This window comes from Miscanthus floridulus, chromosome 3 (assembly GCF_019320115.1).
Source record: "Miscanthus floridulus cultivar M001 chromosome 3, ASM1932011v1, whole genome shotgun sequence".
NCBI classification, from domain to species: domain Eukaryota; kingdom Viridiplantae; phylum Streptophyta; class Magnoliopsida; order Poales; family Poaceae; genus Miscanthus; species Miscanthus floridulus.
This window is the reverse complement of record NC_089582.1, coordinates 90730935-90803023: the sequence shown is the minus strand read 5'-3', so window position 1 is coordinate 90803023 and position 72089 is coordinate 90730935. Positions and strand designations below refer to the sequence as shown.

Here is a 72089-nt window from a genome sequence, read left to right as displayed (position 1 = left end):
AGTCACTAGTTAGGCGCTTATTTGCATACTCTTGCTCTATTGTGTTGACATTCCGTAAAAGCTTCAGTTAATAAATGTCTTTGTAATCTAGAAAGATGGAAGTCTTGGAATACGTGTGGGCCCAAAATCTGTGTCTCCAAAGGCAAAAAAGTCAAGCACAAAGGATAGACATGGTGAAGATTTGGAATACATCCCTCAACCAGGGGAGGTAGTTGAGGGATTTAATGTTACAGATGAAACAAATTCAGATTTGGAAGATGAGCCAGTACCCCTAGCAATTGAGGTGCTTGTTCTATCTTTTATTTAGTTTGGAGGGGGGATGTTGGTAGCAATGCAATGCTTTACTATATGGATAGTAATGCAATTTGTACATGCTTGCTGCTTAAGTTTGTATCTCCAATTTTAGTGTACGGGTTGAAGGAGCCATAGAGGATGCTCTGCTAGCCTGACAAAAGGCAGCACTGCCATGAATCCAAGGCAAAAGCACTCCAAGCGGTTGAATTCAACATGAACAGGAGAGTTTGCTCATGGAGTTTGTACATGGAGGGCTACCGCTGGCAAAAGGGTGGAGGTATCAGTAGTAGGTGAACATAATTCTCCATCACCATGGACACCTGTACGTAGGGATCAATTCAAACTTCATGAATTGTCTAGAGACATTTGTCGGGACGGCACCCTACCTAGCCCTATGAGAGACTACCCATGGCCAGATGATGATAGCCATGCTGAAGTGGAGCCCTCTGAGCTACCTAGCCCTGTTAGGGACTACCCATGGCCAAATGATGATAGCCATGCTAAAGAGGAGTCCTCTGAGCTACCTAGCCCTATGAGACACTACCCACCCATAGAACAATGAAAGTTGCCAAGGTTGGAACTACCTTACAGATGTCTATCAATCAATTCACACTAGCTATTTGATATCCATGTTACTTTTCTAACAATCTGAATGTATGAAAACTTTGTAGTACCATTGCTGAGAAGTGCGAGGAAGTTGAGGCCTCAAACTCGTGAAATTTTGCTTGACAAAATGAGCAAATTGTTGGTATTTATTAACTTGTCACTTGTTTTAGTAGCCACCTATTAATTACCTACATCTCCTAACATTACTTTACTAGGTTGTCATCCCTAGTGATGGTGCCAGAGATGCTTGTTGGTACTGCCTAGCATCACTACTAGAATGATACTAAGTAGTTCTTTATCATTTTATGTGACTAGAAAGAATATAAAGATAAATGAACAATAGAAAGAAAATAAACATCTAGCAGAAATGATACAAGGATCTGTCTATGCCCACCAGAAGAATCCTCCACACAAGTGCTACTCCTCAAACTGCACCTACAACAAGGGTAAATAAACCCTAAGCACAAAATGTACTCGCAAGACTTACCCAACTAGTGAGAATAGTTTTCTGACTCCAAGGGTATGATAGGCAATAAGGTTTGTTGTTTTCTTTTTGTTTGTGGAAAGCATTACTAATAGTTCATCCTTATAATCAAGTTTTATTAGTAGTCATGATTACTTCATTAGCTAGCCATTCTAGGTAAGCACATATTCTACTTTCAAGCAAGGGTTGAGCAATCAGAACCATTTCACTATCTTTCATCTTCCAGTTCTTACTATAGTGCTAGACCATAGCCAAGTCAAACCATCTCACGAAAATGGTAATTCATGAACCAATGTATCCCAGCTTGGTACCCCAAAACACATGCCCCATTTGTACCCTAGGCACAAAGACCAAGCCATTCCACTCCTATCATGGGGTCCAGGTCCCCACCCAAACTTGGACTCCAAGCCCCCACACTTGAGACCCAGTCTCAATATGGTATTTAGACCTCCACCTTTCCCTGCCTCCAATCAGTCAGTCTAGAAAGAGCCAAAGCCCATGACAAGAGCATAACGAGCCTTCCCGCTCCTGTAAGCAAGTATGTGCTCAGGATAATAAGTCTGTGACCTAACTACCATCCACAGCAATGGACGGTCCTCAATCAACATGGATAGGGAAAAACAATGTAACCAAGCTAAGTCCCATGGCCGCAGGACACAACTCGTCACACCCACCATAACCCATACCATATCCTTGTCCGGTCTCCATTTTCCTTTCATAATTTTTATCATGAGAGTAATTATAATAATCACCTATTGTGAGTAACGGCAAATTACTCACGCTACCGAAAACCTAAGCATAGCAGCTACTCAAACCTGTACTAGTAGGACTCATAGGGTAGTTATATCTATGTAGGTGGTTTTCATAAGATTCCTATAACGTAAATGCACATAACATATATATACAGGGATTATAAAAAATAAGGGGTCATGCACCGGGGCTTGCCTTGGGTAGGTGCGGTGTAAACTAAGTCGGTCGGTGGCGGCTCTAGGACCTCCTCCAGCATAAGAATCTCCTCATACTCCTCGATGATCTCCTCAAACTCGTGCTCTCTGGTGGTCACAATCTCCGCTGACTCGTTCTCTATATGCATGCGATGACAATGATGCAGCTATTTATTATTTAGGCAACAACAACTCTTAAAATAGGATTACACATATAAAGCTACTAAGCTAGCACTAATGACTAAGATGCTAAGCAAACTATCATGTTTACCAAGCAAAGTATTGAGTTCAAGTAACAAACACCTAGCTTTACAAATTAAGGATATATCTTTATTTCTACTAACGATTTAATGTATATTGAAACAAAGGGCATTTAACTACCCTAATGCTTGGTCTATTATAAGGCTACAAAAATTACAGCGAGCACATAATAATACAATGAAGCTACCATAAAAATTTCAGGGCTAAAGCTATCACCAATTTACCACAAAAATTCCTACAATATTTAACCTAATAATATTGAGCACTCTCAAATGATTTAATAGCCCCTAGTATAAACATGTATATGTATACATTAATTACACCAACAGATAGATCACAATTTTAGAAACCTAACAAAATTTGTTTCACAATTTTTGGGCATCTACAAGATTTTATATTAATTAAACAAAATTGTCTCTCGAATAAAAATATAAAGCTATTTCTATTTCTTTACGAAAAAGAGAAACCAAACTAGCCCAGTGCGGCCCACGGTGGGGAAGCGGGCCATGGCGGGGAACCCACACGTGCTCTAGCATTTTAGCAGAAAAGCCCCCATGCTTCCTACTATTAACGCGACCACTATGCGCCCTATTCCTTTAGTCAGCGATTATGATCGAAGGCCCCCGAAAAGACTCATCCTCGCATCTAGGAGGTCCCCATAGCCCTTGTGCTCATCGACGTGGCATTGGCCGGCACGAAGCTGCTACACCAGCCAACTAGGACCCGCATAGACCTAGCTAGGGGATCGATGCTCACCTAAGGACCGACGCACAACGCTGGGCAGCGGTTAGAAGACCAGATATGAAGTAGGGCGACTTCTCCATGTTGGTGGGCAACCTACGTTGGTGACGACAACGTTCTAGTGAGCCATGGTGCTAAGGGAGCAGTAGAGGTAGTGGGTGAGCATCAACAACTCACCAGGGACCTAGCAGAAGCGATGGTTCGACCGAAGACGTCTCGAGCAAGGCTGGTCGCATATGCGTAGCGAGATCGGCGACAAGCCATGATGAACATGACCGCGTCAGCAGCATTGGGATAGCGGTAGTGGTATGGCTTAGGTACACATGGTGAGGAGGGGTTTGAGGTGAGTCTAGCGATGCAGCCAATTTGGCCCAAGGTGGTTAGATGGGAGCTGCCCTCGGTGATGATGGGCGGACTCGGCCTCATCGGCACGGTGGCGGGGAAAAGCTCCAAGATTGAAGCTCGGTCGGGCACCATTCAAGGTGGGGTGGGGAATAGATGGCTAGGTGGCTTGATGGCGGTGCCTAAGACGTGACGAAACGACCCAAGGTGACCTCTCCCTGCCGCATTTTAACACAATGAAATGATCTAAGGGCCGGCGGTGGCATCAGCACCGCACACCAAGGGCAGGTGGCCAACTATGGCCGGCCACACCCAGCCATGGCCAAGCCAGGAGCAGGCCCGACCGGCATGGCCTTGATAACACACGTGATGCCAAGCTATAGGAAAGGTGGTGATTGCAGCCCCTGGCCAGACAGCCTGAGGCATTCATGTGCACGACTTTTAAAGCATCAACCATGACTAAACCAACTCGATTGAGTCACAACCACCTAGACCATACCAAAGAGGGTACATTGGACTACCATTTGGAGCAATAACATAGCACTGGCCTTTAGCTACGTTTTTCAAAATCAATTCCACAACATGGCACTGCCATTCTGTTTTTAGACTTAGGAAATTTGCTAAGTCTAGGGCTGATTTTTATTTCAACTTCAATTTCCAAGCTACTAAAAATACTAGCCAACAATTTTATTTTTCTACAGCAAGAGTTGCATTGTTATCTACAAAGTTTGTACTTTAAACTTTATTTAAGTGACACAAGTATGTTTTATATTGTTTTTGCCCAATAAAAATCGGTTTTGAACCTCACTTGATACAACATGAACTATTGGATCAACTTTCATTTAACACTTTTATCAACCATTTTAGGTTACAAGCAATTCATCTACACTCTTTTATCACATGCAATGTCACATAAACATGATGCTCATGACATGATTTAGTGGTTAGGGTGTAACACCGAGGGTGTTACAATATTCTACTCATAACAGGGGTAAGTCATAAGATAGATATATATATAAGTATTAATCAATGATAATGATAAGTCACTCAGAGTACTCATTTCTATGGCATTAGCATGTTCAAGTAGAATATTAGAGGAATAATTCCTAAATCATTCTTAATTACAAGTCAAAGGATACATTGATTAGTGCAATTACACCTAGTAATCATGGCTAAGATCATCTTTATATCTACACATAAGGGATATTACTAAGGAAGATTAAGAATAGAGCTTGCCCTTCCTTCGTAACCACATCCTACGTGCTACCTATATCGGGGAGTGGACTACAAATGACTCAATGGGAGTGTCACATCTATGATCTACCTTGTGGCTCGGAATATAGGGTGTATCCACTGGTAAACAATGTATAAGCACCATGCTTACACAATGTCGACCACTCACCCCGTGTACTTTGGAGTGAGTGCTTTGCGAACTTATGCATAAATATAATGATAAACTAGCTATACTAAGTATATAATCAAAGTAGACAATGAACATTATAACAAAGAACATGAATAAGATGAATACTAATATTGTCATAATAATTGTAGCAAGCATATAAAAATAATGGAGATACAAAAGAGAGGGGGTACAAGGATTATACCAAGCCACGCTCTTGACGTGATTGAGAATCCAAGCGAAGCCTGCTTGCCTCCCTCTAGACCTAGCCTAACTAGCTATGCCCTAGAATTGATGGAGCTCTAAGGACAATTAGGGTTTCTGTCTTCTCAAATGACTTGAAACCTCAGGGGGGTGCCAGGGGCTGGTATATATAGCCCAGAGCATCAAACGTGAGCTCTTGGATCAAACCGACTTAAAAAACGACATAGATGCAACCTAGGAGGCGGTGGAGAACCAACATTGCAACATGGAGACCAACATGTGGGCCTAGGGGTCGGGCATCCTATAGGTGGGGTCGGCCAGCCTCTACCTCTCTGCCTCAGCGTGGTGTCCATTTCACGTTGGATAAGCGCAATTAAATTTGACATGTAGGTCCACCTTGATGGTTTACTGGTTAAACCCTACAGAAAATACATATTCACCAAAACTTGTGGAATTTATTAGTTTAGACCCCTAGACCTTTGTTGGTGATCATTTTTATGCCCTTATTCATGTTTCTTTGACTGTTTATAATGGTTGTTAACTACCGTCAACACAAATCAATGGGAGGATTAAGGATGCCCATCTCTGTTGCTGAGGGGAACAGAAGGCCACATGATCCAGTGCAAGTTGCCAAGTTTGCCTCAGAGGTAGATGTAGTAGTCAGGCTTCAAATACCAATTTTAATGCATTGAAAACATTACAAGATGCCCTCCGGTGTCATACATTACAGGAATTTTGTGGATAGGCCAACTATATGTATGGGTATCCTCTCTTGATATTGAACTCTACTTTGAGCAACTTTAACAGATTTACTTTTCATTCACACTACTACGTGTAGTCAAGGCCAAACATTGACAAGGCTCACCCACCAACACAAGAAGCTTGCTGGAATGTATTGTAGTCTGGGGTACGGCAGGCTCGCTACAGGTCGAAGCAAACCTACTTCAATGGTGTCCCTGCTGATCAGATCCCTACGACCTCTCCTATCCCACCCATGACCAATGCACAGTGATGTGAACTTGTCAAGACTTGGTCTAGTGCTAAGAACAAGGTGTGTGTGAACCCATCGATTTCCTGTCTAGTCTTGCTATGGTCTACTTGTGCTGTAGTCTAACACAAATGAAGCTATAGGAAACATCTAAGATGAACAAGCGAAACCATGTAAAAGTGAAGTACCACCAATCTACAGGATCTCGCTCCTATGTTGTCCAGCTATAAACATTTGTAAGTGATGGTTGTGTCTTATTGTTACTCTTGCCTTTGTATAAATATAAATAGAAACTCATGTGCAATGTGAATAGAAGGAGAAAAAGAGGAAGGCCGTAGAACACGATCAAGGACTTGATGAACAACATGATGATTCAGGACTTGAACAACATGGTCGACCTAATGAAGATGTGAATGCTATGGAAGTCTTCAAGGACTTCCATACTAGTACAAAAAGGGCCTGAGCGATGCTGCAAGAGCAGCAATTGTAAGTACCCTAATTTGCTTTCTTTGAAATCTACTGAATCCATTGCCATAAATGAAGGAAACACAGTAGGAGCCTAATGTGGCAACATAATTTAATTTTGTAGTTACAATTTTACACCAATCAATATGGTACCTGTACATTATGCTTATGTAATCTCTATCGACAGTAGGCTGCAAAAGACCTATGCATTGTGCTTATGTAATCTCTATCAGCAGTAGGCTGACAAAGTCGTATGCATTACTTGTTATGAATTAATATCTTGGGTTTTCAATTGAAGTCATCTTCCACTATCTATAACTTAATGTTTTATTGATTGAATTTCACAGGAAGCTATGGAAGCTATGCAAGCAGAACTTGTTGCTGATGGGTAGCAACCAATGACTAGTGCTGATATTATTTCCAAGGTCCTCTGCCTCTACCAGGGCAAGAACCCTTCCCAAGCAAGTAGGAAAACCTTTTTTTAAGAATGTTGGTATCCTGAGAAGCTGTACCAGAGCACAGACATCGGCGGAGATGACACTTTGAGAGCAGCTTGTTGGTGAACAGGAAAGTACCACTGCCCTCGTCGAACAAGTGGATGAACTGAAGAGTAAGATAGAAGAGTCTGAAATGAAGTTTTAGGAATTCAAGAAACAGCGACAGGAGGAGGAGTAAAATAGGCTCTTTGAGCAAATCATGTGCTTAACCTCTCCTGGTAATTAACTCTCAGTCTTCAACTCCTGCGGCTTGATGCGGTAAACATTTGTGGTCTGTTGTGTGGACTCATGTGATAGTTTGTTGTGGTGAAACTCTGTCAGTGGCTTGCTGCTGATGTGTGAAATATTAATTGTTGGTATTTGATTGCCAACTTGAATAATTATGTTGCCAATCTGTGCAGTAGTTATGATCTCAAATTACTTTTCTAATGTAATTAGTCCTGCATGCGGTAGAACCAGGATAGGCCATGTGATCAAATAAAAATACGACATGTGGACCAACCAGTGCATGACAAGGAAATCGTCAAGCCATGTGGACGTATAAAAATACGATACGTGGATGGACAACACTGTGACGCGTGGTCAAATAAGAAATGGACATGTGGACCAATAAAAATATGACACATGGTCCAATGAAGAAGTGAGACGCGATCCAATGGCAACATGACACATGTGCCAGTAGAAAACTGCATGTAGAACAACAAGGAACCGACACGTGGTCCAGTAAGAACCTGAAACGTGCAAGATCTAGAGATGGCCATATTGTGCAATAAGAAGGTGACACATACCCGAACTATCTCTAATGCAACCGGGTATAGCATGTACACGTGGAAAGCATCTTCAACGGAAGCACCCACCAGCGTGGCAGCCCCTTGCCACGCATGCCAAAACAGTTCTATGATGTTCTGTTTTCATCACAGATTAAACCAGTTTTATGATGATTTGCGAAAATCATCATAAAAGTTCAGGTATGACGCGACTTCTGTGACGAACCGTTTTTCGTCATAAATTCATCATAAAACTGAAATTATGACAAATTTGACTTCTTCAGTGACGAAAGCTATTCGTCGTAGAATTGGATATTTCTAGTAGTGTTTTGTGTTCTAACGGGGCGTCGCACTCGGAAGAACCTCCGATCACCATTGGAACCAGGTCGCAATAGCAGCAAGGGACACTATCCCTGTGTGTATGATCGACACACACGTGCACATATATACATATCTGGGGCGAAGCATGGTGGTTATTTCAATTCACCTTCATGGTCGTGTAGATCGGATCGTACACTCCTTTGTTTATTGGCCGGTTGACCTTGGACGTCTGGAACATGCCTTGCCATCACGTGCAGCGCCGCCACCGCTTAGGCTGATTGCCGATCGAGATGGACTCCGCTACGTGGGTGCTGTCGCCGCCGTTTAGGCTGATTGCCTATCGTGATGCAGCATGCAGCGCAGATGACTCTGCCTCGTGATGCCTCGCTTGATGATGTTGGTGAAAAAAAATCCCATCCGAAACATATTAGATCTATACATGAGAGGACCTATATGACGCACCAACTGTTGGATTATTTTGCTCTGGCAATATCCAGTTTCGTGATCGCGTAGATGAAATCAGATGGTAGCACATGATACATAGAGATTTATACTGGTTGAGGACGCGGTGCGCGCTAATCACTACTCCAGTGGTGCGGCTGCTCTTATATTCATATGCTCAATTATAGAGGCTGTTGCTCCTATCTACGAGGTAGATGGAATAGGTGGAAGATGGATCCCATGCCCGAGGTCCCTACCCTCCTTTATATATTCAGGAGAGGTAGTGTAACAACCCAAAAATCCACACACCAAAAATCACAACAACAAAATTTTTGTTGTTACCCTATACAATGTTGAGTGACATCTGTAGGAGCCAACCCTAGGTGTTGCATTAGAGGTAACCCAACTAGACAATTTCATGAGCATGACATGTCATTTGTTAATTATGTTTATTTAAATCCTAACAAATAAAATGTAGCATACATTGTTAATTCAAATGGTGATTTGGATTTCCATTTGCTTTATGTAATGCTTAACAACTCTTTTAAAGTAATAAACCATAAAATAATTATAAATCAAACCAAAGAATAAATGCTTAAAGAGAAAACTAGTTCTATTTTTTATAACAAAACTACACCTATTTTTGTTATACAAAATAGCTAAATAAAGTTCCTAATATGTATAAGAGTGTTGTGGACCACACATCTAATAATCCAATGGATGAGGTACACCAGATTTGAATTCAAACTCCAAATCAAATTTGAATTCAAATAAAGAAGAAGGAAAATAAAACAGAAAAAGAAAAGAAAAGAAGAAACCCCGCAGCTGGTTCGGCCTGCTCGGCCCGCTAGCCAGCCCAGCCTGCGCACGGCAGCACCAGGCCCAGCAAGCCGGCCCAAACGCGCTGCTCACGCCCGCGCGCCCTTCTGTTTCACCTTACTGCCGCTGCCACTTGACCCCACGCGTCAGCCACTCCCGGCCACAGTATCTTCTTCCTCCCCACGCCGGCATCCCCTCCCGACCGAGTCCCGACCAAGGCGATAGGCGTGGGCCTGGGGTAATGCGAATCACCTGGCCCTGCTCCCTTAGCGCCGTGCCCAAGCAACCTCCGCGCCAACCACCCGCGCCCGCAATACCGTCCGATGCAATTGGTGCATCGTCAGCCGTCCGCCCCATCCGCCATGGGTGGAGCTCGGACCTCGAGGCTATAAAGCGACGCCTAGAGCGCCCTAGGGATTCCTCAGCCCACGACGCCACCGCTCGGTGGCCCAACTGCCCGCACCACTCCGAAAGAAGAGGGCCGAGGAGGAAGTTCGAAAGAGGGAGGCGAGCAGAGAGCTCGGAGACGACGATCACCGGAGCCCTGGCGCCGCCCTGAGCGCCTACCCCGACGACGTGCCTCGCCACAGCACCACCACTGAACGCCGCCAGCACCACTCGGTGAGTCCTTTGCTGAGACCTCCTCCTAGCCCATGGACGCCATAGCAGTGCACGCGCACGCCGCGCTCACGATGCCGCCGTCATGGCACGGCCACCATGTGCGCACCCGGCCGCCTCGCTGGACTAGGACACGGTCATAGAGAACGGGGCACCAAGACCCCTGGAACTGCCCCTAGATGCCCCGCCGGCGAGCACCGCCACGACCGAGCCGCCGACCACCGTGGCCAAAGCCCCATGAAGCCCTGGCCGCCACCTTGACCCCACCACTGTACACGCTGAGGCCTGGTGAAGCTTTTCCCCATCTCAATTGGACGCCAACGCCGCTGTGGGAGCTCGCCGGTGAGCACACCACCGGCGGGAGCACGCCGGGGATGGAAGTAGAGGATTTCCCCTCACCGGCCGCACACACCTGCAACTGGTGCACATGGACCAGGCCAGAGGGAAGAAGGGTGGACTTGGTCCATCGAAGACCCAGCCTACGGTCCATGGACCGTGAACACAAGTCCACCGTGAGCCACGCGGTGTGGGCCGAACTGTGGACGAAGCCTAGTGGAGGCCCTTGGCTACGACGTGGCAGCACCACAGCATGCCACGTGGTGGGCCAAAGCCCAGCCCATATCTAGGCCCAACTGGCCCAGTTTAGACCCGGCCTGTGTTGACCGTTGATCGGTCAACGTTGACCGATTGACTAGGCCCACATGTCAGCGACACAGAGACTCTGGACCCACTTGTCAGTAAGTGACATCATGGTGACATCATGACGACATCACGCGGGTCCAACTTGTCAGTAACAAACACAGCCGAGGTGACATCATGATGACATCACGATGACGTCAGCAACCCTGGCCCCACCTGTCGGAAACGATGACGTTAATGACGTCATGCTGACGTCAGATGACGTCAGCAGGACCCCCACCTGGCAGCTCAGAATCGAGATGATGACATCATGCGGACGTCACGCTGGCGTCAGCATGCCATGTGGACCAGTCACAGCGTGACACCTCTTAGCCCAGGATTAATTCAGCCTTTTCCATTTTCAGAGATGATTTAAACTTCGGAAATTCATAATTAATTATTACGACCTCAAAAAAATACGAAACTAGGACCAAAATTCATCTAAAATCGAACTTTACGCAATGAAACCATGTTTGAGTGCATTTGGCTCTTTTGAATTTTCATTGCCTCTTTGTGCTATTCTATAAGACATCGCTAATGCGACTATAATTCGATCATATGCAGACTCGGAGGAGAACCAGACGGACGAGGATCGTGAGTACCGTGAGGAGTACGGAGATGACTACACTGAAGGTGCCACATCCCACCCAATCTTGTAGCACCTACTATGCATGGCTAATATAGAACTGCTATTGCTTTACTTTATTGATATATTCACACTATGATAGGACTTGCATGGTAGTATGCTTACTTTATGGCCTTTACCTTGATGCAACCTTACCCCTGCATACCCTGCTATTAGGCTAGACACACGCTTACTGCTATATTTCATTACTTATACTTCTACTACGCTTATACTACATTAAATGCGTGGTGGAAACTGGTGTTATCTAGACTATGGGGAGAGTGCTGCGTGTGTGACTTGGGTGTGTGGAGGGTGAGGGTTGTGTCAACCAAGTTGGAGTATACGACGAGCCTGGGGCAAGTCTTGCCGCGGGGTGCTACCTGGGCACCCCTGGAATCGATACCTGTGGTGGGTAAATGGTATATAAGGTGGCCCTGGGTGTGAACCTGTGATGGGAGGAGCCCGGGGTGGAGGTGCTATGGTGGCACGGTAAATGGAAACCCTGATGAAGACATTCTGGCTTAGTCATCCCTAAGGACTTACTAGTACTCAGATTCACCGAGAAGCCTTACGTACCACTCGCCCTATATGGTGCGGGACAGCCGGACTACTTGGTAGGATATTGCCACTACTACTAGGTTGATAGCGGACAGTGTAAGGAGGTACAGGGTGTGGAGGATACCCCCCACACCCTTTCAAGACTTCATGGAGACTCTGTGGTCCCAGCTCATGACTCACAATTTCAGCCGCCCCAGACTAAACTTGGGGTGTACCAGGGCTGAATGGTAGAGTGGCATTATCCTAGGCTAGCAAGCGGCCAGAATCAACCCAGTTGACGACGGTCAGCGAAGAAGGCAGATCTTGTGGTTATGTAAAACCTCTGTAGAGTGTATGGTTGATCGATCGATACATGTGCCGACTTGTCGGCTATGGACCTTTCCTGGGTTTCGCTTAAACTAGATAGTGAGATGAGTCCTTCTCTTCTTCCCTCGTGAGAGAGTGTCGGTCATAGCCAGAGGCTACGGGCCTTGAGACAACGCCGAGAGGGAGTTGGCCTGTTGACTGAGCGATGGTATGGTGATAGTGTGGGGATGGTGGTATATCGATCCCAGGATCGAAACCTGGCTCTAGAAAGGGAATGGGGTAGAATGTGTGTGGGAATGGTGTTAAAACTTGATCAACTATTATTATATACTTGATATGCTAAAACATAGGAAACCCCAGCCTTATAGGTCCCTTTTGAATATATCCAACTTGCATCCAATTTCCACAAAGCAATGCTCATATGGTGGGAGTGACCAGTACAAATCATACTGATAAATTTTGGCACACAGGTTCTGCTAAGGAGTATAGCTTCGAGGAGTTTGACGATTGAGGGGTTCGTTCCTACGCTCGAGTTTGGCAATCTTATCTTCAAGCTGTTCTGAATGAATGCTACCTTTGATTCCACCAATGTGGCGATGTAATAATTTATGTAATTCTGCACTATTTGTACTCTGAAATTACGTTGTATGGATATGGTGATCGACTGGAATTTAGGTAATATGATCTACAACGATCTTATTACATTTTGACTCTGTGGATTTCCCTTCGTGGAAATCAGGTCATTTCAGTTGGTATTAGAGCCATACTTGACCATAGGACAAAACCCTCAGAAATGGACGATAGAATAGGACTTGAATAGCCCTTCTTTCGGTTATATACCGACCCTGTATTTACTTTTAAGCAAGGCTTATCTATTATTGACCTGCTAACGCCTATTCCTTAAAACATGCAGATGGCAATGAACGTCGACTGGCCGCCTCTAGGACTGCTACCTCTAGACCACGCCAAGCTTACCTTCGACCTACGTGAGCTCGAGGGTTTTGCACAGACCCTCTGCCGAGTTCTCATCACGTTAGGAGTCCCTGATGAGCTTGTCAAGGTCACCTGCACCGGGAGGCTAGCTCAGGAAGGAGGAATCGAAGGACCGATTATCACCTCAGTCGAGTTCCCAGCTAGCACTACCTTACCTTTTGTCCCAGCTTTCACCGAGTTGACTATAGAGGACACAGTCAAGGAGGGATTATGAGCTGTCTCACACAAGGCACTTCACAGAGTGATGAGGGACCACTACGAGCACCTGAAGATGATAGAGTTCCATCTACTTCCCTAGGCCCTTGACCTCAGCCTTACCCCTAGTGAGCAGAGTTTCATAGCCGGCACAGTTATCTTTGCCGAGGAGGACAGATGCCTTCACGTCTCGGCTATTCACCTACTAGAGTAGGATAGGTACATGACCCAGCTAGAGCAGAGGAGATGTCAGGACCAGGCCCTTCTGTGGGAGTATCAGGAGCGAGACTCACAGGGAGCATAGGAGTGAGCTAGTCTGCTTGAGATAGTTGCCAAGCTACAGGACGAGCTCAACCGTCGTAAAGAAGTCCATAGAACCGAGATCGCAGACTTACAAGACAAAGCCACCGACCTAGGCAACAGGAACTGCTACCTTGACAGCAAGGTCTTGGAGTTGTAGAGAGAGTTGGATGACAAGAAGGCCGAGTTCAATCGTAGAGGAGATAGAGAGAGGTCCAAGGGGATTGATATGCTGAAAATCCAATCTCAGAACAAGACCATGACTTAGGATCTAGAGGAGTTCAGGAAGAAGGCTGTGCGCAACTAGGGTCACCTAATCGAGGCACTCAGGCAGAACAAGTACCTACAGGACAAGTGTGAGAGGACATGGTAGTCTTGGTAGAAGTCTGACAAGAAGCACCTCAGGGAGATGAAGGGTATGTGGGATCAACTACCCAAGGAGATTCACAGCAAGACGAAGCCTAGGATAGAGGAGTTTGAGTTAGCCCCAACTCGCCTCAACCTAGACGCCTACCCTGCCCTACTTGGAGCCAAGCCTACTGAGGAGCTCGATGAGGCCTTGAAGTACGTGTCCCGACTTCACAAGTCTGACGAGGAGATCAAGATCGAGAACAGTCATATTCCAGTTGCGGTGTATGAGCTAGAGTAGATGACCTTGCGTGGTCATAAGTCATGTCAGTGGCTTCCATAGGTTGTACCCCATGATGTACCCCTTATGAGATGTAATCTGAGACACTTGCGTAGTATGATTCTCGCGAGTCTTCAAGTGTAGCTACTGAAGATGATGCTATGTAATAAAACCCATGTAATGAATGTTTTGGATCTTATTGCATTTTATGGACCTTATTGCTTCTTTGTAATGAGTGTTGGATAGAATAAATGTTTTTCTTTAAATCATCAAAATCATGTAATCATACTAAATTATAAGCACTTATGGCACAAACACTAAAATTTCTATGATCCGTGTTGCAGATGCCGAACCGCCGATCTAATCATCTAATGAACCATGGACATGCACCCACCCCTGAACTAGTCAAACCAAATGGGGGGCATGGTGGCAACAACCATGGCCATGGCCGTGACCGTGGACATGGAGGGATACCCTTCAACCTGGAGAATACCCCACCGCCTGAGGAGAACCTTCCGCCACCACCACCACTGAACCTGGCAGAGGTGATGGCACAACAGACCCAACTTCTTATAGCTCTTGTTAACGGAGCAAACCGTCGCTAGGGAGGTTAGCAGAATGACTTCCAAAGGAAGCTGGAAGGATTTCTGAAGCTAAGGCCACCTACCTATGATGGCACCGACCCTGACCCGCTTGTGGCCGATGACTGGCTCAAGGAGATGGAGAAGAAGCTTGACCTTAGTACTTTCACCAACGATGAGTGTGTTGGAGCTGCCACACACCAGCTCACAGGTGCAGCACGTGCCTAGTGGGATAGTTTCAGTGATTCCCATGAGGACCCTGCCAACATCTCGTGGGAAGAGTTCACCGAAGCATTCACTAAGTATCACATTCCCAAGGGTATCATGGAGGCCAAAGTCGAGGAGTTCCGCAACATCAAGATGGGAAAGGACAGGGTGACTGAGTACACTACTTGTTTCACCAACCTTCTACGCTATGCACCTTCCTATGTTGTGAACTCTAAGAAGGAGAAGCTGTACTATTACCACAAGGGACTTAACCTGCACATCAAGTTGAAGTTTGGTGGTATTGAGAGTAGCACGCTGCGTGCGCTGGTGGATCGCTGCATCCAGATTGAGAAGGACTATGCTGAAGCTAGAGAGGAGTACAGGGAGAGGAAGCGTAAGCCTGAGGAGTCCTTCTGTGGCTGTGATCACAAGAGGTTCCACAGAGATGCACCACCTAGGGAACGCTCTCGCCACAACAGGGATGACAACCCTGGATCGAGTAGGGGTAGTGGAGGCTACACCGCCAAATACTCCCGCCCTGCTCAGGATCATTACACCCAGGACTGTTATGCTCAAGACCGCAACACTCAGGACCATTTCAACTGTTCCTACTCTATGAATGAACGCCCAGCACAGAACCGCTCCAGACCAAGCACTAGAAACTAGAAGGTACCCGCGCCAACCCCTACAGGTGATATGCCTTTCACCTGCTTCGCTTGTGGCCAACCAGGTCACAAAGCCACTAAGTGCCCATAGAACTCTGCTGCTCAAAAGTCTTAGTTCAAGGGATCTGCTACCTATGGGTGTCTCAACCATCTAGACGCTGAGGAAGCACAGGCTGCCCCTGACGTTGTGTACGGTATGTTTTTAGTTAATGGCAATACTGCATCAGTTCTATTTGACTCTGGAGCAACTTGTTCTTACATATCATCCAAGTTTGCACAAGAGCATGACCTACCTATAACCCCACGTGGAAAGCCTATCATCACCAGTTCCCCTTTAGGAGACCTAAAGTGCACCCACATCTGTAAGGGAGTGAGTCTTACCATTGAGGGTCTTACCTTTAAAGCTGACCTAACCCTATTACCTTCCACTAGCCTAGACATCATCTTAGGTATGGATTGGCTAACCATTCACCAAGGTATCATATCGTGTTCACCTAGATACGTCCAAGTGACCACCCATCAGGCCAAGTCATTAGATGTGAACCCCAGTCCGAAAAGTCCACTTCTATCCTGTGTGCCCTTAAAGCTAGTTCATAATCACAAAAAGAGGAGAAGACAGTTCATGATGTGCCTGTGGTCAGAGACTATCTCGATGTATTCCCTGAAGAATTACCGGGTATGCCACCAGACCGTGATGTAGAGTTCATCATTGATCTTTTGCCAGGAATAGGACCCATTGCCAAGAGACCCTATCGCATGTCAGTTGATGAACTGGCCGAGCTCAAGAAACAGCTTGATGAGCTCATCTTGAAGGGGTATATCAGACCCAGTGCTTCACCTTGGGGATCCCCTGTTCTGTTTGTTAAGAAGAAGGATGGCTCGATGAGAATGTGCACTGACTACCGAAACTTGAACGCAGTCACCATCAAGAACAAGTACCCTCTGCCAAGAATCAATGATCTGCTTGATCTGCTTCAAGGTGCCAAGTATTTCTCCAAGATTGATCTCAGATCTGGCTATCATCAGATGAAGATTTGAGAGAGTGACATCCCAAAGACAGCCTTTGTAACTAAGTATGGGCAGTTTGAGTTCACCGTGGTGTCCTTTGGACTCACGAATGCTCCCGCATACTTCATGAATATGATGAATAAGGTTTTCATGAATGAACTGGATAAGTTTGTGGTAGTATTCATTGATGACATCCTTGTCTACTCACCCACCGCCAAAGAACATGAACATCATCTAAGAACCATGCTTGAGAAATTAGCACAACATCAGCTCTACGCAAAGTTCAGCAAATGCAAATTTTGGCTATAGGAAGTTGCCTTCTTAGGCCATGTACTATCAGCTAAAGGTGTCACAGTTGACCTAGCCAAGATTGAAGCTATGAAAGAGTGGGATCAACCCCATAATGTGACAGAAGTCAGAAGTTTCTTGGGATTGGCTGGATATTATCGTCGATTCATTGAGGACTTCTCCAAGATGGCCCGTCCAATGACCAACCTTCTGAAGAAGACTAAGGAGTTTGAATGGACGCCTGAGTGCGAACAAGGCTTCCATGAATTGAAACAGAAGCTTACCACAACTCCTGTGCTAGCATTGCCTGATATCAGCAAAGATTTTGTGGTCTACTGTGATGCATCCCGTCAAGGACTTGGTTGTGTACTGATGCAAGGTGGAAGAGTGATAGCATATGTGTCTCGACAATTGAAAGAACACAAGAACCATTACCCTACTCATGATCTTGAGTTAGCAGCAGTTGTGCATGCCTTAAAGATCTAGAGGCACTACTTGATAGGCAACAGGTGTGATATCTACACCGATCACAAGAGCTTGAAGTACTTTTTCACTCAAGAAGATTTGAATATGAGGCAACGCCGATGGCTAGAATTGATCAAGGACTATGACCTAGAAATTCACTATCATTTGGGAAAAGCTAATGTAGTCGTAGATGCTCTCAGTCGGAAGAGTTACTGTCACACTTTGATCACTGAATCCGCACCTGAGCTCAAGGAAGAGATTGAAGATTTCCAACTTGAGATACTACCGCATGACTTGTTGAATGAGCTCTGCATATAGTATGATCTCATAGATCGCATCCGTCAAGCTCAGAAAAGTTGTAAAGAGATCGAATATCTCCGTGGTCTGATGAAACTAGGCTACAAGACCAACCACCATGAAGATGAACAAGGAACCATCTGGTTCAAGGATAGAATCTATGTCCCTTCCGATCCAACACTATGGGAGAAAATTCTGTCCGAAGCCCATGATTCTAAGTACTGTATTCACCCTAGAGATTCAAAGATGTATCAAGACTTGAAGTAACACTTTTGGTGGAAAAGGCATGAAGACAGACATTGCAGGACATGTGGCATGATGTGACACCTATAATAGAGTCAAGGCTGAACATCAAAGGCCTATAGGATTGCTAAAGCCTCTTGACGTTCCCGAGTAGAAATGGGAGAGCATATCCATGGATTTCATAGTTGGATTGCCCCGTTCACAGAAAGGCAATGATTCCATCTGGGTGATTGTTGATCATTTGACCAAGATTGCTCACTTTGTACCAGTTAAGACCAAGACCAATGCTGAAAAATTAGCAGATCTATATGTTGAGCATATTCTCAGACTGCATGGAGCCCCCTCTAGTATTGTATCTGATCGTGGTCCTCAGTTTGTGTCCCAATTCTAGGAAGCTCTCCACAAGACCATTGGAACCAAACTTGATTTCAGTACCGCTTATCACCCACAGACAGATGGATAGACGGAACGAGTAAATCAGATCTTAGATGACATGCTTCACGCTAGTGTACTGAATTATGGCTCCGATTGGGAGAAATGCCTACCCTATGCAGAGTTCTCTTACAACAACAGTTACCAAGCCAGCATCAAGATGTCACCGTTTGAAGCTCTATATGGCAGACCTTGTAAAACACCTTTGATGTGGTCTCAACCGAGTGAAAGATCGTTCTTTGATTCCGCTAAGATCCAAGATGCAGAAGAAGGAGTTGCTTAAGTGAAGGAGAATTTGAGGATTGCTCAAAGTCGATACAAGAGCTATGCTGACAAAAGAAGAAGAGAACTTGAGTTCAATGTGGGAGACTTTGTCTATCTCAAGGTATCCCCGCTACGTGGAACTATCAGATTCCACGTGAAAGGCAAGCTTGCCCCTAGATTTGTTGGGCCATACAAGATTCGTAAGAGAATTGGAAAACTCGCTTACAAACTTGAGCTACCAGAGGAATTGGTGGGTGTACATCCCGTATTCCATGTCTCACAGCTACGCAAGTGTTTGAGAGTGCCCAATGAAGTAGTTCCAGCTGATACACTTGACATTCAAGACACTCTCGAGTATAAAGAACATCCTATCAGAATTCTGGGTAGAGATACCAAAGAGGCCCGAAGCAAAACTATTCCTATGTGCAAGATCCAATGGAGCAATCACACTGAGAGAGAAGCAACATGGGAGAAAGAGTCTGACCTCCAGCTACGATACCCTTACCTCTTCGAAGAGTACGTTACACTTTAATCTCAGGGATGAGATTCTATTAAGGGGGTAGGACTGTAACAACCTAAAAATCCACACACCAAAAATCACAACTACAAAATTTGTGTTGTTACCCTATGCAATGTTGAGTGACATCTATAGGAGCCAACCCTAGGTGTTGCATTAGAGGTAACCCAACTAGACAATTTCATGAGCATGGCATGTCATTTGTTAATTATGTTTATTTAAATCCTAACAAATAAAATGTAGCATACATTGTTAATTCAAATGGTGATTTGGATTTCCATTTGCTTTATGTAATGCTTAACAACTCTTTTAAAGTAATAAACCATAAAGTAATTATAAATCAAACCAAAGAATAAATGCTTAAAGAGAAAACTAGTTCTATTTTTGTATAACAAAACTACACCTATTTTTGTTATACAAAATAGCTAAATAAAGTTCCTAATATGTATAAGAGTGTTGTGGACCACACATCGAATAATCCAATGGATGAGGTACACCAGATTTGAATTCAAACTCCAAATCAAATTTGAATTCAAATAAAGAAGAAGGAAAATAAAACAAAAAAAGAAAAGAAAAGAAGAAATCCCGCAGCCGGCTCGGCCTACTCGGCCCACTAGCTAGCCCAGCCTACGCGCGGCAGCACCAGGCCCAGCAAGCCGGCCCAAACACGCTGCTCACGCCCGCACGTCCTTCTGTTTCCCCTTGCTGCCGCTGCCACTTGACCCCACGCGTCAGCCACTCCTTGCCACAGTATCTTCTTCCTCCCATCGTCGGCATCCCCTCCCGACCGAGTCTCGACCAAGGCAACAGGCGTGGGCCTAGGGTCACGCGAATCACCTAGCCCTGCTCCCTTGGCGCCGCGCCCATGCAACCTCCGCGCCAACCACCTACACCCACGATACCGTCCGATGCAATCAGTGCATCATCAGCTATCCGCCCCATCCGCCATGGGTGGAGCTCGGACCTTGGGGCTATAAAGCGACACCCAGAGCGCCCTAGGGATTCCTCAGCCCACGACGCCGCCGCTTGATGGCCCAACTGCCCACACCACTCTGAAAGAAGAGGGCCGAGGAGGAAGTTCAGAAGAGGGAGGCGAGCAGAGAGCTCAGAGACGACGATCACCGGAGCCCTGGCGCCGCCCTGAGCGCCTACCGCGACGACACGCCTCGCCACTGCACCACCATTGAACACCGCCAGCACCACTCAGTGAGTCCTTTGCTGAGACCTCCTAGCCCATGGACGCCATAGCAATGCACGCGCACGTCGCACTCACGCCGCCGCCGTCATGGCACGGCCACCATGTGCGCACCCGGCCGCCTCACTGGACTAGGACGTAGCCATAGAGCACAACCGTGATGACCGAAGGATAGCCACGTAGACCAAGACATCATTAGCCGGCCGCAGCGCCTTGGCCATGAGCACCAGACCTCGGCTGGAGCTCCGCCGTGCACCACCACCATGTGCGAACTCCGTCATGCCCTAAGGTCATCGTCGATGCTATATCCTGTCGCCCGCTAAATGTCTGAAAGAGAACGGGGCACCAGGACCCCTAGAACTACACCTAGATGCCCCGCCGGCGAGCACCGCCATGACCGAGCCACCGACCACCGTGGCCAAAGCCCCATGAAGCCCTGGCCGCCACCTTGACCCCACCACCATACATGCTGAGGCCTGGTGAAGCTTTTCCCCACCTCAAATGGACGTCAGCACCGCTATGGGAGCTCGCCGGTGAGCACACCACCGGCGGGAGCACGTCGAGGATGGAAGCAGAGGATTTCCCCTCACCAACCGCACACACCTGCACCCGATGCACATGGATCGGGCTAGAGGGAAGAAGGGTGGACTCGGTCCACCGAAGACCTAGCCTACGGTCCATGGACCGTGAACACAAGTCCACCGTGAGCCACGTGGTGTGGGCCGAACTGTGGACGAACCCTAGTGGAGGCCCTTGGCTACAACACGGCAGCACCACAGCATGCCACGTGGTGGGCCAAAGCCTAGCCCATATCTAGGCCCAACTGGCCCAGTTTGGACCCGGCCTATGTTGACCGTTGATCGGTCAACGTTGACCGATTGACTGGGCCCACATGTCAGCGACACAGAGACTCTGGACCCACTTGTTAGTAAGTGACATCATGCTGACATCATGACAACGTCATGCGGGTCCCACTTGTCAGTAACAAACACAGCCAATGTGACGTCATGATGACATCACGATGACGTCAGCTGCTGACGTCAGAAGCCCTGGCCCCACCTGTCGAAAACGATGACGTTGATGACGTCATGCTGACGTCAAGATGACATCAGCAGGACCCCACCTGTCAGCTCGGAATCGAGATGATGACATCAACGTCAGCATGCCACGTGCACCAGTCACAGCGTGACATGTGTCAGCCCAGGATTAATTCAGCCTTTTCCATTTTCAAAGATGATTTAAACTTCGAAAATTCATAATTAATTCATACGACCTCAAAAAAATACGAAACCAGGACCAAAATTTATCTAAAATCGAACTTTACGCAATGAACCCATGTTTGAGTGCATTTGGCTCTTTTGAATTTTCATTGCTTATTTGTGCTATTCTATAAGACATCGCTAACGCGACTATAATTCGATCGTATACAGACTCGGAGGAGAACCAGACGAACAAGGATCGTGAGTACCATGAGGAGTATGGAGACAATTACACTGAAGGTGCCACATCCCACCCAATCTTGTAGCACCTACTACGCATGGCTAATATAGAACTGCTATTGCTTTACTTTATTGATATATTCACACTATGATAGGACTTACATGGTAGTATGCTTACTTGATGGCCTTTACCTTGACGCAACCTTACCCCGGCATACCCTGCTATTAGGCTAGACACACGCTTACTGCTATATTTCATTACTTATACTTCTACTATGCTTATACTACATTAAATGCGTGGTGGAAGCTGGTGTTATTAGGACTATGGGGAGAGTGCTGCGTGTGTGACTTGGGTGTATGGAGGGTGAGGGTTGTGTCGACCAAGTTGGAGTATACGACGAGCCTAGGGCAAGTCTTGCCATGGGGTGCTACCTAGGCACCCCTGGAATGGATACCTGTGGTGGGTAAATGGTATATGAGGTGGCCCTAGGTGTGAACCCATGATGGGAGGAGTCTAGGGTGGAGGTGCTATGGTGGCATGGTAAATGGAAACCCTAATGAAGACATTCTGGCTTGGTCATCCCTAAGGACTTACTAGTACTCAGATTCACCGAGAAGCCTTATGTACCACTCGCCCTATATGGTGCGGGACAGCTGGACTACTTGGTAGGATATTGCCACTACTACTTGGTTGATAGCAAATAGTGTAAGGAGGTACGGGGCACGGAGGATACCCCCACACCCTTCCAAGACTTCATGGAGACCCTGTGGACCTGGCTCATGACTCACAGTTTTAGCCGCCCTAGACTAAACTTGGGGTGTACTAGGGCTGAATGGTAGAATGGCATTATCCTAGGCTAGCAAGCGGCCAGAATCAGCCCAGTTGACGACGGTCAGCGAAGAAGGTAGATCTTGTAGTTATGTAAAACCTCTGTAGAGTGTATGGTTGATCGATCGATACATGTGCCGACTTGTCGGCTATGGACCTTTCCTAGGTTTCGCTTAAACTAGATACTGAGATGAGTCCTTCTCTTCTTCCCTATGAGAGAGTGTCGGTCGTAGCCAGGGGCTACGGGCCTTGAGACAGTGCTGAGAGGTAGTTGGCCTGTCGACTGAGCGATGGTATGGTGATAGTGTGGAGATGGTGGTATATTGATCCTAGGATCAAAACCTGGCTCTAGAAAGGGAATGGGGTGGAATGTGTGTGGGAATGGTGTTAAAACTTGACCAACTATTATTATATACTTGATATGCTAAAACATAGGAAACCCCAGCCTTATAAGTCCCTTTTGAATATATCCAACTTGCATCCAATTTCCACAAAGCAATGCTCATAGGGTGGGAGTGGCCAGTACAAATCGTACTGATAAATTTTGGCACATAGGTTCTGCTGAGGAGTATAGCTCCGAGGAGTTTGACGGTTGAGGGGTTTGTTCCTATGCTCGAGTTTGGCGATCTTATCTTCAAGCTATTCTGAATGAATGCTACCTTTGATTCCGCCAATGCGGTGATGTAATAATTTATGTAATTCCGCACTATTTGTACTCTGAAATTACGTTGTATGGATGTGGTGATCGACTAGAATTTGGGTAATATGATCTACAATGGTCTTATTACATTTCAACTCTATGGATTTCCCTTCGCGGAAATCAGGTCATTTCAGGTAGGGTTATAGAGAGGGCAATCGGGCTAACAATTGTATTCCTAGTTTGTTACAACAAATTGATCCTAGCTATCATCTAGATATGCCCACCTTGGTTTGCCTTGATCTCTATGTTGGTCGACCACGTCAGCCCTTGCGAGCCTTCTCCTTGATAGCTGCTAGGTCGTTAGTTCACTAATGGTGCTGAAGGAGATGCACCTGACGACTTGGTGGGTGGTGGCATGATCGCCTTGGGCATGAAGGAGCTGCCGTAGTTGCTCCTGCTCATTTGCTGCTGCTGTTGTCGTCCCTATAATTCTTTTTCTGCAAGCATAGCAAGTTGAAGCAACTGGTCGGTAGTGTTAAAGTCTTTATAATCAACAATATCATGAGTTTCACGTCTCAAACCACCATAAAAATGACACACTTTATCCTCTGAATCCTCTTCTATCCCACAATGAATCATGCCCTTTTGAAGTTCTGCAAAATATTCTTGAACAGACATATCTCCCTGCTCTAAGCGCTACAATTTCTTTTGCAAATCTCGTTTATAAGAAGTAGGAACAAATCTATCACGCATGCCTTGTTTGTGGTCTTCCCCTGAATCAGGTTTTAGTTGCAAAGAAGCCCACTAGATTATAGCAAAATCTTTAAATTCACTAGGGGCTAACCTTATGGCGATCAGGTACAAGGTGGGAAGCAAATTTTTGTTCTACTGTCATCTCCCCATCTAGGTATTCCTCAGCATCATATTTCCCCTAAAAATGTGGAATGGTAAATTTAATTTTAGCATAAGGATCATCGTTACCTTGATTGCTTGGTTACTCCACTACTAGCAAGGCTTATAGAGTTTGGAATTTGGCTAGTGGTACACTTGATGAGGTGCATGATTTGGAATTTGATGAAACCAATGGTTCCCAAGAGAAAGATAAGAATCTAGATGATGTGAGAGGCACTCAATTGGTTAATGCAAGAAAGAACATGGATATTGGTGATATAAGGCCTAGAGAGGTGATTGATGTTGAAGATGACAAGAATCAAGTGCTCTCTAACTCAAATGTGCAAGCTAGTGGTTCTCATGATCAAAATCAAGCTAGTACAAGTGATGATAAAGTGCAAGATCAATAACAAGTGGCTAGCTCATCATCTCAGCCAATTGATCAACCAAGTGCAAGCAATCAAGTTCAAGTGCTCCAACCAACCAATGTTGCAAGAGATCATCCTTTGGACTCTATAATTGGTGATATTTCAAGAAGTGTGCAAACAAGATCAAGATTGGCATCATTTTGTGAGCATTTCTCATTTATGTCGTCCATTGAACCAAAGAAGATAGATGAAGCTTTGTTGGATATTAATTGGGTCAATGCTATGCATGAAGAGCTAAACAACTTCACAAGAAGTCAAGTATAGGAGTTAGTTGAGAGGCCTAAGGATCATAATGTGATTGGAACAAAGTGGGTCTTTTGGAACAAGCAAGATCAAGATGGGATAGTTGTAAGGAACAAAGCAAGATTAGTGGCTCAAGGTTATACTCAAGTTGAAGGTCTTGACTTTGGAGAAACGTATGCCCCGGTTGCAAGATTGGAAGTAATTAGGATCTTGTTAGCCTATACTTGTGCCCAAAACATCAAGTTGTACCAAATGGATGTGAAGAGTGCATTTCTCAATGGGTATATCAATGAGATTGTATATGTTGAGCAACCACCCGGTTTTGAAGATGACAAGAAACCCAACCATGTCTACATGTTGAGAAATGCTTTGTATGGCTTGAAGCAAGCACCAAGAGCATGGTATGAGATATTGAGGGATTTTTTACTCTCTAAGGGATTCATTATGGGCAAGGTTGACACCACTCTCTTTACCAAGAAGATAGGCAATGGCTTGTTTGTGTTGTAATTCTATTTTGATGACATCATATTTGGATCAACCAATCAAGATTTTTGTGAGGAGTTTGTAAAGATGATGGCAAGTGAGCTTGAGATGTCTATAATTGGAGAGCTTAGTTACTTCCTTGGTTTTCAAATCAAGTAAATGAAGAATGGCACATTTGTGAGTCAAGGCAAGTACATCAAAGACATGCTCAAGAAGTTTGGCATGGATGAAAGTAAAGCTATTAGTACACCAATGGGGACAAATGGAAGCTTGGATAGTGATGCTAGTGGCAACATGGTAGATCAAAAGATGTATCGGTCTATGATTAGAAGCCTACGCTATGTGACCGCATCAAGGCCGGATGTGATGTTTAGTGTATGCAGGTGTGCTAGATTTCAAGCCTCACCAAGAGAAAGTCATTTGAAGGCAACAAATAGAATATTGAGGTACTTGAAGCATACACAAAATGTTGGATTGTGGTATCCCAAAGGAGCTAGATTTGAGTTGATTGGATATTTGGATTCTGATTATGCGGGATGCAAAGTTGAGAGAAAGAGCACATCGGGCACATGTCAAAGATCACTTGTGTATTGGTCATCAAAGAAGCAAAATAGTGTAGCACTTTCAACCACCGAAGCAGAGTACATTTTGGCCGGTAGTTGTGCTCAATTACTTTGGATGATGTCTACTTTGAGTGACTTTGGAATAAAGTTCAAACAAGTGCCATTGCTATGTGACAATGAGAGTGTCATGAAGCTCACCAATAACCTGGTTCAACATTCAAGAACAAAGCACAAGATGTCCGCCATCATTTCATAAGAGATCACCAACAAAAAGGGGACATTTGCATTAAGAGTGTGGGCACCGAAGATCAACTCGCTGATATTTTCACCAAGCCACTTGATGAGAAGAGGTTCTGCAAGCTAAGGAACGAATTGAACATACTTTACTTCTCAAATATGTGTTGATGCACCCCCATTATATGACATGCCTTTCCCTTGAGGAAAGCAAGGTAAATTGATTGTCATGTCATTCATACTTTGCTAAGAGCTTGTTTAGTGAATCTAGTCATTCCTCACATGTCTTAGGCTCAGTCATAAAAATTAAATGAATTTGATGCTTGTATGGTACCACTACTGCTTGTATGTTTGAAATGATCTAGTGGTAGCATATGACATGTTTATGGGCATATGAACCTAATGTTTAATCTAGAAAAAAGGTATAAGTGTTTAACTCAACATGGTCAAGATAACCCTTGAAAAAAAGGTGTGAAGAAGCTTGTCCTTGGATCAAACCGACTTAAATATCTTTTGCAAGTGATCTAGATTGAACCAAATATGGGAAAATAATCCTCACTTAACATGGCTTCACCCCAACCTATCTAAAATTTGAGCTCACCTTTTGTCGTATTTGATGCTAAAGGGGGAGAAGTAATTCACAAAGATAGTAAGATAGGGGGAGAAACAAAATGAAATGACAACGTAAAGGGATCAATTAAAATTTGAAGCACACAAGTAGGGGGAGCAAGCTCATAAACTTATATGTTGCATTTGAATGTGCATTACATATGCTTGCTTGCGTGGCACAAGTCTTCAAATTCCATATTCATGCTTGTGTGGTGTATGCTAGTTTGTAGAAAACATTTGATGAAATGAAAACTAGCATGCATAGGATAGCTAGACACTTGATTTGATCTTATAAGGGGTACTAGAGCCTTGTTTCTAATGTTGATCACATGAGGTATCTAGTGGTTGTAGTTTTCAAGTGATATCTAGCAAACCATGGTACTAAGGATGGTGTTCAAATGGCAACTCCGATAGGTATCATGCTTCAAGTCCAAACTTTCTTTACACCTTGGCATCATTTGGTAGCTATTACTCTCCCACACTTTCTAATCCATGCATATGTGCAAGCTTTCAAATCCAAACTCTTTGCACATATGTAGGGGGAGCTAATGCTACCAATTTAGGATTATGAATCTTGTCCATATCCTTTACACATGGGCAAGCAACATAAATCCAAAAAGTTTTTGTTGAATATCTTTGTGGAGGGTTGTCATCAATTACTAAAAAAGGGGAGATTGAAAGCCCTAGTTTGGTTTTGGATAATTGATAAAACCCTAGGACTAACCTTTAATTTAAGTGTGTGAATTAGATAAGGTAGTCCCATCCAAGTGGTGGAGCTAGATGGTGGTCATGGAGAAGGTGATGGCCAGAAAAGAGATGATCAAGTGCTCAACTTGGAAAAGAAGAAAGAGAAAAACAAAACCCTATGGAGATCAAGGCCAAGATATAGATGGGGATTTTGTTTTGATGATCAAGACACTATAGAGAGTGTGATCACATTTAGGATAGATGGCCATACTATTAAGAGGGGATCTCTACTAGACAATTCGGTCATCTAGTGCCACTAGGTGTTGGACTTCATGCATTTCATTTAGGCCTAGTGCACTTTGGAGAGCAAGCGAAAATATTTATTGAAAATGATTTTGAGAAATACTAACTTGGCTCTAACATGTTTTGAGAGTTAGCATTGCTTGTGGGGAGTTGCTCGAGTAGCCATGGTTCGTATCGAGACAAAGTTTGCAACTTGGGGAACTAGTGGTGGTATCTGGGTTGCACCACCACCTGTGTCCGGTGCACCGCCACCCCTAGGGCAGTGCCCACCTAGACTTGGCCGAGAATAGCAGCAGTGGGGTGGTCATCGGACATGGTTGTGTGCACTGCCACTGGCACGGTGGTGCACCGCCTTAAGCTATCCGGTGCCACCGCCCCTTTTCACCCAAGAGCAGCGAAAACCAAAGTTGGGTCAAGGGGGCACCGCCCTAGTCACTGCCACTGGCATGGCGGTGCACCACCCTATTTTTTCAGAGAGCATCAGTTTCGGGGGTCTAGCTTGAGTGGTCACTGCCACCCCTAGGGCGGTGTCACCGCCACCCCTATCCGGTGACCAATGACTAGTTTCTAGCCATTGGAATTCGACCATTGGAGGGCCCACCACCCCTAGGGCTGTGGCACACCACCCTATCCGGTGCCCGCGTAGAAATAGCCCCAAAGGGCCAATGGCTCTATTTTCTTGTGTGGCTATAAATAGAGGGTGTGTCCAGCCTTGGACACTCTCTTGGCACCTCTTACACTTGTGCACACCCTTTGGGAGCTGAGCAAACACAATCCACTCACTTGCATCTTGATTTCATCATTTGAGTGAGATTGGTGAGCCTCTAGTGCATTGCATTGAGTTGCATCATCTTGTGGCACTAGTTGGGTAATTTGGGCTGGTTGTGATCTTCTTACTCTTGGTTTTGCCAATACCTAGACATCCCAATGATTAGAGGATCGTTGAGTGGAGTTGGTGATTGTCTTCGGCCTCAATCGGTTGCTTGTGAGGGGTTTTTGACCTTCCCCAGCGAAGAGCCAAAAGGTTCTGTATTGGATTGCTCATGTCATGGAGCTACCTCACTTGTGGGTAGTTTCTTGCGGTGCCAAGTGTTGGCTAGGTGTGTGATACCTATTAGCCACTGAACCACCAAGTGTTGGTCAACACAACGGGGACTAGCGTGCCGGCAAGCACATGAACCTCGGGAGAAAAATCGTGTGTTATCTTGTGATTGGATTTCTCTCGGTGATTGATTGGCTTTCATATTGATTGGTTCATCACACTTGCCACAGCGGTATAATCACCCTACTCTCTCTTGTATTACTTTCTTTACATTCTTGCCTAGTGTCAAGCTCTTAAGTGTAGCTAGTTGTGAGAGCTTGTTAGTTTAGTTAGTGAGGCTCTTTAGTTAGCCTTTGAGAGCTCACTAGCTTAGCAAGTAGCAACCTAGGCTTGTGTGTGAATTAGTGATCATAGCAACTAGAATTGTTGGGTAGGTGGCTTGCAACCCTTGTAGATCTAGAGCAAAATTGCATTTCACCATTTAGCATACTAACGAATTGTTCTAGTGATTTTGTAGAGTTTTTATAGGCTATTCACCCCCTCTATCCATATTAGGACCTTTTAGTAAGGCAGTTGTCCTGGTCAGAAAGGCAGTTTATAGGTCGGTTTGGCTCTCCAAGTGGATGATAGTGGGCCCTATGATCCAAGGGAGTTCATCCTTCATGTTTGGATCAAACCGACTCAAATCAATGGTGTAGGGGCACTCCTGGACATGCCACCTAGCTCTCCTATAGATCAGTGATGTGGTATGGCCTAGTGGGGCGCCAACGATGCCAATGTGGTGGCCCCTAGCCCTCCTAGCCACTTGGATTACTTCTAGAAGGCCTCCTTTTGCTTAATTTTACCTTGTTTGACCCTACAAGCACAATTTTCCAAGTACAAGTGGAACCAAGTGAAATCTAAACATAAATGTTGCTTTTCGATTGATTTTATGTATTTATATCACTAATTTAGGCATAGTTGATGGTATAAAATGGGGTGTTAGTGACCATCCACACATGCCATGGTCGCTGCCATGTTCTCCCCACCTAGGAGGGCCAAACGTGTGACCTCTAGCCATCGCCAAGCACCACACACTCACGTACATGTGCAACGGTCGTAGCACAGTGACACCGATCCACCAAGGCTTAGGAACGCTTGCGTTGGTGCACCGCACTCGCGCACGCTCACTATGGCCAAACCCCGTAGCGGTGGAGCTCTATTCTAGCGGATCCAGAGTGGTAGGAGAGAGGCCACCACAATGGTGAGCTTCGCCTCACTGTAGGATGCGCATAGCCTAGCCGCAGTAGCCTAGGAAGCCCTAGAGGCGCTAGATGCGCCCGCGACACCGACGGGGCCATGCGCCATGCCATCGCCGTGTCAAACCTGTCCCAGCCAACTCTGGCCACCTCATGCGATGAGGATGTACCATCGAGCTTCACTGTGACCCCGCGCAACCTGACGCCAGACACTTGCTGGAGCTCCGTAGTGTCCGTGACCATGGTGCGGACTCGGCTATTGCAAATGGTCACTGGTGTCGCCCACATCACACCTCTGGTGACCCCAATCGAAGGAAAAGAGCTACCTTTGGCTCTGTTTGAGCACGTAGCAACCCCACCATGGCCCACCACCGTCGTCGAGCTGCCACTACCATGGCCAGCCTCGCCCAAGCCCCTAGAGCTGCACTTAGTGCCCTAGCCGCACTCGTCGGAGCGTGAGGAAGCTAGAGGAGCCTTGTTGAAGCCTCGTCGATGCCCAACAAGCCTACTGTCATCACCAGGGCCACCAAAGTCTGCCTCGATGCCATCATCGGCCATCTAGAGCCCCAAGACCTCGCCTTTAGCCCCTCGGTGCACTCGTCGTGACCCCATGGAGCCATAGACCCCCTTAGCTAGCTCGTTGAGCCACCATAGTGCACCACCGAGTGAGCTCACCGGTGAGCCACGCGGTGCACACCCTCGCCTGGATGCCACCCCGTGCGCCAGGTCTGCTGTGAGCCGAAGAGAGAAGAGGAGAAGGTGGAAAAAGTCCACCGTGGACCGAGCATGTGGTCCATGGACCTACACGCGCTCATCCACCGCGAGCTAGCCCCATGAACCAAGGCCCACTAGGTGCCCAGTAGCACCACATGGCCTGTCTGCCTATGTAACACGTATCCGGGCTAGCCTAGCCCAGACCGGCCCAACCCGACCCACTGGGCCCAGTCAAGCCTAGTCAACATTGACCATTGGCCATTGACTAGGCCCCACCTATCAATGCATGTGTGCACCAATCAGAAGCTGCCATGTGTCAAGCCGAGGATAAATCTGATCTTTTGTTCTTTTTCAGAAATAGAAATTAGTCTTAGGAAATTTATAATAAATTCATCCGACCTCAAAAAAATATGAAACTAGTTCCTAAATTTTCCTAAAAATAAGCTCTACGTCATAGGACCATGTTTGAGTGCTTTTGGATCTTTTGAATGTCTATTGCTTCTTTGTGGCTATCTATAGGAGTCACTTATCGCAGCTATATGTCTCATAAAACAGCCCTAGAGGAGTTGGACCCTGAGGAGGAGGATTCTGACTACATGGAGGAGTTGGGAGATGACTAGTCTATAGGTGCTACGTCCCATCTAACTTCATAGAATCCTATTAGGCATGCTATCATGTAGCTGCTAGTGCTTTACTTTTATGCAATGATCTATGATTGGTTGCATGGTAGAGTTGCTTGAAAGCTATTACCTTGACACAACCTTTACCCCTACACACCTACTAGTAGGATAGACACTCGCTTACTACTTGCTACTTACTTCTACTACGCATTATGTCTGTGATGTGATGCTTGGTGGATGATTGTTTGTGAATGGCTAAGGCACTTGGTGCCAATAATATGGTAATAATGTGATAACAGCCGGGGGCATCTTGATATGCGTCTTGGGTGTGTGGTGAGGGTTGAGTCGACCAAACAAGATTCTACGATGAGCTGATGAGCAAGTCATGCCGGAGTGTGACCTGAGCGCTGCTTAAGAGTTATATCTGTGGCAGGTACTGTTTTGAGGTATAGACTCTTGGGAGGAGTGTCTTCGTGGGACAAATCCTTGGAGTAGTGGTGATATTGGAAGCACGGGGTGTCAGGGTCGCCTTTGTGAAGATGTCTTGTTTGGTCATTAATGGAGACAGGGATCCCGATCTTCCGTCAAGTGATGGTAACTATCGTTGTGGCGGTGAATGACACACCGATCTGGCTTCAGATCGAAAGATCGAACCATGCAATCTTAGAACCACAGCTCCTCTGGTTATCAACCAAGTCATGGACCAAGTTGACCTCGACAAGAAGGCTAATCCTTGCCTGCGCAATGAAGAACACAAGCAAGAACAAGAAAGAACACAACCAAATTGTAGATGAAAGATTATCTCACGAAGTTGGGGTCTCACAAACCGATGAACGGCGAAACTGTTCTTGATAGAGAAATCTAAGCAAAACCCAAAACCTAATGACAGCAGCGGCGTATGATTATAAAGGTCTTAGGGTCATCGCCTACCCTGGACGCGCCCCCTAATGGGCCCAAACACGATACACGGTCCAACAGACCAAAAGGTGTCGCAGCACCCTGGCAAATTCTGGATGCAGAATTGTTTTGACGATTCCTGTTGATTCTGAAGAGGTTTCGATGTGAAACCACCTGTATTGGCTTTCTTATCAAATTAGCTTTCCATCCATATGTGGATCATCAAAAACAGAGTCCGGATGCGTCCTGGGTGACCAGTTTAAGGCAGACTGGTCCTAGAGGCCGAGCTAGACTCGAATTCTTGTTGGACTGGGCCTCCGGCTTGTGTTGGACGTCCTTGGTGGTCATCTTCACCTCCACCACTTCCTCTAAGTCATTCATGACCCTCTCCAATGTTCCTAAGCAAGATAACATCATTAGGTAGTAGTCTATTCTCAAAAGTATGAAAAGTATCGCTTAAGAACGAGCTAACCTCTAAATTGAGTTGTCGCTTTCGAGCCTGGGTCATTGGACCTTGCATGACGGTTGGAGGATCAGCAGGTACCTCTGAAGAAGTGATGTCCTCATCATCCTCCCCCTCTTGAATTGGAGTCGTCCTCGACTCAAACTCATCTTCTTCTCCCAAATAAGGTTTCAAATCTGCAATATTAAAGGTGGGACTAACCCCGAACTCGGGTGGAAATTCAAGTTTGTAGGCATTATCATTTATTTTCTCAATGATCAGCAATGGTGCTGAAATCTTTGATGAAGCGGCGGTAGAATCCTGCAAGACCAAGAAAACTCCTCACCTGTGTGACGGTTTGGGGAACCGGCCAGCTCTTTATGGCTTCAATTTTCATCTCATCCACCTCAATTCCATGTGGAGTTACAATATAGCCAAGAAAAGAAACTCAATCCATGCAAAAGATGCACTTCTCAAGGTTACCAAATAAACGTGCATCACGTAAAGCATTAAAAACAACATGTAAGTGATCCATATGTTCATCAAAAGACTTGCTGTAAATCAATATATCATCAAAGTAAACTACCACAAAATGACCAATAAAAATTCTTAAAACCTCATTCATTAAGCGCATGAAAGTGCTAGGTGCATTTGTCAAATCAAAAGGCATAACTAACCACTCATACAACCCGAATTTGGTTTTAAACGCAGTTTTCCATTCATCTCCAAGTTTCATTCTAATCTGGTGGTAGCCACTTCGCAAGTCAATCTTAGTGAAAATTAAAGAACCACACAACTCATCAAGCATGTCGTCTAGCCTAGGAATAGGATGATGATACCAAATAGTAATATTATTGATGGCTCTACAATCAACACACATACGCCAAGTTCCATCTTTCTTAGGAACCAAAAGTACAGGAATGGCACAAGGACTAAGGCTTTCACGTACATACCCACAATCCAAAAGGTCTTGGACTTGCTACTGATTTTTCTTAGTCTCCTCGGGATTGGTTCGATAGGCAGCACGGTTGGGCAAGGCAGAATCAAATCAATTTGATGCTCTATTCCTCTCATAGGTGGCAGCCCCGGGGGTATCTCAGCTGGAAAAATGTCCTCATACTCCTGCAAAAGGTTAGTGATAGCAGGAGGTACCGAGCTAACAATATCATCAAGTGAAAACATAGCTCGTTTACATACCAAAGCATAGCAAATATCATCATCAGAAATTTCAGCAAAGTCACATTTTGTTGCAAGCATAACATCACCCTTCAATTTAATCCCCTCAAGCTTAGAAATAGATGTAGACTTATCCTTTTTAGGTGGGAAAATAGAATTAGCAACTTGCTGATTTTCAGATTGAACATCATTCAAGCTAGCAGCGCGTTCTCTATCAGCTTGTACAATTTGAGCAGGGGTCAAAGGTACCAAAGTAATTTTCTTTCCTTTATGCACAAAAGTGTATTTATTACTTCTACCAGGGTGTGTAGCATCATTATCATGTTCCCAAGGATGACCCAATAAGAGTGAACAAGCTTGCATAGGTACCACATCACAATCAACAGAATCAGCATAAGAACCAATGGAAAATGAAACTCTGCAAGTTTGTGTTACCTTTGCTTTACCAGAATCATTTAGCCACTGGATATGGTATGGACATGGGTGTGGGCGTGTGGTCAAGCCAAGCTTCTTGACCAAATTAGAACTCACCAAATTGTTGCAGCTACCTCCATCAATAATAACACGTGCTCAACGATCGCTGATGACGAAGAAAATCTAGAACAAGTTATGGCATTGTAGCTTCTCAGGTTGCTGGACTTGTGAGCTGAGCACCCGCTGTACAATGATGCTCCTATAGGACATCGTGGCCTCGTCACCAAGGACTTCGCCGTCGTCCTCATCTACATCTTGGTCTTCTTCATCCTCAATGTCAGAGGTGCTGATGCAACCATCTTCTGTAGCAATATATGCCCGCTGACTTGGGCAGTCCTTCTGCACATGGCCAATGCCATGGCAGCGGTGGCACTGAATACTCGAAGTGCGTCCCGTCGATGCAACGGATGAGGAACTCTTGGTAGGCACCTACAAAGAATTTTTACCTGAATCTGAAGGTCGTGCGGAAGGTGCCTTAGGTGTAGCGGAAACTCCAGAGGCTGTTGGTTGCTTGCTCGCTGGTGGAGGCGCCCGAAAAGTGGTTGGCTTGGTCAGCCCCGAAGATGGTGCCGAGCGTGGCGTGTATGTGCTGGTGCTGACCTTGCTGTTGCCTGCGGTTCACGCCCCTGCAATTCCTTTTCTGTAAGCATAGCAAACTAAAACAACTGGTTGACAGTGTTAAATTCTGTATAATCAACAATGTCCTGAATCTCACACCTCAAACCCAAATAAAAACGACAAATGGCATCTTCGCTTCCCTCCACAACACTACAGCGCATCAATCCCTTTTGGAGCTCACCATAGTAATCCTGTACAGATTTATCTCCTTGTTCTAAACGCATCAATTTCTTACGCAAGTCTCTATGATAAGAAGGAGGAACAAAACGATCACGCATAGCTACCTTAAGTTCTTCCCATGTACCAGGTAAAGCATTCTGTGCAGCTAGGCCATTCCACCAAATAATGGCAAAATCCTTAAACTCACTAGTAGCTTGTCTAACTCTATGTTGCTCAGGTACAAGGTGGGCACTAAACTTTTGTTCTACCATCATCTCCCAATCAAGATATCCCTCAACATCATAATGACCCGAAAAAGATGGTATTGTCAACTTAATTTTAGCATAAGGACCATCGGACACACGGTGATTATTATCTTGACGGTGGTGGTGGTGGACACCACCCATACCTATCGTGTTGCGGCGAAGACGTTGTCGTAATCTCTCTTATCGGAAAGCTGCTCGACCTATGTTCCCGTTGGCATCATACACCGTGTCTTGACCATCGGTGTTGCTGCCGGAGACGTCGTTGTCGCCCAACGCAAAGGTTTCCAACTTAGTAACCTTGTCGGTTAGCGTGGAAATTTGCTTGTCCAATCTCTCCATGCTATTGCCAATGTTGAGTTCAATGAGTGCGTTAGTGATGGCCTTCCTGACGGCCTCATTCATCCTTTTTTGGGCATCCTCTACAACAGCTTGTAGTTGCTCTTGGCTGACACACTCGCTGAAACCCTTAGGATTGTTATCTCCAGTCTGTTCACCTCCTGCCATTGAAAACACAAAACAGGAATAAACAGGTGAAAGTTATCCCTACCAAATGACTACGTGGTTGTAGTGGTATCACTTTTCACAGCAAGTGGAAGCGTCTTACCAAACTCTTACAAAGTTCTTACTAATGCAAGCAGTGGCGGTACAACCGACGGCTAGTTCGTGATACCTGTGAGGTAGTGGTACCAAGATTGCAAAGCCCTTTTTCTGTAGTGATCTGAAGAATTTGTGGAGCTTGGAAGGCAAATAAAGAGTAATATGTATATCTGGCACACAAGTCAGTAACAGAAAGTAATGCTGAATTATAGTCCAAAATACTTGTTCTCGTTGCTGGTCTAAAATGTTCCAAGTACTAGGTGTGTGACAAAAGTATAGTGGATAGCAAGGTGACAGGTGTATGAAAAACAAGTATGGTGGATGGAAACAACAACACAAACAAGGAACCAGACAACACACGCTAACACAGCTCACTTTGGTCTTCTCTATGTGCTCCTCTAAATATTGTTCCTCTTTTGCCCCTCTCTTTTTTTCTATTTTTTGGGCGGTCGTTGTTTTTTTGGGAAATTTTGACTTTTTTATTTTATTTTTTTGATATTTTTCCTTTACTTAGGAGCACAAAAGAAGTGACCACAAAAAATATGAGCTGAAATAAGTGAAAGACGTGGCCTGTGAAATTTTTAGAAAACTTGCTCAAAATCGACAAAAACCTTACGGACCAATTTAAAATTTTCGAACCCCGCATATGCGGGGGATGGACGGATTCAAAAAATTTTCTGATCGATTTTGATATATGGAACGTCAAAATCGGAGTTTGTATGTGAAAACTAGACCAATTTTAAGAATTGGCTCCGAATTAGATGACAAAACGGGAACAATGTGCACAAAACTGGTCACAACAGCAAAGATTTGATGGAAATGATGAGAGAAAACACATGAACTGGACTCTAACACGACCTAACCAGCAACAAGACCTTGACCAGGACACAAAATCAACACGACGGACTCTGAAACTGAAATATGCAAAGGCTATGGCGCGGAAGGTTCTAGGACAGGAAAAACGAGTATGACACTGGACTATGGGACGAATGTGAAACACTCAAAACTAGGGAATAAAAGTGAACCTGATGGTATACCTTAGCTCTGATTACCACTTAATGGAGACGGAGATCCCAATCTTCCGTCAGGTGATGATAACTATCGTTGTGGTAGAGAATGACACACCGATCCGGCTTCAGATCGAAAGATCGAACCCTGCAATCTTAGCACCACAGCTCATCTAGTTATCAACCAAGTCACGGACCAGGTTGACCTCGCCAAGAAGGCTAATCCTTGCCTACGCAACGAAGAACACAAGCAAGAACAAGAAAGAACATAACCAAATTGCAGATGAAAGATTATCTTATGAAGTTGTGGTCTCACAAACCGATGAACGACGAAACTGTTCTTCACAGAATAATCTAAGCAAAACCCAAAACCTAATGACGGCGGCGATGTATGATTATAAAGGTCTTAGGGTCATCGCCTACCCTGGACGCGCCCCCTAATGGGCCCAAACACGATACACGGTCCAACAGACCAAAAGAAGCTGTCACAGCACCCTGGCAGATTCTGGACGCAGACTTGTTTTGACGATTCCCATTGATTCCGAAGAGGTTTTGACGTGAAACCACATTGATTGGCTTCCTTATCAAATTAGCTTTCCATCCATATGTGAATCATCGAAAACAGAGTCCGGATGCATCCTGGGTGACCAGTTTAAGGCAGACTAGTCCTGGAGGCCAAGACAGACTCGAATTCTTGTTGGACTGGGCCTTCGGCTTGTGTTGGACGTCCTTGCTGGTCATCATCACCTCCACCACTTCCTCTAAGTCCTTCATGACCCTCTCCAATGTTCCTAAGCAAGATAACATCATTAGGTAGTAGTCTATTCGCAAAAGTATGAAAAGTATCGTTTAAGAACGAGCTAACCTCTAAATTGAGTTGTCGCTTTCGAGCCCGGGTCATTGGACCTTGCATGATGGTTGGAGGATCAGCGGGTACCTCTGAAGAAGTGATGTCCTCATCAGTCATCCTAACAACTTATGTGTCCTAGGAACCGGTTCATAGGAATCCTTGCACCTCACTCGCTCCTCAATGGAGGGGAGACGTATGTGGATTAGTTTGGGCGATGCCACTACTGCTAGGTCATAGTTGATAGTGAGGTGAGGATGTTTTGGACCTGAACGTCTCTAGATGTGTGGTACCCTTGGAGGGCCCAGTACTACGTCTCACAATCTCGGCATGACGGTGGACTCCGGGGTGCCTCAGGGCTGAGTGGCACGGTGGTGTCGTTGCAGTCTAGAAAGCAGACCAGAATTAGCCTAGGCACGACACTGCAGATGATGGTGTATCTTGTGGGCACCGTAAACCTCTGTAGAGTTTTAGTTGATCGATCGATACATATGTCATCTTCCCACGGCTATGGACCTTTCCTATGTTACTACTTCACTTGACTAGAGAGAGGAGTCCTTTCTTCTTCTTCCCCTGGGTTTGAAGACTTCCGGCGTCGGCCGATGAGGCAAGCACAAGCAGGAGTTGTTCTTGTCGCCTGAGAGTGAGAGTGTGGTGAGATGTGTGTGATAGGATGGGAGAATGTGTGGAAAAGATGGAATAAAACTTGAGAATTACTGATAAAATATTAACGAACTACGCATAGGAACACTACAGTCATAAATAGGTTCTTATGCTATATCCTTGCATTCCACATATGACAAAGCAACGCAAAGCATAGGGTGGAAGCCAGTTGTTTAACAGGTGGTGAGAATGACAAGGAGGATAGAGGCGTTCGTCCAACGCTCGAGTTTGGAGAAGATGAAGTTGCTTCCGGACCTTAGTTGTTCCACTCTAATGCTGTTTAGTGGTCATGTAATAAATGTTAAATCTCTATATTTGTACTTCTAAGACAGGTATTCGATGTATGAATTTATGATATCAGCTATTGTTTGATAATATAATGGAGTGCACATTATGATTCGATCCTGTGGATTTTCCTTCAAGAAAATCGAGGATCGATACAGTGCGCCACGAGCTCTTCGCTGGAGATGAACGCGAGCGTGCCGTCGCAGTTGGAGGTAGTCTCGGTGACCCATCCTTGCGCTCGTAGACAGCAATGGTTGCCGGCGCGCTCGACGTCCAGTCATGGAGGTGCTGGTGCGCAGAGCAAACCTGCCTCAAAGAGAGTGAACTTACCAGCTCAAAAGCTAACTAGACAACCAAACACAAACTCATGCTTGCCGGCCCACAACAGCCCAGCTAACTAAACAAGCTCTGATAGGCTTCATGGAGGCAGGTGTGGGCTGCCCACGATAGGATGCGTAGCCATGCTTCAAGGAGGCCGACCAGTCATCCAAACACACCCTTAGCCTTTTGATCGACCCATACAGGTGGCATCTCTCTCCCCTTTGTTCAATGCCATCAGGGTATATAAGGATTAGCAAGTAGTATTCAACAAAGTACGGATCCAACTGTGCTCAATTATATAGTATGACCAAACCATAATCTTGCAAGGTCCTCATAGGTCCTGTGTTATGAACGACGTATAAGAATATGAAGTAAAGAATCAAGCCACAGAGGAGACACACGATTTAACGTAGAAAACCCCTCCGATGTGAAGGGGAAAAATCACGGGCACCAGCCAGCAACAATCTCACTATCTTAAGAGTTTTGGGTTACACGCCTATGGCGGCTTATAAGAGAATCAAGTCTCCACGAAACCCTAGCAAGGGTGTATCCGGCGACGGGCCTCCGCTTCGCTCCGTCAGAAGCCTGGCCTATATCCTGGAGTGAATTTGGAACAACTCCAACAAACTCCACCTTGAGACAAATTCATCTTGTATCATAAATCAACCCTTCATCCTGAACATAACAAAGATAGAAAACCACTGGTGCCAACAATAGTCTCTTGGACTATCCAATTAAACCAACTAAACTTGAGCACAGCTCAAACTTAGCAATAGGAACAGGTTTTGTCATCATATCAGCAGGATTATCATGAGTACTAATCTTGCATACCTTCAGCTTACCTTCTTCAATCACATCACGCACAAAATGATACTTGATATCTATGTGTTTAGTTCTCTCATGGAACATCTGATCTTTAGTGAGGTAAATTGCACTTTGACTGTCACAGTGCAAACTTATGCAAGATTCAACTCCACAAAGCTCAGCGTATAAACCTTTCAGCCAAATTAATTCTTTGCACGCTTCACAAATAGCCATATATTCTGCTTCAGTAGTAGACAAAGCAATAACTGACTGTAAAGTAGCCCTCCAACTCACAGCACAACTGCCAACAGTAAACACATAACCTGTAAGTGATCTTCGCCTGTCCAGATCAGCAGCATAATCAAAATCCACATAGCCAATAAGACCCTTATCAGTTCTTCCAAACTTTAAACAGGAATCTGCTGTGCCTCTGAGGTACCTGAAAATCTACTGAACTGCCCTCCAATGTTCTTTGCCAGGATTAGACATATATCTACTAATAAGACTCATAGCATATGACAAATCTGGACGAGAGCAAACCATGGCATACATCAAAGATCCAACAGCACTAGAATAAGGAACCCTTGACATGTATTCAATCTCTGCATCTGTACTAGGACACTGAGCAGCTGACAACTTAAAGTGAGGTGCAATAGGGGTACTAACAACCTTAGCATTTTGCATGTTGAAACGCTGAAGAACTTTCTTGATATAATTTTGTTGACTAAGAAATAGCAAACCAGATTTTCTGTCTCTACTAATTTCCATACCAAGAATTTTCTTAGCACTACCAAGATCTTTCATATCAAAACCACTACTTAATAGCTTCTTTAACTTAGTGATTTCAATCTTGCTCTTGGCAGCAATCAGCATATCATCAACATATAACAGCAAATATATAGGTGATCCATTAACATACTTGATGTAAACACAGCTATCATACTTAGATCTTTTAAAACTGTGTGCTAACATAAATGAATCAAACCTCTTGTTCCACTGACGAGGGGACTGTTTCAAACCATACAAGGATCTCTTCAACTTGCACACATATTTTTCCTTGCCAGGCACTATGAACCCTTCTGGTTGGTCCATGTATATGTCCTCCTCAAGCTCTCCATGCAAAAACGCAGTCTTCACATCTAACTGCTCAAGCTCAAGATCATGTGAAGCAACAATACTAAGGAAAGTACGAATTGAACTGTGTTTTACCACTGGAGAGAACACATCATTGTAGTCAACACCCGGAATTTGACTGTAGCCTTTAGCAACTAACCTTGCCTTATACTTTGGAGGCTCGCTTGGAGATAAACCCTCCTTTCTCTTGAAGATCCATTTACAGCTGATGGTCTTCTTATTCTTAGGCAAAGGTACAATCTCCCATGTACTGTTCTTCTCAAGAGACTGCATCTCCTCATGCATAGCAGAAATCCAATTCTCAGTATCACCACAACGAATAGCTTCTTTATAGGTTGCTGGCTCATGAACATTCTCCACCTGTTCAGCACAACTCAAAGCATAGTAAGACAAATTACACTCTTCAATAAGACGCTTAGGAGGTGCAATTGTCCTTTTTGACTTGCGTTAAGCAATAGGTAAATCCTCCTCTAACTGCAAAATAGGAGGAGTTTGCTGAACATCATCATGAGCATCATCCTCAGCAACATCATTATCATGGTCACCATGCTCATCAACAGGCTCCACCTGCACACCTGTATCATCATCAACATGCTCCACCTGCATGCGCATATGCTGCAGCTCTTTTTCTGGAACATGATCTGAGGGCAAACTGTCAGTAAACATCACAGATTCATTGAAAACAACATTCCTGCTCATAAAAGTCTTTCCTGTTTCAGGATTCCACAATTTATAGCATTTGACTCCCGAACTATAACCAAAGAAAAGACACTTAACAGCTCTAGGCTCTAATTTTCCATTATCAACATGAGCATAAGCAGTGCATCCAAAAACTTTCAACTGTGAATAATCAGCAGGCGTACCAGACCATACCTCAATGGGAGTTCTTTTATTTAGTGGAATAGAAGGCGACCTGTTTATCAAGTAATAGGCAGTATTAGCAGCTTCAGCCCAAAAATGCTTGCTCATCCTGGCATTAGACAGCATGCAACGGGCCTTGGACATGATGGTTCTGTTCATGCGTTCGGCCACACCATTCTGTTGTGGAGTATGGGGTATGGTGTGATGCCTAACAATGCCTTCCGATCTGCAATAATCATTAAATTCACGCGAACAAAATTCTCCACCATTATCAGTACGAAGCAATTTTACCTTCCTTTCAGTTTGCCTTTCTATCATTACTTTCCAGTCCTTAAAAGCAGCAAAAGTATCATCTTTCTGTTTCAGAAAATAAGGCCAAACCCTTCTAGAGTAATCATCAATAATTGTAAGCATGTAACGAGCACCACCAAGTGAGGACTTACGGGAAGGACCCCATAAATCAGCATGAACATAATCAAGAGTACCTTTAGTGGTGTGAACAGAAGTGTTGAAATGTACCCTTTTATGCTTCCCGAAAATACAATGCTCACAAAACTTTATTTTACTCGAAGTGCAGCCATCCAGCAGGTTTCTCTTCATCAATTCTGCCATACCATGGTGACTCATATGTCCCAAACGCATATGCCAAAGGTTAGTTTTACTAGGTTCATCATTAGTAACAGCAGCAACAGCGGAATCAGAACCAGGTAAAGTACACCCTCTAAGGACATATAACTTTGCAGAATTAAGATCACCTTTCAAGCAAACAAGAGAACCTTTTGATACCTTCAGAACGCCATCTGAACCGGAATATTTATAACCTTCTGCATCAAGCGTGCTCAATGAGATAAGATTTCTAGACATCCCTGGTATATACCTGACGTTTTTCAGCGTGCGTGTTATGCCATCATCAGTCTTGATCTGAACTGATCCAATCCCCACAATGTCACACGGGTTATCATCTCCCATCCGCACAACATCCCCTTTCTGCACAGGCTTATACGAGCTAAACCAATTTCTGTTAGTGCAAATATGAAATGAACATGCAGAATCGAGAATCCATTCATCATGACCAGCAACACAACCAGCAAATACTACCAGACAATCTCTAGAATCATCATCAGACGCAGCAGCAGCAACAGAGACCTTACCAGCCAACTTGTTTTTCCTCTTCTCCTTATTCTGTACTTTTCTGCAATCCTCAACATTATGATTTGTCAGCTTGCAATAAACACAGAACTTTTTATTACCATGCGGCTTGGACTTTGAACGGCCTCTCCTTTCGTAGTTCTTTCTACCATCATTGCCATCATTGGAGGATCTGTTTTCAGTTCTGCCTCTCACATGCAAAGCATCGCCCTTGGAGGACGACGTCCCGTCATTCTGCACCATGCCTCTCATCTTCTCCCTAGACTGGAGAGCCTCATAAACTTCCTTTAGGGTTAGTTCATCACGGCTCAAAAGTATGGTGTCACGAAAATTTGCATACGAATTTGGCAAAGAACATAGCAGCAAAAGACCTAAGTCCTCATCATCATACTTCACCTCCATCGACACTAGGTCGGCGACGATCTTCTTGAATTCAGCGATGTGGCTCATCACTGAATCCTCCTCCTTCATCTTTAGGGTGAACAGCTTCATCTTCATCTGCATCTTACTGGTTAGATCCTTGGACATACAGATCGATTCCAGTTTCAGCCATAGTTCTGCAGCAGTTTTCTCTTTCAGACACTCCTGCAAAATATCATTATGAAGATGCAACTGAATTAGGGCGAGCGCCTTCTGATCCTTGCGGATCTCTTCTGGAGTCCACTCGGCCTTCCTCTTTCCGAAACTATCCAGCGCCTCATCATAGTCATGAGTCTGCGCCAGAATCCCCCGCATCTTGACTTGCCATAGCGAGAACCGCGTGTCGTAGTTCAGCAGCGGAAGATCGAACTTCATCGACGTCGTCATGAACCCTAACAGCAACCAAAGCTCCGGTACCACTTGTTATGAACGACGTATAAGAATATGAAGTAAAGAATCAAGCCACAGAGGAGACACACGATTTAACGTGGAAAACCCCTCCGATGTGAAGGGGAAAAACCACGGGCACCAGCCAGCAACAATCTCACTATCTCAAGAGTTTTGGGTTACACGCCTATGGCGGCTTACAAGAGAATCAAGTCTCCACGAAACCCTAGCAAGGGTGTATCCGGCGACGGGCCTCCGCTTCGCTCCGTCAGAAGCCTGGCCTATATCCTGGAGTGAATTTGGAACAACTCCAACATCCTGGTCTACTGGCCGAAGTCGTACGTCGTCCAACCACCAAACGTTGGACCATGCGTGCAATTCGCAACAGTATTTAGCAGTTGCCAATTATTGATCCCACGGTCTAGTAGCAGGTGAAATTTATGTCACTAAGGACTTAGGTTTCAGCCAGTACAACTTAACCTGAATCGTGAAGCCTCAGCTGTGTTGTTGACGGTTGACCTACGTACGTACCCTGCCTACTGACAGTCTGTGACACCCCCCGAGAGATCAGAAGCGTTTGGTAAGACGCTGGGCATTGCTGTCTGAAGTCGCCGAGGATCGGACGGAGGGCGTATCCTCTGCCGTCAGCTCGAGCGAAGGCCGTGGCGACTGGGCGAGGGAGAGACAGAGAGGAAGGACAAGCCCGACGCGCGGCAGCTCAGGGTTGTTGGGCCCTGCTCGGCTCAGGCGCCTCGATCGGCCTCGGGCTGCAATTGAAGAAGTGCGCGCGGTCCGCGAACACACGGGTACTGTACCAACAAATGCCATACGTATAGTACGTGCGAGTCAACAGCATACGTACGCGTATACACTTTAGCCGACGTACGTAGCTGTCGACTTTTGCGTGCGCAAGTAGCCAGGGAGATGAGCTAGGGTTGGTACGTGTGAGCGTGTTGTTGTTACCTAATCTAACTAACCTCTACGTACACACCTGCGAGGTTGAAATTGACCTATGAACGTTCGTCTCTTCTCTCCTATTGGACGGAGGACAAGTTCCTGGCAATATCGCTGTGCGCATAGGCATAGTCAGTAAGGCCAATTTCTCTGCCAAAGTTTGCCCGTATAATATGAATTTGTACGGTAGGGCTTTGTGAGAGAAGGAAGACCGGTGAGGTCGTCTCTTCCCTGACATCACGAATCACAGCGTCATAAGGATGACAGAGGTGCCCATGCGTCAGTTCTCGTGCATGCAACCATGCATATACGCGAGATTGCTTTTTCTCCCCTTCTCCATGCGAAAACCCAATTAGTTTAATTAATTACGAACCCCCTCCCCCCCCCCCCCCCCCCCCCCCTCCCCCCTGCATATATTCAGATGATTATGACAGAGTTGCAAGCCAAAGCAGGCTCCTCCTGCGAGAAACTGTATTAATGTTGGGTGAGCCATATGACTGTTCACCTAAACGGCCGTGTAGCCCGTTTAAACACCGTGTAAACGCTACACAGTGGTATGTTGTTTTCGTTTAATCATCCGTTTAGCCCGTTTAGCCTGTTTAATGGACCGTTTAGCCTGAATTATGGCAAAACGGCAGGTGACCGACTGTTTACCGTTTAGCGTTTATGAAAACATTGCTAAAAACCATAAAACATTTTATTGAAGCAGTGGCTACATGTTTTTGTATTTTTTGTGAGATTTTTTGGATGTCTCATGAAAATTATCGTGGAGGCTTAGAATGAGTCCAATTAATACTGAAATAGGAAGATAAGATTGGATACACAAAATAACTGGCATACTCCAGTTCTTAATTTAACCACCTTGCCGAAGCGTGCACCTAGCATCATTTTAAGACGTGGACTCTACTACTCCTACCTTCTTGCATCACACATGGTTACAACCACCATTTACTTTCTGTGTACACGCATTATCTTGTTCTGGTTTGACCCGAGATCAGAGCAGTGTACATGGATAGAAATTCCCCATCCATCCCGCTGGAAAGTTTTGCATTGACAAATATAGAGCAGACCATGCAGGCGCTCACATATGAAATGGTCCATAAAGTTGAAGCTCAAAACCATTAGTGTGGTGACAAATTGGAGCCGTATCCATTTGCACACAGTGTTCCAGCTTCGTACGCTAGCGTACGTATTGCTACCAATATACACTTGCACAACCAAAACATCAGTTCAGCATTTTACTTGCATATTCGAAATTTTGAATCAACTATGTTTGTTTGGTTCGGGTCCATGGTACCCAAACCTTTACCTTGAAAATGCAACAGTTCAAGCAAAGTTTCTCTATAAATACTAGCAAGGTCATCACACAACCACCACCACGCACAGCTATAGCCCTGCCACTGCCAGCCACACCGAACAGACCAGCTCTACCAGCCTGCTGGTCCGCAATCCGGCCAGGCGCTCCACAAGCAATTTTGTGTCAAAAAAAAAGAAAAAAAAACATCGGTGGAGCTGAGGTGAAGGTCACTTTGCCGCCCCGGCGCCCCCCATAATGGCATTCCTGCCAGGGGCGGCGCGCCGCCTCTGCAGCCTCTTCCTCTGCCTCTCGCTGTCCACGCTGCTGGTGCGTGCCGCAACGCGTCGCCACGAGTGGGAGGTCAGCTACCAGTTCAAGTCCCCGGACTGCGTGCGGAAGCTCTCCGCCACCATCAACGGGCAGACGCCCGGCCCGGCGATCCGCGCCACGCAGGGCGACACCGTGGAGGTGAAGGTGAGGAACTCGCTGCTGACAGAGAACCTGGCGATCCACTGGCACGGCATCCGGCAGATCGGCACGCCGTGGGCGGACGGCACCGAGGGCGTCACGCAGTGCCCGATCCTCCCCGGGGACACCTTCACCTACGCCTTCGTCGTCGACCGCCCGGGGACCTACATGTACCACGCGCACTACGGGATGCAGCGCTCCGCGGGGCTGTACGGCGTCATCGTCGTCGCGGCAGCGCCCGGCGGCGCGGAGCCGTTCGCCTACGACGACGAGCACGACGTGTTGCTCAACGACTGGTGGCACAACAGCACCTACGAGCTGGCCGCCGGGCTCGTGTCCGTGCCAATGGTCTGGGTCGGGGAGCCGCACTCGCTCCTCATCAACGGCCGCGGGAAGTTCAATTGCTCGGCGGCGCTGCCGGGCACCTGCAACGCCACCAGCCCGGAGTGCGCCACGCCGGTGTTCGCCGTCGTGCCAGGGAAGACCTACCGGTTTCGCATCGCCAGCGTCACGTCCTTGTCCGCTCTCAACTTTGAGATCGAGGTACGCCCTACGCGCGCGCATGTGCTCTCATTTAGCGCCTCGTTTTCGTTTTTTTCCCGTTGATTTGTTTGTTCAGATTTCAGAACAGCATTTTAGCGGCATTGCCCTGAGGAAGCTATAAAAACTAGTAACCGATACTGATGAAACATCACGCATTATAACAAGTGGTGCTTCATACAAATAATACCAACACTGTATACCATACAACATACCGTCAAGTCATAAGTGCAACAACTTTAATCCTAAATAGTAACATAGATACTAAATATTAAAGACATTATGTTTGCATATATGAGTACCAAACTATTAGATTCAACAATTGCGTAATATGAACCGGTAGTGTGGGATTCACCAAAAGGTCGACGTAGAGAGGTCCTTCCTAGCTACCGGCCCTGGTGAGGAACTAGATCACGAGATATATATGAGCCGGTAGTTTAATATTTTTGTATTATAAATGAAAATAGCACTTATCAGCTAATCTCTCCTATCTCAGAAATAAATATTAGCTAGGGTCATCATAGTTACATGGTCTACGAGATGAAATTTTGTTTCGCATTGCATAGAACATATGATATTTACATTGAAATATTTATACTTTTTAAAATAACTATTTCGCTATAGATCTACTCCATCCGTTCCAAATTATAAGTCGCTTTGACTTTTTTAGTACACCCATTTTGATATGTATTTAGATAAATAATATGCCTAGATACATAGCAAAATGGATGAACCAAAAAAATCAAAATGACTTATAATTTGGAACAGAGAGAGTAGTAACATGAATCTGATTCTTTGTTCAGTGGTCAAATCTAAAAAAACAGAAAGAGGACATTGGAATTAGGCAACATAATAGTCTTCTTTCCTTCTCAAATTATAAGATGTTTTAGCTTTTTTAAGGGCCTCTTTGGCACGGCTTATGCCGGCTTCGGCTTCATCTATTTTGTGCAAATCGATGCACTGTAGCGTGAAGCCGTTTTGTAAGCCGGGGTTAAAATGAACTAGAAGTCGGGAAAAGCCAGTTTTTCTAGCTTCACTGGCTTTGGCTTCATCAGTGAAGCCGTTTTTTATGAGCCATGTCAAAGGAGGCTTAAATATATTGTTTTTCTTATGTACCTAGACAAATGTATATCTAAACGGCTTATACTTTGAAACGGAGGGAGTATCTATATACTTATCTTTCACCTTTGTAACCTACCCGGCCATTGGAGCACACTCGAGGTCGCCATCTATCGGTTAGTGTAACAACTAACTAAAGAGTGAAGAGATGGTAAGCACAGCGTTCTTTTAGATTCCTTTCTGTAGTCTGGTCTTTTCCTCACTATAACCCTCGCGTTCATTAATTTGGTAGTACAAATACTGTTAAATTTATGCAAGCATCAACCACCACGAAAGGTCGAAACTGTACCGAAATGGAGGAGTTGGACAAAGAAGGTTCAACGTTGTTGTTGACTCAATGGTTGTTGTTTCCCGGAGTTGCTCATAGCTTTGCGTGGAAATTACCAATTGTTGGACAAAGAAGGTTCAAGGTTGTTGTTGACTCAATGGTTGTTGTTTCCCGGAGTTGCTCTTAGCTTTGCGGGGAAATTACCAATTGAAGCTCATGTTTTCCGTATATTCCACCACGTCACAGCAATGAAGTTTCCATGGTCCTTACTCTTCAGAATCAGAAAAGTTAAAACTGCAAATTCTGAAGCAACAAAAGCCCACAAACTGTATCTTAGGATATGTGTAGACGTTTAGTAGTATTCATATTTTTTTGTATAATTTCACCAACGATAAATGAAATTAGTAACTTTTTTGAAATGGAAGCTATAATTTTCAATGTTCAAAAACTATACCGTCGCTAGATTTACATTTTAAAAGGTTTACACAGTAAATTTGTTTTACGACTATATAGATCATAAAATGGCCCAAATCTAACTTTAGTGTTTAAAGATCTGCTCAAATAAACAAACCTTTCACAATTTAATGGAGCAATTGAAATGTAAATTTTGACCTTCAAATTGTTAGGAATTTAGGCAATTTAATGTTGAAATTAATCTAGAAAAATAATAACAAATTTGTGATGACAAATATGTGCACGTGTGTGATTTTACTACTACTCAGATTAGCAGCAAATATGTTGATGAACATCATACTGATCATGGCCAAAAAGAGATTGAACTTAACCAATTTAAGAATAGAGATATACCCTGCGGAGGGACCCATGTTCAAGGCACCGGTGGCTCCAGACCCACTCATTGTGAGTTGCTTGAAGTCGCGGACCACAGTCGGTGCAGGAAGATATACGTAGTGTCGTCCCTCGAATGTCCACCGGAAAGTAGACAAAGCCAATCCGAGAAAGAAAGGGCACCACCTGGAACGAGATGAAGACGTTCCGATGAAGATAAAGACGGCGAGCAGTCGCGGAGACGCTCCCCAAAAATCTAATCACCCGCACACCCCAGAGCCGGTGTCCCGGTGTGAACGCCGAGCAGTAGCGGAGACGCTCCCCAAAAATCTGATCACCCGCACACACCCGAGCAGGTGTCCCGATTTGAACGCCAGGCCTGCTCTCCCAAAGCTCCGTGCGCGTAGAGAATGGGACATGGAATACTCGAATGTAACTCGGAGAATGGGACAGGGAGTACTCAAATACAACTCGACCAGAGGAAAGAGTGGTATGGCGCATGAGGCAATAGGGGGAGGGCAGGTAATGCCAGAGAGATTAGGGAGACGAAGACTCTCCACCTTAGCGTTGTACCCCTTCCTCTTCCTTAGCCAGCCCAAGTGGCAAAAACAAGCCACACCCGCGCTCGGGTACGTCACCCACACATCGCTCGCCACACCACGCCATGGTTCGGCAGTGGTGGCGGTGCACGCACGTGTGGCACGTCTTTGGCCTCTTTCAACTTCTCTATAGGTGCATAAGTGTGTAGCCTATTTAAATTGAGTCAACGATCAGTCAAAATTCCATACAGGACTAAAACTATATTATACCACAGCATTTAATATGGACATATAATTACTTGATTATTAAATAAAATATGGGCCTAAACCCAACACAAATAGTTTGTTGACCGCACGCATCGTCTATACCAACATTTTTACCTGATCGAATAACTTGTCGTCTAATTGATCCACGGCATGCATCATGCTTTCAGGGCCACGAAATGACGGTGGTGGAGGCCGACGGCCACTACGTGAAGCCGTTCGTGGTGAAGAACCTCAACATCTACTCCGGCGAGACCTACTCCGTCCTTATCAAGGCAGACCAAGACCCCAACCGCAACTACTGGCTCGCCTCCAACGTCGTCAGCCGCGAGCCTGCCACACCTACCGGCACCGCCATTCTGAGCTACAACGGTGACCGCGCATCGCCGGCGACAACCCCGCCCACGGGCCCGGCCTGGAACGACACCATGTACCGGTTCCGGCAGAGCGTGGCGACGGTGGCGCACCCGGCGCACGTCGAGCTTCCGCCGCCTCGCGCTGACCGCACCATCCTCCTGCTCAACACGCAGAATAAGATCGACGGGCGCATCAAGTGGGCTCTCAACGGCGTGTCCTTCACGCTGCCGCACACGCCGTACCTGGTGGCCTTGAAGCGGGGGCTCCTGGGCACCTTCGACCAGCGGCCGCCGCCGGAGACGTACGCGCACCAGGGGTACGACGTGTACTCTCCGCCGCCGAACCCGAACGCGACGGTCAGCGACGGCCTGTACCGGCTGCAGTTCGGCTCCGTCGTCGACGTGGTGCTGCAGAACGCCAATATGCTGGCGCCGAACAAGAGCGAGACGCACCCGTGGCACCTGCATGGGCATGACTTCTGGGTGCTGGGCTACGGCATCGGCCGCTTCGACCCGACGGTGCACCCGGCGTCATACAACCTTAAGGACCCGATATTGAAGAACACAGTGGCGGTGCATCCATATGGCTGGACGGCGCTGCGGTTCAAGGGCGACAACCCTGGAGTGTGGGCGTTCCATTGCCACATCGAGGCCCATTTCTTCATGGGAATGGGAGTCGTCTTCGAGGAAGGCATTCACCGTGTCGCCAATCTCCCGCCGGAGATCATGGGATGTGGGGAAACCAAGGGTGGTCACTGATGATTTTACAGTTAGTTATATCATGTATGGAAAGTGTAGTAAATATTTTATTTTCTTTGACAGTATTGCTTCGTTCCATTGTTTTTTTCTCACTACTACACAAAGGATCTCTACTGCTATAAAACAAGTCACCACCCACCGGTTATGGTACACTGGTAGAGAACCGAGCTTTACTCCCGGTGGGGAACCCCCTCTAGTCCCGGTTCCCCACCCGGGAGCAAGCATCCGGGACTAAAGGGGGGGTCCTTTAGTCCCGGGTCAGGAACCGGGACTAAAGGAGGACCTTTAGTCCCGGTGGGTAACACCAACCGGGACTAAAGGTGCCTCCTGACATGCCACGATGGCCGGCACCTTTAGTCCCGGTTGGTAATACGAACCGGGACTAAAGGTTTTTTTCTTTTTTCTTTTCTTTTCATTTTTTTGTTTTCTTTTCAAAATAGGTTTTCGAAGTCGTATTGTACGCTGCTAATTATACATTTATATGCGCATATAGTATGTTTCGGTTCAAGCACAATGAACGTATTAAATCACACAATTCAAGCATAGAAATATATATATATATATATATATATATATATATATATATGCATGCATCATATATATATTTACATGCATGCATGCATATGTGTATTTTACATTATATTATTTCATGTGCATATATTACAAAAGATTGCATTATAGTTGTTGTGACATAACAAGTTTTTTCTCATCCTCTAGCTTGGCTTCAATGGCAGTGTTGGGTCGAAGTAGAACTCGCCCTTGGAATCGATGACCTGCTCATTAAAAAATCCGGCTATAGACTCTTGAATTGCTTTGATTTGGTCTTGCCGTATGACCTTTTCCTCCAACCATCGAGTCTACAGGTTTGAATTAAAGGAAAATAAATTAATATATGTACATATATATATATATATAAAGACATAGTAACACAATCAATAATAATAATTAAATGAATATATAGTGTATTTTTAACGTACTTTGAGTCTCTCTGTAGGAGTTCTTTGGGAGAGCACCTTGATAAACTTGCAAACATAGTAACCACAGTAGTTGTTCCCCTGTTCCTGCCTCAGACACCACTTTACGAGAAAAAGATTTGTCATCCAATCTGGTGATCCGGTGAAAGCTATATGTTTAATTAATAAAGATGATGCGATTCAGGGGACTTACTTTCAATGGGATTACATTCAGTGGCGCTTTGCATTTTTCCATGTGTTGCTTCTCAATAAAGGTTTTCCAAACACTGCCCAATAAAAAATTTGCCACGTCATCAGATATAGTTAATCATCATGTTTGTGTGTATATATAGTTGCTAGAGATCCCGAAATTACCTCTGGATAATATCTATCATATCTTGGTAGTCTTGTTGTGGTTTTCTCATCGAGTCATAGATTATCAAGTGACTTTTCACCAGATCGATGTCCATCAATATCCAGTGATTGCTGCATGTGTTTATAGGATATAACGCATAACACTCATTAATTAACTAGAATCAACATATGAGCCATTAAGGCTATGATCGACATGATTAACACTCACTTGAAGTTATAGGGAAAGAGTATATCCTTCTTGTGGCGTTGGTTCACTAAGAAGTTCATGATGTTACTCTCTGACTCAGACTTCCAATTAGTCATTGGAGTAATTGGGTCTTTGAATACTATATGGGGATCAACAAAACCAATTTCATTGCAGCCTTCCTTTCTGAGCTCTGTCATTGTAAATCTGCATATATATAGTACTTGTTAGGATAATTTATATGCATATGCACACATATGATGAGTTTAATAATAGATCGAAAGAATTATTACTTACAGGCAATAGCAGCTAATGATAACTTTGTCCAGAGAGGTAAGGTGGCATAGTTGATGAAATTCTGCAAAGTCAACATACATAACATCATCGCCACGGAACCAATGTTCGTCTCTAATTCTGACACCAACGCAGAAGTCTCCACTGGTAGACGCCTGCATGTACCACTTGTTTAGCAGGTACATTTGCGTCCCCAGATCAGATAAGGCTTGAGGGTTGTATAGACTCTGGCCTAGTACAAATTTTTTCTTCCAAATATCAACCTCCGCCGCACTCTCAATTTTTCCATCACCAAACATCTGGTAAAGGTCGAGACCAGTCTCATCAAGAAATTCACCAAGGTGATCCAAATCGACATCCGGAGGTATGTTTGCCTGATGCATTAATCCTAAATTCGAACCATATTCATTACCAACAACTAGCGGGGGGATTGATTGGTGCGCTTGTTGTCCGAGTTGGGCAACTCCTTTCCCTGCCCGCTTCTTTTTCTGTGCCGCCTCAATTGACTTGGTGAGAGTGCGGTCATAGTCTGATAACGTTGATTTGGACGGCTTACGAGATTCCCGCTGTTGATGCTGGTAAGAAGTCACCTTTTTTCTTAAAATATCCGGAGCTACGAAGAAGTACGGTTTCTCTGGGTTTCTCCTTGCTTCTTGATTCATTTTAAGTTTGTCATAGAATCTAGACATGTCTTTTTTATATGCATCAGTTCCTTCTTCCTTCTCTTCAGATATTATTTTGGGAATAGCCTTTGGTTTCACGGTGGCTTTCTTTGCAGGCGGGGACTGATTCTTCGTTTGAGGGGCTGGCCTCTTGCTAGGCTTCTTGGTAGGCGGGGGCGGGGGAGGCGTTGGAGACCTCCTTGGAGGTGTTGGCAGCGGCGTTGGAGACCTCCTTGGAGGTGGCGGCAGCGGCGTTGGAGACCTCCTTGGAGAGGGTGTGGATGCAGCCTCGTCTTCCAACACAATGTCATCGTACAGAGCACTATGATGATCTGGCGATTGAACAATTGGATTTAGGTTGGGGGAGGATCTGCTACAAAAAAAGGAATGACATATTATTATGAGCAGATTGTTAATTATTTAAGCCAATACAAATTAATGATGTAGTGTTTTCATCCGCACGTACCTATGGTGAGGTAGTTCAGAAGGAGGTGGAGCCGACATCCCTGGAATGATGATGTAGCGCTTGCGCCATAGAATGAATGTCTTCTCCGCTTCTCCTAGAGTCTTCTCGCCATCACCTCCAGGAATGTCAAGAGGCAAATCACTAAAACCTTTTTCAGCTTTATCTACCGAGATGGTGGCATATCCTTCTTGGATTATATTCCCATGAATCCTTGGTGTCTTGGTTCGGTCGATAGGATTAACAAGACCGATAGCCACCTTGATTGTGGAATTCTCCTTCGGAATGTGTAGCTCACACGTTGTACAAGGTTCAGTGACGTCATCCACAGGGAAGCGCAGTCCTGTGTCCCCTTGATTTGGTATCTCCGTGGAAGCGCAGCTGCTTTTCAACTGAACAGATTGGCTAATGTTGATTCCTGGCTCTGATGCCTGCTTGCTTGCACTCACTGCTATTTGCACTTGCCTTTTGATTTCCTCCTGCATTCTCGCTTCAAGGTTTTTTTCCCGCTCCTGTGCTTCACGCACCGCTTCCTCCAACCTCTGGAGCCGGTGTGCCTCTTCTTCCTTCTTTCTCTGGCGACTTCTGTAGGAAGGTCTGTCCTGAGGGAATCCATGCTCCCACGAGACACTTCCTTTGCCTCTAGTTCGGCCACCATGTTCAATAGTCCCGATGGCGTATGTCAGCTCATCCTTCTCTCTGTTGGGCCTGAACTCACCACTAGCAGCAGCTCTCTGAGCATAAAACAATCTTTCTGCTGCTTCTTGCAGTCTTGCGCCATAAATGCACTTCCCTGTCTCCTGGTCTAGTGTTCCCCCATGAGCGAAAAACCAATTCTTTGCACGTTCTCCCCACTCGAGTGATTCTGGTCTGATACCCTTGGCAAGAAGGTCTGCTTCCATTTTGTTCCACTTCTTAATGGCAGTCGGGTAGCCACCTGATCCCAAGGTATGGTGGTATGTCTTCTGTTGGGCATTACGTTGGTTCTTTATCACCCGACTCACACCCTCTTCTGAAGTCTTGTACTGTACAAACTCATCCCAATAGGGCCTCTGCTTTGAGATCGGGCCTGGGACAGTAAAATCTGGTGCTATGTTCTTCTTGACATACGTCGTGTATAGGTGTTTCTTCCAAGTCTGAAACTGGGTGGCCATCTTCTTCATTGCCCAATCCCTAACTCGCTCCTTCAATTCATCACCATCTATTATATCATCATAATCATCTGTTTGGAGCGTGAAATGTACCAAGACATCATTCCAAATTAACGCCTTGTCACGATCGGAGACAAAACTGATATGAGGAGCATTGGTCTTCTTCTTCCATTCACGGGTACTAATCGGGAGCCGGTCCCGTACAAGGTAACCACAGTGGTGCACAAATTTCATTTTATTCGGCCCCCCCGGTTCTCCTGTATCCACATTGAACTCCGAGATGATGAAGCGACCCTCCAATGGCTTTTTGGGACCTCGAACATTTTTACTCTTCGTTGTAGTTGTTGATGTCGATCCAGAGGGCTACAAAACATAAACATTATTTTTAATGTCATGAGCACACATAAGACATATGATAATATATATATATAGCTAATAATAAAAAATATATACTTGGCCAATATGTTGTTGCTCATTTTGTTCAAGAGCTAAGTACTGACTCCCGTCATCTACATCCTCTTGCACGTTATTTTTAGCACCATCATCGCCGGCAACTTGAGTGCCAGTGTTGATCAAATTCATCATCAACTCCTCCTCATCCATATTTCTCGGGTCGGCCATCTAGCTTCAAAAAACAAAACCAATATATAGTACGTCAAATCTTTGCTTATTACATGCGTAAAATCTACAAACAATATGCATTATTAAATCTTGCCCCTCGATCACGGACGCAATTCGCCACACTAGGACGAACTACGTCGGTACTAGGGCGAATTAGGGCACGAGAAAGGGCGGTGTGACAAGAGTGGCGGTGCTCCACTCCGCCGTATATATGTCTGTACACATGGGTGAACGAGGGCGGCGGTGCTCCGCCGTATACATAGAAACGCATGGACGAAATGCATATGAATACAAATGACGTATATATACGTGTCGGCGCGGTGGCCGGTGTGCTGACGACGATGACGTGAGGCGGGCCGGCGTGCTGACGACGACGACGACGTGAGGCGGGCCGGGGCGGTGTCGGTGCGTGATGTTGTGATCCTATGTACCATGTGATCAACCATGTAGTCATTCATCATATGAGAAAATTCTATGTTAATAATATAAGTATAAGCCATTATGAAATGTAAGTATACGTGTCTTATTGCTCATATAACCATTACTATTTCCGAAATGATAAGAATTTATTTTCTTCTTCTACAGGCGATCTCTGATGCTATGATATAAAGTTTGAAGATAGTCTTCCCGGAAAAAAATATGTAATGCTCATATTACTTTAGCAACATTAATATATTATATCTGTATATTCAAAGTTCACAAATGAAGAAACATGTGATATTTTTGATAAACTAAAAAACGCTTAGTTTATAAACTGGGTATCAAAATTGAGTTCCTATTTGACCATTATATATCCTACAACAAATCCTTCAAAAAAAAAGACCCTACATGAATATATTTGGATAAAATTTCGTTAACAAACATTGATCTATGAAGATAGAAAAAATTCTTCTATTGAAACTGCATCTTGAAATAATGGCATATCATATAGTGATGAATATATGGCGGTTGATGGGCTGGATCATTAGCGGATGGTTCGTAGCGTTGTTTCCAAATAATATATAGCGTGTTTATTATACAAGCCATGGATTTACATCGATCTAATTAATTTCTAAAGTAATTTCATTGGTGATCCTTAATTATACTTGTCATTTAGAGTTCCAAATATTCAAAACTTGCCTTAAGATATATTTTTATTTAAAATCATTTAGAGTTCCAAATATTCATTTTTAGTTTCTATAGATTTTGTGATTCAAAATTTGGAATTTTCAATCGACCTCGACCGTTGACATGGCTTACACCAAAGTTGTAGTTTTCGACGTGATCTATAACTCGGCAGTGGAGGGCTCGGACGAATGTACAAAGAGATCGACGAATATATCACCTCGAAGCTCGGCAGTGTACGTACTGGAGGGCCTCGGGCCGGCGCGGTGGGGCAACGCGCGGTGGAGGGCCTCGGGCGCGGAGGAGGGCGCGGTGGAGGGCCACGGGCAAGCGCGGAGGAGGGGCACGGGCGCGCGCGGTGGAGGCCGCACGAGGAAGAAGACGGCGGCGCCGGTGTCACGGAAGGCGAACGGACGCGGCGCGAGGTCGAAGAAGAGGCCGGGCGGCGGTGTTCGACGAGGAAGAAGACGAGCAGATCGATCTGCCAGGCGCTGGAGGTTATATAGCAGAGGAGAATTACTCCCGGTGCCAGCCACCAACCGGGAGTAAAAACCCTTTACTCCCGGTGCGTATTACCAACCGGGAGTAAAGGTTCCTTTACTCCCGGTGCGTGTTACCAACCGGGAGTAAAGGTATACCTTTACTCCCGGTTGGTAACACGCACCGGGAGTAAAGGCTTTTTTTTGGCGGGCCACGAAACTGCAGCCCACCTTTACTCCCGGGTGGGCTTCCCACCCGGGAGTAAAGGTGGCCTGCAGTTTCGTTTCCCGCCTGTTTTAAGCAATAGTCTTGTTAAATACAATAGAAATGCAATAGTTTTTATTAAATACATAGTAAATTAAATAAATGGCATAAAATTATTTTGTTAAAAATATGAATTTTATTTTTGTTTATTGCACATAGGAAAAATCGATAACCTAACTTTTTTATTTTTTGTTAGAATTATAAAACATAATGTAACTAATATTTATTATTTCGTTAATGCAAAAATGTAGTGTTTAATTAAAATTATTAAAATTATTGGTTTTGGACAGGAAATTTGTTTTCACATCATTTTAACGTTAATATTTTAATTTTTCATCACTCAGTATCCTAATTTACCTTTTTGAGAGAGAAATCCCACCAAATCAAACATTGATTTAATTTGAAATATGACATAATAAACATCTGAATTCACAATTATTACATAATATCTCAAACACACACTATATTAAATCACTATATCATCAAGTGGGCACAGCAGTGAACTTCTTCTTTACGTATGTCCCTTGGTTATGATCGCTTCGTAACCATGGAGTGTCCTCATCATTTACCAAGATGCTAGGGTCTTTGTTCACTTTGAAGGGCGGAATTCGGTCATCCTTTTCATATTCTTCTGACATGTCCGACTTGTCCTCAATTCCCACGATGACTCTTTTCCCTGAAAGAACTATGTGGCGCTTTGGCTCTTTGGTTGAGTCATTATCGTTTTTCCCTCTTTTTGGTTTGGTAGACATATCATTGACATAGAACACCTGATTCACATCCTTGGCAAGGACGAATGGTTCGTCTTTGTACCCAATATTACTAAGGTCTACTGTTGTCATTCCATACTCGTTGTCTACTGTTACTCCGCCTCCGGTCACCTTGACCCATTGGCACTTGAACAATGGGATCTTCAAAGTAGGTGCATATTCTAGTTCCCATATTTCATCTATGCGTCCATAATATGTCTGCTTATTCCCATTCGGGTCTGTGGCATCTATGCGGACACCACTGTTTTGGTTGGTACTCCTTTTATCTTGGGCTACTGTGTAGAATATGTTCCCATTTATCTCGTACCCTTTGTATGTGACGATATGCCATGATGGTTGCATAGCCAATAAATACAGTTGCTCATGGATGCTCTCATCACCTTGACATTTTTTTCGCAACCAACCGCCGAAAGTTTCCATGTGCTTATGCGTAATCCAAGCTTCAGTCTTGCCTGGAAACTCGGATCGTAAGAGATCCTTGTGTGTCTCAATATACGGATCTACCAAAGAGGAGTTCTGTAGAACTGTGTAGTGCGCTTTATTGAAATAATCATCATCCGTACCAATATATGTTTTCCTCCCTAGTGTCCCCTTTCCGCTTAGTCTCCCCTCATGTCTCGATTCAGGAACACCAATCGAGTCAAGGTCGGGAATAAAGTCAACACAGAACTCAATGACCTCTTCTGTTCCATAGCCCTTGGCGATGCTTCCTTCTGGGCGAGCACGGTTGTGAACATATTTCTTTAGGACTCCCATGAATCTCTCTAAGGGGAACATGTTGTGTAGGAACACAGGACCGAGAGTGAAAATCTCCTTGACTAGGTGAACTAGGAGGTGTGTCATAATATCAAAGAAGGAAGGAGGGAACACTAACTCAAAGCTGACGAGACATTGAACCACATCATTCTGTAGTTTAGCTAGATCAGTTGGATCAATTGCCTTCTGAGAAATTGCATTGAGGAATGCACATAGCTTTACGGTGGCTAGACGTACATTTGGAGGTAGAATTCCTCTTAATGCAACTGGAAGTAATTGCGTCATGAGAACGTGACAGTCATGGGACTTTAAGTTACAGAATTTCTTCTCTGTCACATTTATAATACCCTTTATATTCGAGGAGAATCCAGATGGTACCTTGATGTTGTTTAAGCATTCAAACATGATTTCCTTCTCCTCTTTGCTTAGAGTGTAGCTAGCAGGACGTAAGTAATGGCGTCCATCATCTGTCTTCTCTGGATGCAGGTTGTCTCTTTCTCTCAAACAACGCAGGTCCTGTCGTGCTTCAAATGTGTCCTTAGGCTTTCCATACACACCCATAAAGCCTAGCAGGTTCACACAAAGATTCTTCGTCAGGTGCATCACGTCGATCGAGCTACGGACCTCCAGGACTTGCCAATAGGGTAGGTCCCAAAATATGGACTTTTTCTTCCACATGGGTGCGTGACCGTTAGCGTCTTTCGGAATAGGTTGGCTTCCATGTCCTTTTCCAAAGACGACTTTCACATCATTGACCATATCGAGTACATCCTCACCGGTTCGGTTGCGAGGCTTGGTCAGGTGGTCTGCTTTCCCTTTAAAATGCTTACCTTTCTTTCTTACGGGGTGATTTGCAGGAAGAAATCGACGATGGCCAAGGTACATGACCTTTCGACATTTTTTCAAGAATACACCTCTAATATCACCGAAGCAGTGTGTGCATGCATTATATCCCTTGTTTGACTGTCCTGAAAGATTACTTAGAGCAGGCCAATCATTGATTGTTACGAACAACAATGCTCGCAGATCAAAGTGTTCCTGTTTGTACTCATCCCACACACGTACACCTTCTTTATTCCACAAAATGAGAAGTTCATCAATAAGTGGTCTCAGGTACACATCGATGTCATTGCCAGGTTGCTTCGGGCCTTGGATGAGCACAGGCATCATAATGAACTTCCGCTTCATGCATAACCAAGGAGGAATGTTGTAGATACTTAGAGTAACAGGCCAAGTGCTATGACTACTGTTCTGCTCTCCAAAAGGATTGATACCATCTGTACTTAAAGCAAACCTTAAGTTTCTTGCGTCATTTGCAAACTCCGGGAATTCTCTATCGATTGCTCTCCACTGGGACCCATCAGCAGGGTGTCTCAACATATTGTCTACCTTACGGTCTTCTTTGTGCCATCGTAACAATTTTGCATGTTCTTTGTTTCTGAACAGACGTTTCAAGCGTGGTATTATAGGAGCATACCACATAACCTTGGCAGGGATTTTCTTACGTGGACGTTCGCCCTCAACATCACCAGGGTCATCTCGCCTGATCTTATACCGCGACGCATGGCATACCGGGCATGCATCCAATTTCTCGTACTCTTTGCCACGGTATAGGATGCAGTCATTAGGACATGCATGTATCTTCTCTATTTCTAGCCCCATAGGACAGACAACTTGTTTTGCTTCGTAGGTAGTGGCGGGCAATTCATTGTACTTCGGAAGCATCTTCTTTTGGATTTTTAGTAACTCTCCAAATCCCTTGTCAGATACACCATTCTTTGCCTTCCATTGCAGCAATTCTAGTGTGGTTCCCAACTTTTTCTGCCCTGCATCACAAGTTGGGTACAACAATTTCTTGTGATCTTCTAGCATCCGCTCGAACTTGATCTTCTCCTTTTCACTTTCACATTCTCTTTGTGCATCACGAATGACCTGACAAAGATCATCAGCCGGCTCATCTTCTGCGGCTACCTCTTCTTCAGCTTCTCCCATTGCAGTATCATTGAAGCACGCACCATCAGGAATAATATCATTGTCGTCCCATTGTTCTTCTTCATCTTCTTCCATTACAACACCGGTTTCTCCGTGCTTTGTCCAACAAATATAGTTTGGCATGAAACCCGACTTGAACAAGTGTGAATGAAGAGTCCTTGAGCAAGGATATTCCACCGTATTCTTACATATGGCACATGGGCAGCACATGAAACCGTCGCGTTTGTTTGTCTCGGCCGCACGTAATAAAGAATGCACGCCGTCAATGAACTCTTGTGAGCGGCGATCAGCATTATACATCCAATGACGGCTCATCTGCATTACATGACATAAATATCATATTAAAACCTAGATCATAATTAATTATTTATACAACATGCGTGCCACCACAAAAGATACAAATTTATGAAAGCATCGCTACAATGTAGACAATCCCAACTACCACTAAAAGAACTAAAGCTAAAATACATTTCAGGAGCACAAGGATTTCGCGACCAATCTCAACTAAAACAGACAGATCCCCCGATTGTGCAACATCTTTGGGCTTCTTCGACTGGATCACTGCCTCATTAGCCGCCGTATCTGCCTGTTGTGCAAGATATTTTTGCACGAGTTCAACATACTCTTCCTCCCAGTAGAAGCCTGAACATCGTCCACTGCCATCCCACTGAAATTAAAACAAAAAACTAGAACTTTAATCACAACCATCATGAAAATAGGTATAAACTAACCATAATCATTAAATACGATAAAATAACTCACATTGCGATCCGGACACTTGTAGAAGATACGATCCTTGTTGGGACCCTCCTTCTTCACTCGGTACTCCATCACAATCTTCATCTCATCACGACACTTGCCGCATGGAATGAGAGGAAGGCCCGGCCTAAGTCGCTTTGGAAACCCATGAGAGGCCGAGGACCCGGAAGCAGTTGCCATCTACTCTCTATACTCATTTTTTAATACACTATAAATTTCTTCTTTTATAAACAAATAAAATTAACAAACTATAAAATTATCTAGACCTCTAAACAATGATATTTTTAATGGTCATTGTGTTCTCGTCTTTTACTGCGGCAGGTAAGTAATTCATATGATATTTCCGCAAATTAACAGAAGAATGGGAATGTACACACATAACAGACTACTACGACGATATCGGGACGTGTGAATAAATAACCATCCGTACTAGTTGACCTTGCTTACGTGATCATCTCGGCGAGCATTTCTCCACCGGACAGCACCGTACTTGGTCAAGGAAGAGCTCCGATTCTATGAGGAAGGGAACACGGTCTCCCACGACCGTTGTCGCTCTCCCTCGTAGAATCAAAGCTCCTCCTTGATGTCCGTTACCGCTCGACAGAGAACATGCTTGCCGAGCTGAACACGGTCCGCAAGTTCAACTAGTACGGATTTTCTATAATTTTCTAACTATTTTCTAAGTTTTTATTTATATATACTACGTTTAGGTACGGTGATTGACAGACTACTACGACGATATCGGGACATGTGAATAAATAACCATCCGTACTAGTTGACCTTGCTTACGTGATCAGCTCGGTGAGGATTTCTCCACCGGACGGCACCGTACTTGGTCAAGGAAGAGCTCCGATTCTACGAGGAAGGGAACACGGTCTTCCACGACCGTTATCGCTCTCCCTCGTAGAATCAAAGCTCCTCCTTGACGTCCGTTACCGCTCGGCAGAGAACATCCTCGCCGACCTGAACACGGTCCGCAAGTTCAACTAGTAAGGATTTGCTATAATTTTCTAACTATTTTCTAACTTTATATTTATATATACTTTAACCTTCTTTCATGTAAATATGCAAGCTTAAAGTGATTTTGAGCTCAAATTGCTTACAAATGAAAAAAAACCACAATAAAGAACCATAAATATATATAGTGAATAAAATGGTATAAGAAAATGGTAAAAAATGAGAGTATGAGATTGGTAACCTTTACAACTGAAGAATCGACGGAGGAATCGAAGAATGGATGGAGGAACAATGGAGGGAGGGAGGAAGCAAGAACACTACTGCAGTGAGCTTCAAAATGTGCTGAGCTCGGGCTCGGGGAGGAAGGAGGAGACGGCCGATTTATAAAGGGAGAACATTTAGTCCCGGTTGATAGATCCAATCGGGACTAAAGGTAACTTTCCAACCCCGGGCGCAGCCACGGCCCGGGAGTAGACCTTTACTCCCGGTTGGAGCCACCAACCGGGAGTAAAAGTATACCTTTAGTCCCGGTTGGTGGCTCCAACCGGGACTAAAGGTCCCTGCCACCTCTGTCTGGCGCAGTAGCCGTTGGGCAGGAACCTTTAGTCCCGGTTGGAGCCACCAACCGGGACTAAAGGTATTTCTAGTCCCGGGGGCAAAAAATTCCGGGACTAGAGCCCATTTTGGCCGAGGATCAAAGGTCTGTTCTCTACTAGTGGTATCTACCTCTTCATCCTTCACGATCAACACAGTAAATAAAAGCAGAGGAACGTAGAGACACTAAGCAGTGGAACTATTCAGTTTGGCGAGGGCTCAATAGAAAATGAACTAGGATTAGAATTCCTTCTCTCCATTTCCTTTCAGGTTAGAGTTCGAGTGTTTTACAACACTCTCTTTTGGGCGATCACCGTGACATTCATATGTCTCGTGAAAATTGCATCTGAAAACCTAGTGAAAAATAGTTTTGGAGAAAAGAGTATATTACATTTGCAAGTTGTATTGCACATGTTGCGCCATTAAAAACCTTGTGAGTAACCTTCAAGTCAAAAGTCACATAGGGAAAAAGTGTACAGCACATAATCTTCTTGTTCATGTATTCTTTAGAATCTTATATTTTTATGAATAGATGTCAATCTTAATGTTTTATGCATAAACTTCAATGTTTTAGAAAACATGATTTTAGTCGTTTACCTTCAAGGTAAGTTCAATCAAATATGCTCCCCTCGTAAAGTCATTCTTTGAACTTCGTTTAAGATAATTTAAGTCACAATTTTCATAAATGTATGCATAAGTAATGGTGTATTCTTTAGAATCTTCTATTTTTATGAATAGTTGTCAATCTTCATGTCTTATGCATAAACTTCAGTGTTTTAGAAAACATGATTTTAGTCATTTACCTTTAAGGTAAGTTCAATCAAATATGCTCCCCCTCATAAAGTAATTCTTTGAACTTTGTTTCAGATAATTTAAGTCACGATTTTCATAAATGTATGCATAAGTAATGGTATACAGAATCACAATACTATATCTTTCAAAGACTTGCGTTGCAATTATTCTTTGAACTGTGAATTGAGTAAATAGGAGCAATATACTTCATGCATAAACAGGGCCGTCCCTGGGGGCGTGCAGCCTGAGCCGATTATTCTTTGAACTGTGAATTGAGCAAATAGGAGCAATATACTTCATGCATAAACAGGGCCGTCCCTGGGGCGTGCAGCCTGAGCCGATTATTCTTTGAACTGTGAATTGAGCAAATAGGAGCAATATACTTCATGCATAAACAGGGCCGTCCCTGGGGCGTGCAGCCTGAGCCGATTATTCTTTGAACTGTGAATTGAGCAAATAGGAGCAATATACTTCATGCATAAACAGGGCCGTCCCTGGGGGCGTGCAGCCTGAGCGACGGCGGGTGGCCTCCAATTCTGATACGTCTCCATGTATGTAGTACACCTATATAGCTAAGCACAGCAGCAATTTGGTTGATTGTTTCGTTGGCCCAATAGCATGGCCAATTAGCCCAATAGAAAATGATTTTCCGGCCGGCCGCGCGGAGGTCGTTTTGTCTCCCTCACTCTGTGATCCCAATTCCCTAACTTCTTCGTCTCGACGTCTCCTATCGCCCTGCGCCCTATCGGCCGCGTACTGACTGACGGCAACGGCGAGGCACCCAGGCGAGGCGCCGATCGAGGCCCTGAAGCTCATACTAATCATTCATATTTTTCAATTCATTCACAATCACAGCGATTCAGCGAACTATAGCGAGTAGCGAGTCGATCTCTAAATTTTGTTCTTTTGATCTTTTCATCTAGGCACCTACTAGAATAGTTTTCAAAGATTGGAGCCATGTCTTCTGCAAATCCATCTAGAAAAATTTTAGTCGGGTTGGGAAAAGCGTAAGAAAAAACAAAGAATAGAGGATTTAATCCAATCTCAGAAAGAAGCCATGGATAGGTTTATTACAAAACAATCATAAGTGTCATCTAATAATCCGACACCTGACCAGGGGCAGGCAATTGACAGTAATATTGACAATGATCCTATAAATCCTCCAAAAAATAATGTTGAAGCTGAGGAAGCTCTTCCTAACAACACAAATACTCAGACGGACAATAATATTGATGACTTGAATCCTTCTCTAGATGCTGGATTCTTAATGATTTGGCTATAATAGCACTTGAGAGCGAAATGTTGGAGAAGATTGATTACGAGCGTATCATTGAAGATTTCATTTCAAAGAACAAAAAACAAATGATGCTATTCAAGTAAAGATTATGCAATATAGGTACCATTCTTGACATATCTTATTGCAGTGTAATACATTATATCGTACATCTTATTTTAGTCATATTTTTTTCTAGACTAGTAGGCCTCGTTTTTTAGTTTCATACAAGGCCTCGGATTTCTCCTGGACGGCCCTGTGCATAAATGACCACTTATTAGTTGTGCAATACAAAAAAAAACTATCCTTCTAGGTATCTAAATCCATTTAGAAGATTATGATGGTAAATGAGTTACGATATTAGATATCTTCTAGATATTATCTCAAGTCTCATTCCATAGTATGAATACATGTAACTCTTTTCTTAGTACATTCTCCAATTATATGTTCTACAAATCTATGGGATTTTAATTGTACCATAAATCCAGTCTTACATTTGGCATCTAGGGGATAATTTAATCGATAATATCACCAATATTCTTATGTATTTTGTGGTATTTAGGGGATATCACCATTTCATTGCTATCTTTACGCTATGCAATTTATGAGTGTTTTATAAGGCACGTTCATGATGTTGTGATTTCCCATTCCACTACTACAGATTGATCTTTCACTATCGCTACTTTCACTGTCGTAACGATAGAAGTGACGGTGTTATACTTCCACCGCCGGGTGGACCGATATCGATGCCTCCTAAGGAAGGAAACCGATAGTTCAAACTTCTACCACCCATTGGTTAACAATAGATGCAGCAGTGGTATTTTCTCCATCGCATGAAAAGCCGAGCCGACTGGGATAAGTGTTATGGCCGCCGGCCCTACATGACCGTTTGGTGCAACGGCGGTAGTAAATTCAGCGTGAGTTATTTTCCTATTTCCCAACTACCCACAACAAAGTTGCATCACCAGTAACTGCTCCTTTCCGCTTCTCCTTCTTCAAGGTTGGCCTATTTAAGCTGGGGCTGGATGTACTTTTTGGTAATCCACACACTCCTTCCTCCTTAGATACAGATAGATACAGAAAAAGCTCTTAAGCCAACCATCTATATTTTCTTCATCGCCATGGCGCTCCTTCTCTAACTCCTCAGGCAGCGGCAGCGGCGTTGGGAGAAGGCCTTCAAGATTGGGTACTACCGGCATCTAGGCGCAGCAGAGGCTGCTCGATCTAGGTGCTAGTGGAAGTTTTGCGAGTAAGGGGTTTCGCTTAGAGACCGGCTGTAAGGATCTTTGTAGCCTTCTCTTAAACCACCTATATAGTAGTTAGCTCTTCACTATTAATACATGGCCCACTAATCTCTCTCACAAGTTTCTTCTTGCTCTCTCTCTCGACCGTGAGAGGTGCAGATGCTAGTGAAGTTTCACCTCACTTTTTCTTTCTCTTTCTTGAATAGCTCTGTGTTCCCATTTCCAAGCCTGCTATTCAGTCTGAGGAATCAAAATGTGAGCACCACCATATCCTAATCGACAAGGAAGTTACTACACAAGAAAGGTGGATAGAAAATGGTTTCTTTCATTGAGATGCTGGTGGAAGTTTTGTGAGGTGCTGCCTCGTCCTTAGCTTGCACTGCCTATCTCCAGACTCAACTATGGGATGTACTTGTACTCGACTGGTCTTTGTTATTATACACCCAGTAGTCTTCGATAGGTCTTTGTTATTGTACAACTGTGGAATGTAATTGAAGTTATCAATGCAATTACTGTGATGATTGTTACTGTGTCGTTTATATATAGTTTTTGCCTTAAAAACAATTAATAATTGAATGGTTGTGATGCTTGTTACTCCATTTTTTGAAGTGTCGTAGTATTTCCCTTGGCTACACAGATGTGAGATAAAGCACCTCACTGAGATGGTGCTGGGTGGAAGTATTGGCCTTGGTTTATTTATAAATTGGTTTGTTGTGTTTGTAAATTGTCATTATTGTAGCTCCTGTCACCATTTCATACGGCGATTCTGTGTTAGTGTTAGACCGCAAAGTGTAGGGAATCAAATGGTCCGTGTCGCCTTCCCTGCTCCGTCGCCCGTGACTCGCATGGGTGGCCGTGGATGTCACGGACCTTGACTGTTGCCTTCCCCGCTTTTGTTTATTACTGGAGATGACTTGAATAACTTGTATTAAAAAATTGGAAACATGTGCAAGTGAGTCTGAACCGCATCATATGAGAAGGTAACTGTAACGAGTTTAGAAAGGAATCGTACTTGCGTATCATTGTATTGAGGAGAATGAAGAGTTTATCATACAAATCTCCGTCATCCAGATATATACATATCAATATTGATCAGCCCAGAATCTACCACATACTTGTGAAGAACCTATCACACTCATACATATCAATATTGATCAGCCCAGAATCTATTCAGTTTGCCCAGAATCTATCTCCGTCATCCAGGACGGACAGTGATGGAGCAATTCCATCACTGCCAGGTTCTAAACCCGGCAATGATAAGTAGTTAAACCCAAAAATTACATTGTCGGACAGGGATGGGGCAAGTCCATCACCGTCGTGTTCTAGACTCGACAATGATAAATGGTAAAATAAAACTAGAAAATATGTGTTTTTTAATTCAAACTCAAGTCCTCAATGTTCACATTCCTCGAGTGCTCATACCAGCTGAGCTATGCGACACAGGTATCTATACGCCAATGCTATTCTTTTAACTACACAATTGTAAATCTTAAATTGTATATTTGAGACAACAAACAAATCTTAATTTTGAAAAGTTGTTAACTACAGAGTTGTAGATCTCGTCAAGTACTACAACTTTGATGTTGACTTTGTATCCATTTGACATTGTTAATCATCTCAAATCTGATTCAAGAGCTTATATTCAATATTTAGACTTGTAAACCATCTCAAATTAAAAAGTTATCAACTACAAACATGTAGATCTCTTTAAACTTTACAATTTTGATATAAATATTATCTTTATTCAATCTAATATGAAAAAATGATTTTTTTTTTGTTCAAAACAACCTATCACTAACAGTTCACCTATCATAGCTGGTTTGTGGCTTCAACCGGCAATGATAGGTGTGCTTATCACTGCTGGTTGAAACCATAAACTAGCTATCACTTCCAGTTATCATATTACTGCCAATTGAAATCACGAACTGGCGGTGATACTCTATCACTATTGGGTCCAAAGCAACCAACAATAATAGTCTGGCCGTGATTATGAGTTCTAGCATAGTGTAATACTATACACATAATTCTTTAATAAAGGAACTTCAACTTAGGTGTGAAGATGCAGGCTAAAACGACTATTTATTGGTATCATAGTAAATATAGAGACGATGACCCAGATCATTTAATGTGTAAAACAAAAATTATGAATAAAAGACACAATAGACACAAGAGTTTGAACTTAGCACATGGATAAACAAATGCAAGAACTAAAAAGATCAAAAGTTGAATGTCAAAGCATAGATTCATGAGGTAAAAAAGAATGCAATCAGATCTGGCATAACTTAAATCTAAGGTTTAAACTAAATACATATTAAAAATCAACAGAAGCGCAACATGTATTAAATGCAAAGATGAAAACATATATAGAGTAATTTATAAATTTATCAATTCTTGATAGAGGATATCATGTTAAATAGATATTGTGTTAGAAAATTAATAGAGAGAAAGATAATTGATTCTGATTTGTTGTATATATTAAATTTATCAAAAACAATATTTTTATCTTTTTTCTTCAGGCAGCATGGCTAAATTAGGGTGAGGTCGTGAAAACCTTTAGATCCCCTAACTCACACCACTGATGTTGTCAAAAAAAACTCACACCATTGCATGCTATTTCTATGGAGGTATTGAAAAAGGGATCGAATTCTTTGCTGAAACATGGAGGTACCATCGTTCAACCGTTTATTGAAACTACTCCATATTTATGGGCTTGGGCCTGTTTAGATCCCAGCCGCTAAAAAATAGCACTATGTTTGGATGCAAATTAGAAGGACCAAACATGAACTAATTTCAAAACTAATTGCATAAGCGGTGACCAATTGACAAGACGAATCTATTAATCCTAGTTAGGACATGATTAGCTCATATGGTGCTACAGTAAATATGGCTAATTGTGAGCTAGTTAGGATCAAAATAAGGACTCGTTTATAGAAAACTTACAAGCTAAGGTGCTAGGTGTATAGATTTCCATAGGTTAAAGTTATTGCTTTAAATTTTTAGAGCCCAATTCAATACCATCTTGGGCCATTGTGCATCCTCGGTTTGGACTTGTCCACGGCCAGTCCACTCGATCTACCCTCTCCTGGACTTTGACCTCAGCTAGAATACTAAATAACTAAAACTTAGGTGACCCACATCACATTACTTAGGCATTACATTGGTTGAGGTATTAATGAAATGTGTATATAAAATAGTAGTGTGGATCAAACTGAGCATAGCTTAGTTGGTTGGGTTCTTTATGGCAAAATCTATTCGCACGGTTTAAAGTCCTTGACTTGATGCAAGTGCACATATTTTTTTGGATTTTTCCAGAATTTAACAGTGTTGTTCTTTCAGCGGTAAACGATGCACCTATGGTGGATTCGTCAACCTCGAGATTTATCGGACAACAAGCCACGTATGGTGACTTCATGCATTTATAGGAATGAGTGTGTGCATTTGTACTATGATTTGCAAAAAAAGTGATATGGGAGAAATGATTCCTTAAATTAGTGGTAGTATAGACGAAAAATGTCTCAAGATATGCTAGCTTAGTTTTTCGGAGATGCTCATCGAGATAGATTTTGAGCGCGTGTGTTTATAGGAGCGAATATGAGTCTATATATGAGTGTTTTCATATGTATCATCATTTAGAAAAATAATGAATCCTCAGATTATTGGCAGTATCTATGAAAGTTGTATCGAATAATTTTTGGTCGGATTGGGTGATTTTGTTTGAGCCAATGCAAGTTTCACTACTAGATAACAGACTTTAGAACGATGTCCCAATTTGGCATTAGCCTCGGTATTTTTTGCCCCCGGGACTAAAGGATCCTTTAGTCTCGGTTGGTAATACCAACCGGCACTAAAGGTTCCTGCCCAACAGTCGTCCGCGGAACAGGGATCTTTAGTCCCGGCTAGTATTACCTTTAGTCCCGGTTGGTAATACCAGCCGGGACTAAAGCTTTTAGTCCCGGTTTGGGTGATGCCCCAGGAATAAAGATTAATCTTTAGTCCCGGTTTGGCCCCCTAACCGGGACTAATTATCCCAGCCTATAAACCAGCTTATTTCTTCCTCCCCGAGCCCGAGCCATTCCATTCAAACTCACTGCCTCTGTTCTTCAGCTTGCTGTTGTTCTTGCTCTCTCCCCCTCCATTGGTGTTGCTCTTCGATTTTGGAGGTAACAAACTTAATCCTCTTATGTTTTATCAGTAGCTTATCTCATTTTGCGATGTAGATGCATGTGTAACTTTATATGTTGGACTTTATTATGATTTTATTTCATTTTTAGCTCAAAATCACATGATGATTTGCATATATGTTTGGATAAATAAAAGTTAAATTAGTTCATCAAAATCACGCCTCGCACGTCCTCGCTGGAGCACGCGCCATCCTCGTCCCCGGCGGCTTACGTGATCTTAGAATTAATTTTTCTATGAAATGAAAAACTTAGAAAATAGTTAGAAAATTGTAGAAAATCCGTACTAGTTGAACTTGCGGACCGTGTTCAGCTCAGCGAGCATGTTCTCTGCCGAGCGGTAACGGACGTCAAGGAGGAGCTTTGATTTTACGAGGGAGAGCGGCAACGGTCGTGGAAGACCATGTTCCCTTCCTCGTAGAATCGGAGCTCTTCCTTGGCCAAGTACGGTGCCGTCCGGTGGAGAAATGCTCGCCGAGATGATCACGTAAGCAAGGTCAACTAGTACGGATGGTTATTTATTGAAACATGTTTTTGAGCTATAATTTAATGGATATTTGATAACTTCAGACCTACAAATGTCATCTACAAATGTTACTATCCTCGGCAACCTAAACGCCTGCGAGCTCGCCGATATCGAGAAGGTCACTTAGAATTATTTTTTCCATGAAATGAAATACTAAGAAATCATGCCTTTTATTTTTTAGAATTAAATTTTCCATGAAATGAAAAACTTAGAAAATAGTTAGAAAATTATAGAAAATCCG

The 72089-nt window shown here is 44.3% G+C and overlaps 1 protein-coding gene across 1 annotated transcript; it reads left to right on the top strand.

The window, feature by feature from the left end:
• Nucleotides 1–46453: 46453 nt before the first annotated feature.
• LOC136546106 (L-ascorbate oxidase-like) lies at nt 46454–51538 on the top strand. Its single transcript, XM_066538080.1, has 2 exons — nt 46454–47368; nt 50512–51538. The coding sequence occupies exons 1-2, from the start codon at nt 46613–46615 to the stop codon at nt 51454–51456; spliced, it is 1701 nt and encodes a 566-aa protein (XP_066394177.1). The 5' UTR covers nt 46454–46612; the 3' UTR covers nt 51457–51538.
• The last annotated feature ends 20551 nt before the right edge of the window (nt 51539–72089 follow it).

Bases quoted from the DNA above. Each gene is read 5' to 3' on its own strand.
- LOC136546106 (XM_066538080.1), top strand. From the start codon at position 46,613: ATGGCATTCCTGCCAGGGGCGGCGCGCCGCCTCTGCAGCCTCTTCCTC. The intron at 47,369-50,511 runs GTACGCCCTACG...TCATGCTTTCAG, and splicing joins CTCTCAACTTTGAGATCGAG to GGCCACGAAATGACGGTGGT.